The sequence below is a fragment of the Gossypium raimondii genome, chromosome 11 (genome assembly GCF_025698545.1).
Source record: "Gossypium raimondii isolate GPD5lz chromosome 11, ASM2569854v1, whole genome shotgun sequence".
In the NCBI taxonomy this organism is placed as follows: domain Eukaryota; kingdom Viridiplantae; phylum Streptophyta; class Magnoliopsida; order Malvales; family Malvaceae; genus Gossypium; species Gossypium raimondii.
This window is the reverse complement of record NC_068575.1, coordinates 53,222,242-53,292,063: the sequence shown is the minus strand read 5'-3', so window position 1 is coordinate 53,292,063 and position 69,822 is coordinate 53,222,242. Positions and strand designations below refer to the sequence as shown.

The window sequence follows — 69,822 nt, the reverse complement described above, 5'->3', positions numbered from 1 at the left end:
AAAGTACAAGAAAAGGCAATAATTAACTCACTTGGTGCAAAATTATGAAAACCAGCTTGAAGAAACCCTTAGGACGTTTTTGGCTGATGAGAGTGCAGAAAATAAAGAGAAATCTAGATAATTCCACTTTAGTCCTAACTTTTAAAGCAAATTTTGTAATATTCCAATTTTACCCTTATTTCTTCAATTCTCCTGATTTTTCTCAGCGTATGCCGCCCAAAATATCTCCTTTTGGGGTTATTTTCAATTTATGTCCCTCCTCATTTCACAATTGAGCTATTTAATCCCTCTAGTAACTTTTACACCTTTTTCAATTTAGTCCTTTTTACTTAATTGACTACCCAAACATTAAAATTTTCTAACGAAATTTTAATACCATATTACTAACACTTCATAAATATTTATAAAAATATTTTTGACTCGGTTTTACGAGATCGAAGTCTCGATATCTTATTTTTACCTAATTTCTTCAATAATTTCTTTTTCTAACTAACCGCTTAATCAGTAAAATTTTTCTATCGATATTTTCATACGATTTTTCCTATCATATCAATATTCATGCAAAAATATTAAAATAAATTTCTCTTTAAATTGGATTTGTGGTTACGAAACCACTATTCCGATAATTTTGAATTTGGGCCATTACACGTTGTATGACACACGGCTAGGTGACACGATCATGTGTCCCCTGTATTTATTAAATTGAGCAAAACAAAATGTTCACACGGCCTAGCACATGGGCGTGTGGCTTGGCCGCGTGACACAAGTCAGAGAACACCCTAATATGGACACGAGCTAGGACACGGCTGTGTGTCCCTATTTTGAATGTCCACACGGGCGTATCTTTTGACCGTGTGAGACACACGGCCTGACCACACGAGTGTGTGTCCCTTGCACCTTGAAAAAGTTTTGATGTTTTCCAAAAAATTTTCTGAGTACCCGGTTTAGTCCTAACCTATTTCTAATGTGTATTTTGGGCCTCGAATGCTCATAAAAGGGACAATATGATGGATTTGGATTAGTTTGTGATATGAGTGCAAGATGATAAGAAATGTTTGTTATTTGATCTGTAAATTTTAGTAATGCTCTGTAACCCTGTTTTAGAGACAAATTCAGTTTAGGGGTGTTATAAACCGAGATCTGGATCCAGTGAATCGGATCAGGTTGAAGGCGTTACATAATCTTTGTTCGAAGATTTCTTAACGTTATGGTCCGGTTGAATGCCAGAGCTTCGAATTGTGATAATACAAAAACGGTGAAATTTTCGGTCTCGCAAATTTGACCGTTGTAATGGTTAAGAGTTTTGACTCGTTTATTTATCTTCAACAAACAAATCTGTTCCGCATGTTTAAAATCAAGAAAATATTTATAAATATAGTACTCGTCACCCAAAACCTTAAACTTACACATAAATTAACGATTTATCTTTGCTTCGACAACAACATAGGGACAAAACTTAAGTTTTAACGACAACGCCGATTACCCCTTGTGCCAAGTATCCTTTAGATCAAAATTTTGCTTCAAATGTTAATATGAAAAATTAAAGGCCTGGTTCTTTTTATAGAACTCTTTTGTGAGGGAGAAAATGCTCCCTCGTAGAGGCATGGGGTGGGGTAAAAAGGGATTTTTTAATCCCGGGAATACCAAGTTGCAAGGGCTCAGAGGCAAAATCAATAGAGTTGGTTGGGGGTTGAAATGGCCAGAGAGAAAACTCTCCCTACAGGGAGCGTTTTCAACTAGCATGTGGCAGTAAAACACTTCTTATATAGAGTGCTTTCATTAGCATATCAGACAAAAACGCCTTCTGAAGGGTGCATTTTCTTTCTGAACATTTCAACCACAACGAACTCTACTACTTTTGCCTCTGAGCCCCAGCAACTCAGGATTCCCAGGATAAAAAGATATTTTTTTACCCCACCCCATCCTCTTAATTCAGTAAACGAAATTGTTTTTTTTCTTTTTTCTTGCGTGTTGAAATTTACAGGGTTTAAAGATTTATTTTTCTCACTTTGAGGGAGACATAGTCATAGCTTTAAGTTGTATTTAGGCTCACGGTGATTTCATGGAGCTCGATGACCTAAAAATTTCATATGTCGTGTGAGTATAACGCCATCACTTGAGAAACCAAGATCACTTTGCACCTCGAGGTCCAAGTTGGCGGTGGTTATACCATCTCAGGTTGAAGTGTAACTAGAGCTTCAAGATTACAAACATTATGTTGTCAAATGATGGAGCATAACCAGGGCCCTAGTTGATTGTGGCTATGCGAGCACGACAACAAGTTTCTCCTCGTCAGAGGAGCATACTTTATAAAACCCACACGAAAATGCAATAAGAAAAATTGTAACACCCCTTACCCGAGACCATGGCCGGAGTCGAGCATGAGGCGTTACTTGACTTAACTTAAAAGTTCGGGGCATAAAAATTTACTTTCAAATTTAATTTCATCATTCATAATAAAGCTGTCCTCCTGTACAGCAGTCACTAAAATAATTATAATTCAAGCTACGAAACTCGAAATTTAGATCCGTAAATTTTCCATAAAACTAGACTCATATATCTATTCACCATAAATTTTTCAGAATTTTTCTTTAGCCAATTAGTACAGTTTATTAGTTGAAGTCTCCCTGTTTCACTAATCGACTATCCTAACCACTCATCACTAAAATTTAATTATCTCTTATTAAAGGCTTCATATGGTGATTAAACTTATTTCTACTGAAAATAGACTCATTAAGGAGTCTATACATATAAATTATAACTCAAAATTCCTTCTGTACAATTTTTAATGAATTTCTAAAGTCAGAACAGGGACTTCAAAACATTCTTGCCCTGTTTCACTAAAATTCAAATATCTAAAAGTATATAATTCTTTTGCTTACTCCACTTCTTTCCTATGAAAGTAGACTCTTTCAGCTTTAATTTCATATCTCACTCAACTTCTAATTCTATTTCCACTATTTTTGGTGATTTTTAAAAGTTACATCAATGCTGCTGTCCAAGAACTGCTCCATTGCAATTTTTAAAAAAAATTCAATATAACCCCTTTATAATTGTCTAACCTTCCCTGCAAATTTCAAATCACAACCAATTCCAGTATTTCATCTACTTCATTTAAATACTAATGAAGTTCAACCAATCAACCATTTCAAACTAAAAACATGTATATATTTCGATATCTAACGCAACCATAACATTCAAATTTACTTTTTACTTCAATTCCCTATACATGCCATATAAATCCAAAAAGTTGCTTAACATAAACTACCGGAGTATATCTGGGTAGTGTGATTCTTGATGTAGATCCGATCCTCCGAATGTATAAATACGTTAATCTACAAAAACAATAAACACACACATGTAAGCTTATAGAAAAGCTTAGTAAGTTCATAGGCATAAAACATAAATCTTACCAAACACTTGTACACTTATACAATATACACCATTACTAAATTTACCTGTCAACCACAATCTTTGGTGAGTTCCTTGGTATAAACTCACTACTACTTATTCTTTTACCATAATTCCTTTGGGCCCATTTGTCACTTACCATCCTTGATCAAAATTAAGGAACGGTTACGGAAAATTTGAGTACTTCACTTTCACTTTGCCATATGACCTCTTATCACTTGTCCTTGATCAGATAAGTGTAGCTAGGCTACCACTTATCACTTTACCACTTGATCAGATAAGTGTAGCTGAAGCTACCACTTATCACTTTATCACTTGATCAGATAAGTGTAGCCACTTATCACTTTGTTTCTTGATCAGATAAGTGTAACCACTTATCACTTTGTTTCTTGATCAGATAAGTGTAGCTAAAACTACCACTTATCACTTTGTCACTTGATCAGAAGTACTCAAATCCAAGCGTTCCACTTAATTTGATCATTTATTCGATTTTCACATTTTATTTTATTCTCATTTCAACAATAAATACATTTCACCATACATTGTATAATTCATGAAATTAACATTTAATCATTAAATTTCAGCCATATGAACTTACCTGGATCGATTTGCAGAATTTGTAAAAGTTCAGGGACTAATCGGCTACTTTTTCTTTTCTCGACTTGTTTGGGTTCTCGATCTAAAATGCAAATTTATTCATTCATCAGCATTTAATTCAATTCTAATTCATTTCACAATTTATGCCCTTTAATTTTCGAAGTTACACTTTTACCCCAAACTTTACAGTTTTTACAATTTGATCCCTACTCAATTAACCCCTCAATTGATCTAATTTTTCTCAATTAACACCTTTTCCAACTATTTTAGACTACTACATAGCCTTTCATACTCAAAACCGCAACACCAAACCTTAATTCCCAACTTTTTCATAATTAGGTCCCTAAAATCAATTTCTATCAAAATTACTTAATAAAATCATCATATAACAAAATTAAAGCTTCAATTTCATGTTTATTCATCATAGAAATCCAACACTAATCAATGGTAACTTTCAAAATCAGCCATGGAATCAAAAACTAATGAAATAATTAGTTGGACCTAATTGTAAAAGTATCAAAATCACAAAAATTAGAAGAAATAATCAAGAATTAAACTTACATGATTCAAAAATATGAAAAACCAGCTTATTCCAGACCTCCTATGGCGTTTTTGCTGATAAATTGTGAAGAGATCTCTAGATTTTTCACTTTTGTCTTTGTTTTAAATGTTTAATTTGTTAAGTTTCCAATTTTGCCCCTGTTTCTCCTTACATTCTGCTGATTTTTCTTACCCAACCGTCCAGCCCATATAATTTGGGCCTAATAGCCTTTAAATCCCTCCACTTTAGTCACTTAAGCTATTTAATCACAATTTAACAAATTTTACACTATTCCCAATTTAGTCCTTTTAGTTAATTAACTATCCAAGCGTTAAAATTTTCTAACTGAAACTTTAATACCAACTCAATGACACTCTATAAATATTTCTAAAAATATTTATGGCTCGGTTTAAAATCTTTGAGGTCTCGATACCTCGTTTTTTTTATTTTAATTATTTTAATATTTATTCCTAGTACACTATTCACTATTTCAAAAATTTTCCTAACTTCACATTTAACTTATACTTACTAAATTTATAATATTTTCTACTCGTTTGTCAGATTTAGTGATCTCGAATCACCATTCCGACACCACTAAAAATTCAGGCTATTACAACTCTCCCCCCCTTTTAGGAAATTTCGTCCCCGAAATTTCGTACCTGGAAATAAATTCGGATACTGAAATCTCATCAATTCCTCCGTTTCCCAGGTTGCCTCCTCAGATCCATGTCGATTCCATAACACCTTAACTAGTGGTACACGTTTATTCCTCAACTCTTTAACCTCCCGAGCTAAAATTTTCACCGGTTCCTCTGAATAAGTCATGTCAGGTTGGAGCTCTATTTCCGTATGAGGAATTACATGTGATGGATCTGATCTATACCGTCTCAACATAGACACATGAAACACATTATGAATATTTTCAAGTTCCCGGGGCAAAGCCAATCTATAAGCTACCGGACCGATTCTTTCAATGATTTCATACGGCCCGATAAATCGTGGGCTGAGTTTTCCCTTTCTGCCGAACCGCAAAACTTTCTTCCACGGTGACACTTTCAAAAATACACGATCACCCACACTAAACTCTATATCCCTTCTCTTCAAATCTGCATATGATTTTTGCCGATCGGAGGCAGCTTTTAAACAATCTCGAATAATATGAACTTTTCTTGGTTTCCGAATCAAGTCCACTCCCACCAGTTTGATTCACTTAATTCAGTCCAATATAATGGAGTTCTACACTTTCTTCCATCTGAGCTTCAAACGGTGCCATTTTAATACTAGTTTGATAACTATTATTATAAGCAAATTCGGCTAAAGGTAAATACCTTTCCCAGCTGCCGCCGAACTCAAGTATACAACACCTTAACATATCTTCTAAAATCAATCACTCGCTCGATTGCCCATCCATGCAGGGATGAAAAGTCATGTCTTGAAATTTAATTTGGTGCCCAGAGCCTCCTGTAATTTACTCCAAAATCTCGAGGTAAATCTCGGATCTCGATCCGAAATAATAGATATCGGTACCCATGTAACCTCACTATCTCGCACACATATAACTCCGCTAACTTTTCAAGTCGATAACTGTTACGATTGGAATAAAATGTGCCGACTTAGTTAACCGATCAACAATCACCCATATCGAATCTTTCTTCTTGAGTTCTTGGTAATCCAGATACAAAATCCATCGTGACATGTTCCCATTTCCACTGGAATCATAATGGGTCAGAACAACCACATCGGCACTTGATGCTCACTTTCACTGTTGACAAATCAAACATCTTGCTACATATTCACAGATTTCTCGTTTCATTCCGTGCCACCAATACATTTTCTTCAAATCACAATACATTTTGTACTCCCGGTGAATAGAACACATACTCTTGTGAGCCTCGATAAAATATCATTTTCAAGTCTAAATTATTTGGAACACATATTCTATTACGATAATATAACATACCATTTTCATCAATGGAGTATTCTGAGCTTAACTCATTTTGAACCATCTGTCGTTTTAGCATCAATTTTGGGTCTTCATCTTGTAATTCCCGAATCCGTTGAAAGAACACAGGTTTAGCTTTTAATTCCGCTAGTATAGAACCATCCTCATTAATAGATAAATGAGCACTCAATGCCCGTAATGCAAATAATGATGATTTCCGACTAAGTGCATCTGCTACGACATTTGCTTTCCCTGGGTGATAGTCAATGACAAGATCATAATCTTTCAGCAACTCTAACCATCGTCTCTGTCTCAAATTTAACTCTTTCTGAGTCATTAAATACTTCAAGCTTTTATGATCAGTATACACGTAACATTTCTCACCATATAAGTAGTGTCTCCATATTTTCAAAGCAAACACGATCGCTGCCAATTCCAAATCATGTGTAGGATAATTCTTCTCGTGCGGTTTCAGTTGTCGGGAAGCATATGCCACCACTTTTCCTGACTGCATAAGTACACAACCCAAACCACTCAGAGACGCATCACTATATACTACAAGCAGACGCCTGGATTCTGGTTGAGTCAACACTGGAGCCTCTGTCAACATCTTTTTCAACTGATCGAAACTCACGACATTAAATGCGACCATATAAATTCAACATTCTTTTGTAGTAATCGAGTCAACGGTAAGGTAATCATTGAGAAATCTTTGACAAATCGGCGATAATAACTCGCCAATCCTAGAAAGCTCCGTACTTGATAACATTCTTTGGAACTTTCCAATTTACCACGCCGCTATCTTACTTGGATCCACTCTTATTCCATCGGTGATACTATATGACCCAAAAACGCAACTTCACGAAGCCAAAATTCACATTTTTGAATTTAGCATATAACTATTTCTCCCATAAAGTCGTAATACAATCCTTAGATGTTGTGCATGTTCGGACTGTCTTTGAATAAATCAATACATCGTCAATGAACACAACCACAAATCTATCCAAATATGGTGAAAAATTCTATTCATCAAATCCATAAAAGCGGCAGGAGCATTGGTTAAACCAAATGGCACCACCAAAATTCATAATGACCATATCGAGTTCGGAAGGCGCTTTTGACACATCACACTCTTTAACTTTCAAGCGATAATACCGGATCGAAGGTCTATCTTGGAAAATCTTTGAAGCACCTTTCAACCGATCAAGCAGATCATCAATACGAGGCAAAGGATATTTATTCTTTACTGTTACCTTATTCAACGCGCCTGTAATCTATACACAGTCTTAAAGAACCGTCCTTCTTTTTCACAAACAAGACAGTGCACCCTGTAGGCGACATACTCGATGCGATGAACCCTTTATCTAATAACTCCTGCAACTGCGCCTTCAACTCTTTTAATTCCGCTGGAGCCATTCTGTACGGTGTCATTGATATAGGAGTTGTTCCGGGAATTATATCAATTACAAATTCAACTTCTCTATCAGGTGGTAGACCGGGTAACTCTTCAGGGAACACATCAGGAAATTCATTCACCACTGGCACTTGTTCGAGCTTTAAATCAGAACCCCAAGTATCAAGGATATAGGCCAAGAATGCTTCATTGCCTTTGCGTAATAATCTCTGAGCAGAGAGAGCTGAAATAATTCTGATTGTATCGCCCATATTTTCTGACCCAACTGAGATTACATCTCCTGTTTGACATTTCAAACTGATTTGCTTATCACGACAATTCACCACCGCATCGTGCCTCATTAACCAGTCCATCCCCAGAATAATGTCAAATTCCCGAAAGGGTAACAACATCAAATCGTGCGGGAATTCATAGCCTTTCACTTTCAAAGTGGACAATTACGACATATTAAATTAACCATCACACTATGACCTAATGGATTTGTAACTTGTATATCAAATTCATGGACTCAACAGATAAATTCTTTTCAGATGCTAACATAGTGCAAATATATGAATGAGTAGATCCGTGGTCTATCAATGCATAAACAATAACATCATAAAGATAGAAAGTACCGCAATTACATCAGAGCCGTAGCTTCTTCCCTTGCTCGAATGGCGAGGAATGCGTCTTTGGTGCTCTATTCTCGATCGACTAACCGATTCCTCGCACCCGAACGGGTAGTCCCTCAGTAACTTCCCGGCCCGAACGTCTACTTCTTTGAGGAATGGTTCTCTGTATCTCTTTCTGTTCCACTTCATCTTTTGCGGTAGGGGACAATCTCGAATAAGATGATCGGTAGCCCACATTTATAACAAGCCCCATCTTAGTCCTGCATTCTCGAAATGATATCTTCCACAATATTGACACTTAGGTCGTGAAGCATTCGAACACTTGCTCACACTTGCTCTGGTCTATCGAATACCACGAAATCAGTTGTCTTGGTCTATCTCTACCGATCTCCCAAAATCGATGTAGTTTGATTAATTTCTTCTCTAGATTTCTTCACCGGAAAATCTGAAAATGACTTAGAAGCACCTCTTTTGAATGGCTCTTTACTTTTCGATCCATTGCATTTTTCGTTGTATACTTCTTCAAGCTTTTGAGCACGGTCGTGAACAACGAACTCTCGTATTTCATTACCCCAATCATCATTCTAATTTCATCATTTAACCCTTCTTCAAACCGGATACACATTTCTTCTTGAGAGGTACAATGTCTCGGGCATATTTCTTTGAGGTAGACAAATTCTCTTTCATATTCAACTCTTGATTTATTTCGTCGAGGTCGAGAAATTCCATTTTCTTTTTATCCAAATACAAATCGCCCACATATTTCTTCTTAAATTCATTTTGGAAAAATTCCCAAGAAATTTTCTCTGCGGAACCACAGCCTCGATCGTCTCCCACCAACTATAAGCTTCTTCTTTCAACAGAGACACAGCACATCTCAAATAGTCATATGGTGAGCAAGCCATTTCTTTAAAAATTCTTATCAAACTCTGTAACCAATATTCAGCTTTGACGGGATCATCATCAGTCCTTCCCCAAAATTCTTGGCTCCAAGTTTTCTAAGCCTTTCCAATGGAGAACGCTTACTAGATTCATCGTTGTAGGAGGTGGAGGAGCAACAGGGGTACCATCGATGGAGCAATAGGGAGGAGGTGGTTCATTTGATTTCTTTCTTGCCTCATTTCAATATACCACCGATTCATAATCCCATAAATCATATTCTTTAATTCATGCTCTCGCATTTGGGAAATCGAACATCACTTTGCTTGCTCTTTGTTCGAATTCGTGCTCTCATCGTTAACTTCTTCTTGATCGAGACGTTCGTAAATTTGACATCTTTATAATCGAGAGTATCTATAAAAATAACAAAGATTAGATCGGATCATACACATCACACTATCACAGATTTATATGGCATGTATTTCTAAACACTTTACACTTCACACATATTCCGAGGACCGGCTAAACCGGGCTCTGATACCACTAAAATGTAACACCCTTACCCGAGACCATGGCCGGAGTCGAGCATGAGGCGTTACTTGACTTAACTTAAAAGTTCGGGGCATAAAAATTTACTTTCAAATTTAATTTCATCATTCATAATAAAGCTGTCCTCCTGTACAGCAGTCACTAAAATAATTATAATTCAAGCTACGAAACTCGAAATTTAGATCCGTAAATTTTACATAAAACTAGACTCATATATCTATTCACCATAAATTTTTCAGAATTTTTTTCTTTAGCCAATTAGTACAGTTTATTAGTTGAAGTCTCCCCTATTTCACTAATCGACTATCCTAACCACTCATTACTAAAATTTAATTATCTCTTATTAAAGGCTTCATATGGTGATTAAACTTATTTCTACTGAAAATATACTCATTAAGGAGTCTATACATATAAATTATAACTCAAAATTCCTTCTGTACAATTTTAATGAATTTCTAAAGTCAGAACAGGGACTTCAAAACATTCTTGCCCTGTTTCACTAAAATTCAAATATCTAAAAGTATATAATTCTTTTGCTTACTCCACTTCTTTCCTATGAAAGTAGACTCTTTCAGCTTTAATTTCATATCTCACTCAACTTCTAATTCTATTTCCACTATTTTTGGTGATTTTTAAAAGTTACATCAATGCTGCTGTCCAAGAACTGCTCCATTGCAATTTTTAAAAAATTCAATATAACCCTTTATAATTGTCTAACCTTCCTGCAAATTTCAAATCACAACCAATTCCAGATTTCATCTACTTCATTTAAATACTAATGAAGTTCAACCAATCAACCATTTCAAACTAAAAACATGTATATATTTCGATATCTAACGCATAACCATAACATTCAAATTTACTTTTTACTTCAATTCCCTATACATGCCATATAAATCCAAAAGTTGCTTAACATAAACTACGGAGTATATCCGGGTAGTGTGATTCTTGATGTAGATCCGATCCTCCGAATGTATAAATCGTTAATCTACAAAACAATAAACACACACATGTAAGCTTATAGAAAAGCTTAGTAAGTTCATAGGCATAAAACATAAATCTTACCAAACACTTGTACACTTATACAATATACACCATTACTAAATTTACATCAACCACAATCTTTGGTGAGTTCCTTGGTATAAACTCACTACTACTTATTCTTTTACCATAATTCCTTTGGGCCCATTTGTCACTTACCATCCTTGATCAAAATTAAGGAACGGTTACGGAAAATTTGAGTACTTCACTTTCACTTTGCCATATGACCTCTTATCACTTGTCCTTGATCAGATAAGTGTAGCTAGGCTACCACTTATCACTTTACCACTTGATCAGATAAGTGTAGCTGAAGCTACCACTTATCACTTTATCACTTGATCAGATAACTGTAGCCACTTATCACTTTATTTCTTGATCAGATAAGTGTAACCACTTATCACTTTGTTTCTTGATCAGATAAGTGTAGCTAAAACTACCACTTATCACTTTGTCACTTGATCAGAAGTACTCAAATCCGACGTTCCACTTAATTTGATCATTTATTCGATTTTCACATTTTTATTTTATTCTCATTTCAACAATAAATACATTTCACCATACATTGTATAATTCATGAAATTAACATTTAATCATTAAATTTCAGCCATATGAACTTACGGATCGATTTGCGAATTTGTAAAAGTTCGGGACTAATCGGCTACTTTTTCTTTTCCTCGACTTGTTTCGGGTTCTCGATCTAAAATGCAAATTTATTCATTCATCAGCATTTAATTCAATTCTAATTCATTTCACAATTTATGCCCTTTAATTTTCGAAGTTACACTTTTACCCCAAACTTTACAGTTTTTACAATTTGATCCCTACTCAATTAACCCTCAATTGATCTAATTTTTCTCAATTAACACCTTTTCCAACTATTTTAGACTACTACATAGCCTTTCATACTCAAAACCGCAACACCAAACCTTAATTCCCAACTTTTTCATAATTAGGTCCCTAAAATCAATTTCTATCAAAATTACTTAATAAAATCATCATATAACAAAATTAAAGCTTCAATTTCATGTTTATTCATCATAGAAATCCAACACTAATCAATGGTAACTTTCAAAATCAGCCATGGAATCAAAACTAATGAAATAATTAGTTGGACCTAATTGTAAAAGTATCAAAATCACAAAAATTAGAAGAAATAATCAAGAATTAAACTTACATGATTCAAAAATATGAAAAACCAGCTTATTCCAGACCTCCTATGGCGTTTTTGCTGATAAATTGTGAAGAGATCTCTAGATTTTTCACTTTTGTCTTTGTTTTAAATGTTTAATTTGTTAAGTTTCCAATTTTGCCCCTGTTTCTCCTTACATTCTGCTGATTTTTCTTACCCAACCGTCCAGCCCATATAATTTGGGCCTAATAGCCTTTTAAATCCCTCCACTTTAGTCACTTAAGCTATTTAATCACAATTTAACAAATTTTACACTATTCCCAATTTAGTCCTTTTTAGTTAATTAACTATCCAAACGTTAAAATTTTCTAACGAAACTTTAATACCAACTCAATGACACTCTATAAATATTTCTAAAAATATTTATGGCTCGGTTTAAAATCTTTGAGGTCTCGATACCTCGTTTTTTATTTTAATTATTTTAATATTTATTCCTAGTACACTATTCACTATTTCAAAAATTTTCCTAACTTCACATTTAACTTATACTTACTAAATTTATAATATTTTCTACTCGTTTGTCAGATTTAGTGATCTCGAATCACCATTCCGACACCACTAAAAATTCAGGCTATTACAAAAATGGAGGGGCCTTCCAGTATAATCAAGTAATTCGTGTTGTCCATGTTCACCAATGGCAGTAACCCTGTTAGTGAAACTTGTTACACCCTAAATACGTCATAGGTTATAATACTGGGGTCACCGCCTTTGGTAAAAATGGATAAAATGAAATACTTGATTATATTAAAAGGTCATTGTGTTTTTCTTCCTCGTACTTATGTTTGGGTTTTATAAACCATTTTCCTCTGACGAAGAAAAACTGGTTATCGTGCCTGCATGTCCACTGTTAATTAAGGCCCCATTGATGCTCCATCCATTGACAGCATAAACTTTGTAAACTTGAAGCCCTAGTTACACTTCAACCCCAGGCCGTATAATCATTGTCAACTGGGACCTTGAGTTGCAACGCGATCCGACTTCCTGGGTGATGGCTCTATACTCACATGGCAGATGAAATTTGTAGGTCACCCAGCTCCACAGCACCACCGTAAATTCAAACATTCCTTAAAACTATGATTATGTTTATCTCAAACACGGATAAAAATAAATCTACAAACTTCCAATTTCCAACTGCAAGTGAAAATGCGCTTTTAGGTAAGTGAAAATGTGTCCTACAGGGTGTGTTTTCACTGCCGCATCAGTGAAAACGCGCCACGTAGGATACATTTTCAAGAGGGAGACTAAAAATGCATCCTACATGGCTCATTTTCACTGATGTGGCAGTGAAAACGTGCATTGTAGGACGCACTTTCTTTCCTCTCTCTAAAAAAAATATAGATCAATAAATTTATAGAATTTCAACATAATTTTTCAAATAATTTTGTTTCAACATATTCTTTTAAATTAACCAAAACAAGATATAGGTGTTTTCTCATTGGTGTTTTTTCTACTGGATGTCTAAAACCGCAACCATATATTATATATTTTTATTTGAATATATTATATTTCTTTTGGCCTGAGTTTCTTCAATTGGAAATTTGAAATCATTGATGAATGGACAAGTAAGCAATGTAATTTTAATATAATACTTATTGTTACGAAGGCTAATTCAGTCATTTGCTATGTAAGGAATGGGAAAAAGAATAAAACAAAGGAATGAAATGAAACATGGAAGAAATATTTATAACATATTTAAAATTTTTACCTACTTTTTCAGATATTAGATTCTTTTTACATCCTAGGTGAACCAAAACATTTTATATTAAAAACATTTATAAAATTATTTCAATAAATGATTATTGATGAAATGTAAATGTAAGAGATTTTATTTGAATTTATTAATCTTGTATTCGATTTTTAAATAATATTTTCAATTATTTTATTTGAAGTATATAAATTAAAGTAATAAATAATAAAAATATTTTTATAATAATATTAATTACCCTTTAAAGTAAATGTATTTTAGAAATTTCACAATTAAATTGATGTCAAGTTGATGACACCAACTCAATCAGCTAATTTATATATAGTATAGATATATATATATTCGGTTATTTGTGTTATATTCGTGTTATCTTTAGTATTGTATTTTAAATATTATTTTATGTTTTCTTTTGTGTCTAAATTCATTAGTATTTTCATTAATTTGTCCATCTAATTCAATTAAAGAAAAATTGTGTTTTCATATAATTTTTATCGTGACTCAATTCATGAGATATTTTTCGTATTTATTGGAATAAATTAACTTGGATAAAAATTTGTATAACACGACGTATTTATTATGTCCATATTTTATATCAAGGGCGGTACCAAAAGGGTTTACATTTCAATCTCAGCTCCTTTAATAACAAGTTTTGGCTTCACCAATGTTTTATACGTGTTTAAATTATTGTAAGCTTGTAAAAATGTTGCATATTAATAATTTATTTTATATTAATTTTGATATATTCATGCTGCGATTATACACTTTTATGACATTTTTATAGCATGTCTCAATTTACAGTGGCACCCGTGTCCTTAAAAGACAAACACTTAAGTTATTTTTTCTCTCAATTTAGTCTTGTATAGACTAGTATTAAATTTAGAGTTGATCAAACAATTAATCTCTCATAAAGTAATTAAAAGGTGATGATAATGGCATATGACTTATATATCATTTCATTTTTATAATTAGATTGGGTTCTTTTTAAAATATAATAAGTAAAAGATGAAATATTATAAAAGAGCTAGTGGTTGGTAAAATATTTTAATTAGAAGCAAGGTTTGAAATATTAATTCATGTCCTTTTAATTTTTCATGTTTAAAGGTAATCGTGTTTATAAAATTAATAATTTATTGCTTGAAAGTTTATAAAAAGGGATAATGGCATATTTGGTATCAACAAATATTTTAATATGGTATTTGAATTTAACTTGTCATTTTCAATATGGTACTTTTGATTGGCTAAAATTCTTAAAATACCATTTTCTTTTATAAAACAAATTACTAAATTAGGCCAACAAAACACTTTCAGCATGTAAACCCAGGCAAGACATATACTTCATATATTTTATTTTTATAATAAAATTAAAATATTAAAGATTTAAAAATAAATAATTCATTATTAAAATCTAGATAAAAAAAGGAAAATAAAGAGAAAAAGTGAGGAATAGGAAAATAGTTGTCGTCCCGACGTTCCTTTTTGTTCAGCTGCCTCGCTTGTCGCAGGCGAAGAGCGCTGCAAGAAAACTCGGGGGCGATGCTTGAGTCGAGATTCCGAGTTTCACTCCATCATCTAGTCACCGGTAATTTCTATAACCCGGTAGTCCTTTCCCCCTCTTCCATTCGATTTTCATTTCTCTTTTGGCGCTTCCTCTGTATACCCAAAACCACGAAACTGACACACTCTGAAATTTTCCCCAGGTTACGCTGGCCTTGTTTCAGCAAGGAAAATAGTGCTTTCTCTTACTTGGCAAGTTTCTCAGTTTATTTGTTGCTAGTTCGTTTGTTTAATGTATTTTTTATAGTGCCTTAGCAATTTAGCCGTTTCAATGCCATAAATTTCTTTGTGTTATGGTATAAATTGACTGAACACTGTGAAAAGGAGTTAAAACATTTCTCACTTAAGTTTCGAAATTGTTTGTTTCTGAGGCACCTCTACGAATCTGATTCTTGATTATTTAGTAGTTTTTTTTTCTTGTTTTGACCAAAAAAAAAAATCATTTGCGGGTAATTTATTTCTGGCTGGGAGTTTGGATATCCTAGAGTTAGATTAACATTGGGTAGAGGGAACTATTACATTTTCTATATTATCGCAGGAAGGCATACTGTTAGGCATCTAGCTTGGTTTCTTGCTGGAGGATGAGAAAGGTTATTGTTAGTATGAGAAGCGTCGTAGTTTCATGTTGCTCTTGTTTGCTGAAGCAAAGACAATGAGCAATTACAATTGGATGGAAATTTATTTAGGGCGTATGTTGCGATTGCTGAGGGCGTCATTTAAATTGATACTTGGTCTACTCTCTTCAACCATCAAGTTCCTCATTTTTTATTTTTTCAACAAGCTTTCATTTCAATATTAGGAGCAGAAATAAGCAGTAGTGCTTTCTGATTGAAATCTTACAATTAGCACATTATGAGCATGATATACCTAAAACTGGAAGTTGTAGATTCTGTTTGTACATATTATATATGAGATTATCTTACTTAAGAGTGGTTGCAGCATCCAACCAAAAGGGTTTGAGAGCTTAAAGCGGTCAGTGCATACTTCGAACAATGATGATGATTTTGCGGAATTAGGCTTACCAGTGGAAAGGGTTGGAGGTGTAATCGCGAAACTGATGACAGTAAGGCCTCAACATTTTGTGGTAAGCATTCTTGATATTTCTTATCCTCTCTTTCCTCTCTCTATTGCCAAGCTTGTCTGAGCTCGGCTGCATGTTTGCAATCATTTCTGGATGTTGTATATTTTCCTTTTGATATCTCTCTGCTAGTGCATGTATAACAAATAAATTTTTACCGCTATTACTGGTTTCTATGTTTTCAAATGTGCTCTGACTTGATTACCATCTAAATTCTCCATTTCATGTAGAAAATCAATGGTACTAAAAAGAAGTTAAATGGGTCACCTTTTAAGGAAGACAGCTGCCTTAACATCAAGGATGTATCCCTTAAAGTTGGGAACTCTTTTGTTCCTTCTCTAGATCTTGAGAACAATAATAGTGGAAGATCTACTTTCAGAACTTCAAGTTCTGTTACGATTAAGAATGCACCTTCTATAATTGACTTTCTTGAGTTAAAGGAGGCAATTTCAGTTTTTGGTAAGGTCATAAAGGTTTCCAGGAGGCCTGGTACATATGGACTTGATAATTGGGACATTGAATTTAAGGTATTTTTCCATCTCGGCTATAGACTTTCCTTCCTCCTTTGTCATCTCCTTTTTTGTGTATGGTCACCTATTCTTTTGGCCAGAACATGATAAGTGTTAATGTATGCTTTTCCAGAGATTGAAGTCAAGCAAGAAAGCATTATCAGTTGGCTATATAACAGTAAAGAAAATGCATCTCCGAATTTGGCCACTGCAGTCATTAGAAACTGTTATAGTTAGAATTAGCAACATCAGCTTAGAGACTGCAGATTCAACAATACACTCTGCATGCAAATTATGTGGTTCTTTGAAGGGTCTTGTGAGGATGAAAGAGGGTGTTGTGGATGCCTTATTTAGTTTGAAGGGTGAGACAGACACAAAGAGCATACTAAAGAAGTAAGAAATGTTCACCATTCTGTCATATGTTGCTTACAATCATGCATATCTTCATACATTCATTATATTTGGGTATGATTGTGGTCATGCATGTTATGTCACCCTTGTGGTAAACTGGAAGTGGGACATGTATGAAGACTACAGGCAGCTATCTGAGTGAAATTGAAGTTGTTAATAAGCTTATGAGTGCTTTTCTTGCCGCAGTTCTACTCACTTACTGAGCTTTCCTCTTGTTGCTTTTAGATTGTTTTGGTAGGGATAGGTAATTAAGTGTCATATTAGAATTGTGATTAGAATAGACTTTTCTTCTTGCAACTATGAGGAAGTTCTTCCTCCGTTTTTAAAGGAACTTCTCTTTGTTGTGGGAGAACCTGGGTGCCTTCAGGTCTGAATCAGAAATTACTGTAGGAGGTTTGTTAATGTTGAAGTCACTGATTAGCTACTAGGGCTTCCTCTCCTACCCTCATTGTTTAGTGGTAACAAGTGCAGTGCATAAGCTCCTTTAGAGAGCTAGGGGTGCTGTAAGTTGGCCGAGGTTACTTGAATATAAATGGAAAATTTCTAAGCAGATTTGGATCTCACACTTGAAAGGAAACTTTTAAATTAGTTGAAACCATAACATAGGATGCCTTCAGTTTGCCTTAGTTAAGATTTGAATCTCACACTTGAAAGGAAACTTTTAAATTTGTTGAAACCATAACATAGGATACCTTCAGTTTGCCTTAGTTAATACTGTGTTTTTTATTTACTCAACATTATTGTCATTTTTCTTATCAAATATGTAAGTTCTTCTGAATTCAATCATTCACTGCTAGCAAGAAATGGTTTGCTTTTAATAGGTGTTACCAGTATTATGGTTTGAGTAACTATTATCCCTATTCACAGATATAGTAGAACCTTTTTCTACCTTTTTGGTACTCATTATATGTGAAATATTTAGGTTTAATTATGGTCCCCGTCTTTGTACTTTTTACACATTTGGAATTTAGTCTCTCTACTTTTAAATTCAAGAATTTAGGCCCTCTATTCTTTTGATTTAATAATTTAAGTACAATTGATAACAATGTCAAAGGATTTCTGTTAAATTGGATTTTGTGGTTTTTTCTAAAAGGTTGCTTACATGGCCAATATAAAGCCGTGTGGAAGCCATGCAAGCAAAATAAAAGTATCATCTTAACCCACTTCTTTGAAATAGTGTTTTAACTTTACAATTCCATATTTAGAATGGAAAACCTTCCAACCTCATATATAATATTACTTGTTTATTTAGCCTTCCATGCGTGTAGAACTGGTTACATGGACAAATTTTTTATATAATCTAATTTAGTAGAAGTTTTTTTGATGGTGTTATCAATTAAACTTCACTTATTAAATAAAAAGTAGAGGGATTAAATTTTAAATGCGTGAAGAGTGCATGGATTGAGAGCATAATTAGACCTAAGTATTATTATAGCTTTGTCAGATGTAGAGGTTCTGGTAGAACCTTTTCTTTTCCCATGTGTTTAGTTTATAGAGCACTAATACTTGCTGTATATATTAATTAATATTATTATTTGTAGTAGTTGTAAGCAGCAGGATTAGTATTCAGGCTTTTTGTTACACAAACATTGATAGTGGCATTTTGTAAGTTGGTTCATACTAACATAGTAGATTTTGTTATTGTTAGATTGAACTCTACAGTGGTTGATGAGTCGAAATGGTCAGCTCATTTACAACAAAGCGAGTCTCCGTCGATGACAATGACTGAAAACGGCAATGCTGAAGGTGATTTGGGGTTTAAAATTGGTTGACATTTGGCTGACTTGGAAAGGGAAGTACTTATGAAGAAGATTTGTGTGGAAGACCTGCACCGTTTGCATCATTGCGTGCTGCACCTTGAAAATCACCCTCTGAAAGCTCCATCAACAGAATCTGAGTTGTAAATTCTCAGCAGCAATTACTAGAATGAGTTTATCAGAATTTGAGTATCAAATATACGGCTTTTGCCTCTGACAGCTTCCTTCGGGAAATCTGTTGGAGCCTCAATCAGGGTTCAGCCCATGTAAACTTGAGAAGAAAAATTTTCCAATTTTGTTCTATATCATCACCATCGTCTTCCTCAAAACCTTTTTTAAAAAAATATATATATATATCTGCTATTATAACTTAAAAGTACTGAACTGTTCATGGACAATCCACGTTTGGCTTATTGGGATACGGCGGTCCTTAATTAAAAATAATAAGAAAAAGCCAGAACTATGGGCCGAGCTATCACGGTATGCCATTTCGCCGGAAACTAATTACCGTGCGTTTGCTTGACCAAAGAGGTAGAGGCCAGAGGCATGCTATCCGCTACGCAGCATGATACAAAAATGTACCAGCATACTACTGATAATGATTTTCACCAAAAGAAATTATGTCGCGTAGTTTAACGTTCCATCTGATATGCGCGCCACCATCCATTTCAAAAGTCCAAAGCTAAGAGCAAGGAAAAATCAGCAAGCTAAAATTAATTTATCCAAAAAAATCGGATTTTTTTATAATAAAAAGTAAAAATCAAATGAAATTTTTTAAGCCTGGGAAAATTATAAATATCGAAAATCGGAGAGAGTGAAAAGGGAGGAAGCTATAAACAGTAGGGTAAAAAATGAAGTTTCAGGTCTGGTTAGCCTTGGGAATCTTGGCATTGTTGTTGGCCTCAGCCTGGGCAGACGATGTCCTCGTGCTAACCGAAGAAAACTTTGAGAAGGAAGTCGGTCAAGACAGAGGGGCTGTCGTCGAGTTCTATGCTCCTTGGTAACAATTTTTGAATCCCGCATTTCTGATCTCCTTTATTTTAATTAGATTACACTATATCCTCATTAATCGATCGTCGGATCTACGCTGAGCAATTTGAAATGAGATTATCGATGACTTTCTCTTATCGTTTTCTCTTTGTTTCTCTGACTTGTTTATTAGGATCACACTCTTTACATTATTGTACTGCTAGATATGTTCCTTTCTAGGCACTTTCTTACCCTTAATCTCAGAAGTTAAAACTTCGTTTATGTTTCTTTAAAGAAACATTTTTTCGGTGTTCTCACTTCAGGCTGCAGATTTAGAATTATCTTTTTTTCTTTAAACCATGGCAAAAAAAATATAAATAAATAAAACTAAGGTCCAGGTAGTTATATTTCAACATTGTGGGTTTTTTGGTCCACAGGTGCGGACACTGTCAGAAGCTAGCTCCTGAGTATGAGAAGCTTGGGGCGAGTTTTAAGAAGGCTAAATCAGTCTTGATTGGAAAGGTTAGTGGTTCATAATTGCACAACTTTGGTTGTGAGTGCATGAACTATTATTATAGCTCAGGGCCTGTATTTGTACTTCTTGTTTCAAATTCCATTGTATTCTTTCTGAATTCTGATATTTCCTCATGATGCTTTTTTTGTCCTTGGCTATTGCTATTGTTTGTTTTTAAAAGAATTTATTTTCTTTTGTTAATTTGGATGTAGGTAGACTGTGATGAGCATAAGAGTGTATGCGGCAAATATGGTGTTGAAGGCTACCCAACTATAAAGTGGTTTCCTAAGGGCTCTTTGGATCCTAAACAGTGAGTTTAATTTTAACTTGTGGAAACAGAGAGCGGAAAGTTTTGGTCTTGTTTTCTGTTAACTTTGTTTATTGGTATCTAAATTTTATTTAAAACATGACTTTGGTGCATCAAATTGGTTTTATCTAGGTATGAAGGACCTCGTACAGCAGAGTCTCTTGCTGAATTTGTGAACACTGAAGGAGGTACATATGTCTTTTCCTTCATAGAAATTTCTAATTGCTTGGTGTAGGAAATTCTATTTTGAGGTGAACTTGCTGAATGTAAACCCAGAAGGAGTTTCCTAAGTTCATGTATTGTTTTACAGGAACGAATGTGAAGATAGCCACTTTGCCATCCAATGTTGTTGTTCTAAATGCTGATAATTTTGACGAGGTTGTTCTTGATGAGACCAAAAATATGTTTGTTGAGTTTTATGCACCCTGGTAAGCATGTACTCTTCTTTCATTTTGTGGCCAATATTTCCATTTCCAACTATAGTAAAGGCTAGGAGCTTTTCATCTGTTCTTGATCCCACATATTTTACTGTTCAACACATCATGACATCGACATTTGTAGCAAGTTTTGCTGTTGGTATTCTTTTGCTTTCATTTTCTTACAGAATGTGTTTACCATGTTATTGGTTGGTTTTCTGCCAGGTGTGGCTATTGCAAAAACCTTGCTCCTGTAAGCATCTATATTGTTGTTTTAATGAAGTAGGCATAATAATTTTGGTAGAAATACTGATCGCCATTCTAACTCTTTGTGTTTCGACAGACCTATGAAAAGGTAGCAACGGCATTTAAAATGGAAGAAGATGTAGTGATAGCTAATATAGATACTGACAAGTACAAGGATCTAGCTGAGAAGTAAGCTTAAATTTAATCAATAAGCAGAGTTTTGTTTACAGTTGGGGAATGTGTCAATGGATTTTAAGGGCTTTGCTTTTAAGCGTAGGTATGGAGTAAGTGGGTATCCAACATTGAAATTCTTTCCAAAAGGCAACAAAGCTGGTGAAGACTATGATGGTGGTCAGAGTTTAGATGAATTTGTTGCTTTCATCAATGTGCAGTGTGGCACCAATCGTGATGCGAAAGGACAACTAACTTCAAAGGTTAGTGGCTCATAGTATAAAAGATATACCGAGTTTGTCATATACCAATACTCCTATAACAGATTAATTGTTCTCCCTTGAAGTTTTTTTGCAAAGGCTGGTATCTTGTCAAGTTTGGATGCATTGGGGAAGCAGTTTGTGGCTGCTAGCATTGATGAGAGGAAAACAGTCTTCTCTAAGATTGAAGAAGTTGAGAAGCTTAAGGGCTCCTCTGCGAGGTATTCAATTAATTTCTCAATGTTCAGCTCCGGAAAAGAACTTGTTGTCAATCCCTTGTTCGATGTTTTTGTTTGAGTCAAAGTATTAGACTTCTATGTGTAACTCTGGTCATGCTGTGTGTTGCCAGTTATGGAAAGATATACTTGAAAGCTGCTAAAAGCTATTTGGAGAAAGGTGCTGATTATCCCAAGAAGGAAATTGAGCGGCTGCAGCGCATTCTTGACAAGGTAAGAATTACTGTTGAAATACTAAGTAAATTTTAGGTTTAAAGATTACAATTAAAGTACTGCATCACTACAATGAAATTATGTTCCTTACGGTTGAAATTCTACAATGTTGTGAACTAATGTTGATGATGCTCACTTCATCAATAAACCATACTTTCCACTATGAGCATCTGTTATTTAAGGGAGTATATCCTTGGTTTTTTTTTTTTTTTTTGGTGCAGTCAATAAGCCCAGCAAAAGCCGATGAATTGACGCTCAAGAAGAATATCCTTTCAACATTTGCTTGAACTTCATAGGTCATTGCGCTTATTACGCTTGTGTAATGCAGTGCACCGTTGGGGTTAATTTTCCACGTTTTTGAGGATTGATCCTGGTATTTCACCTCTAATTTTGAATCTTGGGGGATCTTCCAGCCACAAATCACTTGGCTTTTCATTTGGATTAAGAACATACGGCTGTGGTAGGAAAGAACTACTTCTACCTATGATAGAATTCTTTTACTTTTTACATTATAACAGTTTCTGAGGGTTTTTTTTTTGGCTCAATACTTGTACCTCATTTTTATTCAAAAAAAAAAGCAATGAATGCAGGCCTCAGTTCAAATCTGAAGAAGCTGCTTGGCTGGGAATCAAATGATATTTATGAAATAAATTTTGGAGATGTTGAAACTGAGGTTTTTACAACAAGAATTCTAATTTACAACGGGGACGTTGCTCCGATATCAGGAACAGTGCAAAAAAAGACGAAGAAGTCAAGAATATTCAATTTCTTCAAGGATCCAGAAAAGTATTGCTCCGCGCTTCACTTTTGCAAAATCAATTACCTGCTCCAACAATGGGTCAATTCTACGGAGAAGGTAAGTTCAAAATGATGTTGAAGGCAGGTTTTATCAGTCATTTCCCAAAACCATCTAAGCCCTGGATTCATCCCCTTTCAAATCCATATTTGACACACCACAAGATTTCTCTCGACTAAATTCAGGCTCTGAGATACTCGTTGAGGAACACTCTTCAGTCTGATATTCACTGTCACCGATTAAGGACTTCACAAATGAGCATGGCCGTTCCTCAGCTTCAATACTGAGCGAATTCTCTTGGCCTAAACCAAATTGCAATTCTAAAGATGATGAACCAGCTGGCTGTGTTTTCATATGTACAGACCGCATGAGTGCTGCTCTGCGTAAGTCAGCAGAGTGGCAAATGTCACTTGGTGAGGATGGAAATTGACCCTCTGTATCTGAGCCTCTTTTGCGAGGCTGTGAACAAGTAACAGCACTGACATTTCCAGGTAAAGAATATGAACTGGTTGAAGGAGTGGAGTAGAAAGCATTCAGTGGTCTTTGATATCTATATGGTGAAACAGGACTGGTAGGCAGCCTATCAGAATGCGGGAAGCAAGTGTTCATTGCTGTTTCAGAGAATCTCGAGTCATCTGAATCTTCCGACATTGGTGAATATTGGCATGGCATTTCATCCCTAGAAACAATAATCAGGACGAGTTTTCAAAAATGCAAAAGCTTAATCATGTTGACAAGAGAATCCTAGGAATCATTATCATACAGATGAAGCAAGTCAAACGCAGACAAGACATAATGTTATGTTCCAAAATTAACATCTGCACGTGCTAATGCAGTACTGCTTCTACAACTTCCTCTCTTATTAATTCCTTTAATTCAATATGATACAAGTGTGAATAAAACCCAAGAGCATTTGAAAAATAATCACACTCCAGCAAACCTACATCAAAGTGCTTAAACCTCTATGCAAATACAATCCATCTTGATCACATAAAAACTGAAAGACAAGACCTCAGGATGCAATCCAGTCGAAGGCTACAATTCAATATTTCGTCCTAATGGGAGGAAAATATTTGATAGATTACCACAAAGCCGAGCATTGCTATCTTCAAGTCATCGACTATGCCAAACATTGAAAAGTATGTATACCAAGTCAATAGTTATAACATTGATCAATTAATAGCTCAATTCCAAGAGCGAATCATAACATGGAAAACCCAAGTAGTCCCTTCAATCTTTCCTATTTCAGGATTGGTTTGTAATAGAAAATGTTCGAAAATCAAAACCATAGAAACTAGATATACTTGGGTTGAATAAGCTTGAGAGAACAAGTAACCTGGGATAGAACATGCCTTCAGACCTAGCAGGAGATTCTAGGAGATATTCAGGCAGTGGGTCCCCAACAGTTAATCCATTCAAACTAGACGCCATTATCTGCAAACAAAGACTTTTAATTTATCAATAATTGAAACCCTTCAATGCAAATATTTTAAACAAACAAATGCCTTGCGTAGATAACCTAGAAAAACAAATTTAGAAAATTCAACTTTTTACCCTTGGATTGACTAATAGGATACAAATTAAACAAAGATTAAAAGTTAGAAAATTTGATAATTTTGTGTATTCAAAAACAAGTGAAATAAGTAATTAAAGAAAGAAGAAAAAACCTCACTGAGGTAACGCTTGTGAGAACGGAGATTGTCGAGGTAAACCTCATCTTCGGGGTCTCTGCCTCGTTTCCCATTTGGGGATGGCGTCGACGATGATGTTGATTCAGGACCCATCATGGGCTCTAATTTTTTGTTTCTTCTGGATTATAATTCAATTAAAGATTTGGGATAGGGACATTGAAGGAGAAGAAAGTAAAATAATTTGGCTGGGAGATACTGAGACACAGGAGGCCAGGGAAATCGGAGATATAGTATACTGTTTCGCTGGTGTAGGATAGACGGGTTATATCATTTTACACGTGTGGAGAAAAATGTAATGAAAAGGTTAATGCAAAGCGTCGTGCCTCGTGTCTATTTAAACATTAATTTGGTTTTAAGATAATAAGCCAAAATTTGATTGTTGATTTCATAAATTAATTTTATTCATTTGTGTACTGTCACTTATCTTTCATTAAAAGAAAAGTTGAATAAAACAAGAAAAAGACTTTAGGTTTTACATAATATAATTGAAAGAAAGATGTATTAGAGGTTGGAGAGGTAAGAGTCGCTATATTAGCTAAAAATAAAATGACAATAGTGTGAAAACAAAGGGGGAAAATGATCCTTCACATCAACAAAGCACTGAAAAGAAAAATCCAAAGCCAAAAATCATCGTCCCACTCCAATGTAGCATTTAAGACAAGCGACATGTCAACCTCAACAAGATGCCGACGACAATGGATGACTATATATATAAAGCAAGGCAGATTAAATAATGCAAACTCTCAACATCACAAACAATAGAAAAGAAAATAAGTAAATGAATGAATGAATGATCTGACAGAAGAAAAGCTCATCTTGGGTATTAAGTGTTACCGCATCTGTCTTCATTTATTTGAAGAAATCCACCAAATTGTTTACCATCGCATACGTAACATGGTGATGACAACGTTTTGTATGCTACTTCAATGTAATTTTGGTGTGAACTTCATCAACGAAAAAGAAAAAAGGATCTGGGCCTGGATGGGGGCTGTGAAACCCAAATTTAGAGTTAGTGGTAGTGACAAGTAAATGAGAAGAAATCAAACCGGCGTACAAAGTAAATGAAGAAGTAGGTATATAATATTCCATGGACATAGGGAATATAAAAAGGTAAAGGGTAAACCAAAATTGATGTTTGGATGCATTTAGCTGTAGGAATCTGTGTAGTGTGGGTCCACAGTCGGCGCAATTGGCGAAAAATATCTGACGCAAAACTGCACAGCCATGAGGTAGGGCAGAACCCCCAAACTTAACCTCAAGAGATGCTTAATTAGTTAAATGCAGCATTTGCCAACACTAATTTGAAGTATAGCATAAACCCAGATTTCAAGAGCCTAGGACCATGATTCATCCTTTGTTTAGTGTCAGATTAACTTGAGCTGGGACCCCTATTTAGATTCCTTCAGATTATGAGGTCTTTTCAATCTTCATACACCATCATCTTGTGGTGCATTGGACGCGTCTTCAGTGGTTCATAAATTTTAATTATTTTCACCACTCGGATGAAATCTTACCCTAAATTAAAAAGAAACAAGCATTATCTTGATGTCAGTGCCCATGTGCGTATCATAAAAAATGAGGCACTTTCAATAACCCCAAAATGCGTATATAAATCCATCCACACAAATCCAACTTTGATATACCACAGAAGGAAAATCTGGTCCCAATTAAGTTTAAAGATTAAAGCCCCAGCAGGCAACCCCCGTCCCAATCAAATGCAATCCAAGGGCACGGAATATGGATGAGAAATGAGAAACGCCCAAAGGGGATCACATACAAAGTCTTTCAAAGGCAGGTGTGGGTCATTTCTTTAATACCTAACTTTGTTAAAACACAAGGTCTCCCCCATGTGGGTCTAATCAAAGTTTATGCCCAAGATAACAACAAATGCTTACAGCTCAACTAACAAGAAGAACATAATCCATGTGGGTCAGCTAATTTCGAGACTCCCAATCTCATAAACGTGGCAGACATTAGCTACCCTCCCACACAATCCCCTTCTCTATCGTACACTACTTAACAATGGACAATGGCCTTTCACATTTTCCATAAAAAGTTAAAAGCAACCTGAAAGATCACAGCTTTGGAAAGGAGTGAACGGTGGTGATCAATAAAACAAAAACTGGTCCATAGTGAATACCCCCACACCAGATCATTAACTTACGTAAGAATCCACGCAAAAAAGACAACAGATCTTTACATGTCGACATGGTTCTACGGTGATTCCAGATCATGAAAACAGAGTCTCATGCAGTAGTCTCAGATAAATGTCTAAAACAGCAAAACAAATATGCACCACAATGCAACCTCCTCCCATATAAAACTCTGTTTTACTACTACAACAATGGATTAATACCTTTAAAAAAAACCGTAAATCACAACAAAAAGCAGGCAGCTGAAGAAGCTTTAACTTAGGATTAAAACATAATATAAGCTTCTTTTGTACTGGTAGTCAAGAGAGGCAAAATAAGCTAAGCTACCTTAAACTTAGGATTAAAATACATAAAACAGTATTTTATACGATGTTAATATCCTTAAAATCCAGAAGAAACTATACATAAAAAAAGGACCCTGCTTTCAAGTGCACCGTCCTCCGTTAACTACCTGGATGAGACTGGATTCAAACTTCTGGCGAGTCCGTTAAGTGCACCGTAACTTTTCGAGCTGAAGCTTAAGCAACCAAATAATCCTTGTCTGTAAGGCAAGTAAGTCCTCTTCTTCATTTCCTCAGCTTGAGCCCTGTTTGTGGTGTAGTGCAACTCGTGCGGCGACGGAGGAATTCGTCGTTTTGCCACCCCATTGGCTGGCTTCCCGGAACTCACTTTCTTACCAGCTCCTTGTTTGTTTTCCTTTTGCTTACGTTTCAAAGGGGGTGGCTTTTCATGTTCCATTTGAATCTTTTTCTCTTTTGATGATGAAAATGAAATGGAAGTCCAAAACTTTTCCTTTCCATTTCCTCTCCCTTCACTTTTACTCCTATACAAAAGATCTTTCAGGAATATCCATTTCTTGGAGTTTCTGCCCGAAGATGAAGATCGTGAAGAAGAGGCAGAAGAGGACGGCGTCGTTTCCTTTGAAACGTCGGTTTCTTTCAACCCTTCCAATATCAGCTTACTAACTTCTTTTCGCTCTTCTCTTATGCACTCTTCTTCCTCTTCTTCCCATTGGAACTCCGGGTTTCGAAGGGGTGATAAAGATCTCGCCTTTCTGTGAAGAGATCTGCTTCGCAGTTTAAGATCCCTTCCTCGTGAAGCTTCCGGCTTGTTTAAACCGTCGTCGTCTTCCTCGACGTCTAGATCTAATAAAGGAGCTAGATTCTGAGGTCTTTGCAAGTGAGAAGAGAGCTTCATGGGCCTGATCTGGCCGTTCAAGAACAACTCGTCCGCCGAACTCATTGATCCAACGGTTACAGACCCATTGCTAGAGAAGCGAGACGAGAACTCGAACTCGAAAGACGAAGCATCTGATTGTCCCGATATCGCCAAGGACTCTGACTTAAGATGATACGTCGGGGAAGGAGATGAAGACAGAATGAAGTGCATGGGACTAGCCGGCGCGCTAAAGAAGTATCCCGAGGTGGGACCACGGCCAGGGCTCGATGGTGCACTAACGTAGGGAGTGGAGCAGGTTGAATCGAAGTCTTCACTGAAACGCGGCGTTTCAGTGCAGTCGCCATCATTGTAAGAAGCAGAAGACGAGTGGTGCGTTGCAGTTCCGGTTTCAGGACTAGCAATATTATTGTCGGGGTTTTTAACTAAAACCATTTTGAGTAAAGAAAAAGCGTTAGATAAGATTTAGAAGTGAGGGCAGCCGGTGGAGTAGCTTGCGGGGCACGTAATAATGGAGCAGGCAGTGCGCAGGGAGCGAGGAGAAATGCATATGCGAGGAGAAGGTTGCTCTTTTAGAGAGATCAGTGTGTAGCAACAATAATCGAAGTATTTGGGTTTTTTTTTGTGTGTTTTTATAGTGTAAGTTAGCTTGTCTTGTTTTTGACATATATCATGTTTGGATTGAATTACCGGTTTACCCCACTACTCAACGTTCTTCATTTTGGATACATACCTCATAGATTAAAAATGATTACACAACATAGAATTGAATATGTTGTTGGGGTGAAGAACTCAAATTTTGTTTAGCCCAATTCTGTTCTTACACCTGTAATTTGTATTTTAATTTGATTAATTTTAATTTTTGTATTAGTTAAATTCGTTTGATTAAATTATATCATTAACCTTATATTATGTATAAAGTTATAAATTTAGTCTACGTTTACAAATTGAATATTTCTGAATTTTAAAATTTTAGTTTTGATGCAAACAACAAGCATTAAATCTATTAATAACAAACAGACATAATATTACACATATGACAATGTGTTTGACACAACTTAATGAATTTAATAATTACCATCTGGTTATGATTAAAATTTTTAAATTCTAAAAATATAAGGATTGAAAATGATAAAATTAAAGTAGGAAGTTTTGTTCATGAATATAAGTAAAATGGTTGATGAGTAAATAAATTAAACATGCTTTGTTAAATAAAGAAGGTTATTGAGAACGTAATTCTGGGACGTGGATATATAAAGAAGGGTGAAAAGGGAAATGGAGGGAAAAGAAAGGGATAAATAGTGAAAAAGAGGACTTGGTTGTCGGGTGATAACATGCGATGTCATGAGTGAGCAGATGAAAGAGAAATAGAGAACTCATACAAAACGTGGCGGCACGTGCATCGGCTTCGACTTCCCATACATTGTTCACTCGCTTCTTCTTTTCCTTTTGGTAATAATAATATATAAATGATTTTACCTTCCCCATGCTATGATTCCGTGCTTAGTGCATACCTTTGATGTTAAGCAGGGCAGTTTTCACAGTCATTGTCTTGTCTTCAACCTGACTTCCCATCTGTTTTTCTGCTACTAGTTTTTGTTCTTTATGGCCCAACTAACGACTCCCTTCTGCTATTTCACAACGGAAAGTGGACGGCCCAACAATTAAGTTAAGCCATTTTGGACTCTCTTACTAATCGAATATTGGGCCTAAAAAACAGATCTTTTTTATTCCGGAAAATAATAGCCCAAGGATAGCCTCTACCCAGCAAATACGAATTAAAAGCCTTAGCCCTAAAACCCTCGTTCCCTGTCAGTCTATTGCAGCATTTGTGTGAAATACTACTCCTACGCCACTTTCAGCTTTTGATTCTCTTCCATCCTTTGCCATGACCAACACTGTGGCAGCTGCAAACGCCGAAATATCTCGCTACGTTGCGGCCTCTTCCAGACCCATCTTCGATAAACCCACAATTGCTACTCAACCTCCTTTGGTAATACGACCCTACCGCTTATTCTCCCAAAGGTTTCCGCTTCTTTCTTTATCCCTGCTAGAAAGGAATAGCATCTCTAGTAGCCGCTTGCGTTCCTTGCCAAACGGCTCTGATGCGTCTGGTGGCCTAACTTATAAGGATGCTGGTGTCGACATTGATGCGGGGTCTGAGCTCGTTAGAAGAATCGCTAAGATGGCACCTGGTATTGGTGGTTTTGGCGGCCTCTACCCTCTCGGTAATATTTTCATGAACGAGGAAATTTAAAATTTTTAAAGCACCGTATGAATACCTTTCTTATTCGGTGAAAACAGGAAATTGTTAAGCCTATCCGTTCGGTGGTTTTCCCTCTTGCCGTCCCAATATCAAGTATTATGAATTTTTGTAACTTCTTATGGTTTTGTCAGGTTATGGATGAAGGAGCTTAAACTAATTCTTAAGAAACTCATAATGTCAAACAAATTGTCAAGCACCTAAATTGAATTCTATTCACCCTGTATTTTTTGGTCGTTATTTAAAAAATACAAATTGCTGGTACTACTATTAAATGCTTATAAAAAGTTGTCTTCATTTCTTGTTCATTTGGAAAAATGTGGGCTTGGTTTGTTGAAATAATGGATAAACTTTTGGTTGGATGAACAGGCGATTCTTTCCTTGTTGCTGGTACTGATGGTGTGGGAACAAAGCTCAAGCTAGCATTTGAGACTGGAATCCACGAAACTATTGGGATTGATCTTGTAAACTTGGAGCAACCCTTGTTAATATGCATTTTCTCTATAAATTAATATTTTCGTCCTAATAAACTTATACTTCAGGTTGCTATGAGTGTCAATGACATTGTTACTTCTGGAGCAAAGCCATTGTTCTTCCTTGATTATTTTGCAACGAGTCACCTTGATGTTGACCTTGCTGAAAAGGTTCAATTTGTTTTTGTGTACTTCTGTTGGTCGGAATGTGAATAAATCTCTGTGGTTAACTGTTATAGTGATGTTCATTTTCTATTTTTTCGTTCTTCAGGTTATAAAGGGCATCGTAGATGGTTGTCAACAATCTGACTGTGCCCTGTTGGGTGGAGAGGTACATGATTTAATTTTTAATTCATTTAATATGTGGGTTGGTATGATTTCCTCTTGAAATTTGATAATTTATAGGTTCATGGAATGAATAATGAGAATTTTGATATGAAGAACTGTTATTGGCCTTGTAATTACAAATGTTGGTAACATTAAACAGACATTTAAAGCTGTTACTTTATATCAAGTTGACAATGGTGTGAATAGTGCTCATGGTAGTTGATTTTCTTAACCCTACTCGTGTTATTATTACTATTAAATAATTTGCTTTGAGTTGATCATATCTGCTAAATGCATTTTTGCTCTGTGGTGTTGAATCCCTTTCAAGTCTTTTATATGGTTAGAATTGCTATAAAAAATTTAAATATCCTAGATCAACTCAATAGATTTTACATGCCTTTCAGACTGCAGAGATGCCTGATTTTTATGCCAAGGGTGAGTACGATCTTAGTGGCTTTGCAGTAGGCATTGTTAAAAAGGATTCAGTTATTGATGGGAAAAACATTGTGGCTGGAGATGTACTGATTGGCCTACCTTCAAGTGGAGTCCATTCAAATGGTTTCTCTCTTGTTAGAAGGTTAGCAGCCATTGTAAAGGAATGTCCTATCTGTACTTGTTTCTTTTCATGAAATCCTATTGATGTACATAAAATCTTTTGCAGGGTTTTGGCTCATAGTGGCCTTTCTTTAAAGGATCAACTCCCTGGTGCTGCAGTTACATTAGGAGAAGCATTGATGGCGCCAACTGTTATATATGTTAAGCAGGTTATAGTCAAACCTCTGTTTGACATTATGAGTTTCTTCTCATATTTTCGTGCAGAATTTGCAAGTTAAAATCTCCTTTCCATTTCCAGGTGTTAGATATAATTGGAAAGGGAGGAGTGAAGGGGATAGCACACATCACAGGGGGTGGTTTTACTGACAATATACCTCGAGTGTTTCCAGAAGGCCTTGGTGCTGTCATCTATAAGGATTCTTGGAATGTGCCGGCTGTGTTCAAATGGATACAGCAGGTAGAAAGTCCTTCCATACATAAATATTGAATTGCTTTCCTTGTTTTTATATTTCTAGTTGGAAACACAATGTTTTAGGTTTGCATGTCGTGGTCTGTTTTAGTTTTTCTCAATCACCTTAAACTGGTTAAATGGTATTTTTTTAATTTTGATTTGATGCGGATTTAGGCTGGAAAAATTGAGGATGCTGAGATGAGTCGGACATTCAACATGGGCATTGGCATGGTTCTCGTCGTGAGTAAGGAAGCATCTCAAAGAATACTTGAAGATGCAAATGGTGCATACACAGCCTACCGCATCGGTGAAGTTGTGAATGGAGAAGGAGTGAGCTATCACTAGCAGAAATGTAGCTTTGACATTTATTCCCGTCTTTAATTGGTATAAGATTTGCATTTGTAGCTTTTCTGTTGCCCCATACAACAACTTGGTCAATGTTAGTCCCTATACATTAGTGGTAAAATGAGAGTTTGGGTAGCCAGGAGTTTTGAACTCATAATAAGACTCAATTTAGGTTTGCTCAGCAGGCTTTCCGAAAGTTCTCACAATGTTGTAAATGAGTGTGCAATAGCAGGTCGGCCTTCTAAAGGTTCACCTTACTAATTTGGCCATTTGATTTCATGATTCACTTGAATCTTCATCGGTTAAATTTTCAACTAAAAATATATAGTTTTAATTGAATACATTATTTTTCATTAAACTTGGGAATCCTTTTGGGGTGAGGGTTTATACGGCTTAGGTTTCTTGTCGTGTTGTTTTAATCGCTGCTCTTGCGCATCATCGTTCACGTTCACATCATAATATTAGTGGAAACAAGAAATAGCACATTTTGGGGTCCCAAATACGAACTCTGGCTGCCGATTAACACTAATTTCGGCATTAAGCAGAATAAGAAAAGCAAAGAAGTAACGGTGAGAAAGAAAAGGGAAATTAACAATTTAAGCATCAGCTTCTCGAGTTATATGTGCCGCTACCATTTGTCGCAAAAGGCATCTATCATTATGAAGCATCCCCTAAGAGGGTTCTTCCATTAATTAATTAAAGTGTCTATTTAGTTGGAATCCTTTGTAGATAAGATCCACTTAATTTTTATTTACCATGATGTACTCCACTGGGATTTCATCTTTATTTAAATTTTATTTAAATGGTCATAACTTTCGTTTTCAATGGAATTTTTTTTTTTGGATGATGTTACAGCATAATTACGTGATTGTATGACAATTTAGATTAATCAACATTTTAATAATGAAAATAATAGTTACAAATACAAATACAATTAATTAACTATTAGATTAGATTACTAATAAAAATATATTTTAGAATAAATTTAAATATAATTCGTAAATTAAAAGAAAACTGAACTTAGAAATCTCGAAATCATAAAAATTTAACCTAATTTACAAAATTAAGCAGACTTAAATCAAATACCTCAAAGAGTTTATAATAACATTACTGCAAAATAAATTACTTTTCAACAACCTCAAATATTATAATTACTTGGGATTTGGACCGGTGATTGTAGATTTGTTTTTTTAGAAAAAAGTTATTCTAGACCAATTTATCACTTACAAAAAAAAAAAAAAAAAGAGCTGAAACACGACTATAAATTAAATAGACGCAAAAAAAGCCAAAGATTTGTCATTTACGCTGTTGCTTCTTCTTCTTCTTCAAGTCTTTCCCGCTCGCTCAGAGACATTTAAACAAACACTTCGCCTACAATAAAGTTCACAATCAATTCAATAGTAATTTTCAGAGATAAGAAAATGAAGTACGTCTTGGTTACTGGAGGAGTCGTGAGTGGACTGGGCAAGGGCGTCACCGCCAGCAGCATAGGCGTCGTCCTTAAAGCCTGTGGCCTCCGTGTTACTTCTATCAAAATTGGTTTTTCTTTTTTTATCTCTTTTACCTATCCTCATTTGATTATTTCTCTTGTTTTAGCTTATCATTTTTTGCTTCTTTACATGGGTTCAGGCTTCTGGGTTGGTTTCTAACCTTAGTCTTTCTCGACGTAGGATTGATATTTTCTTGAAGATTAAAATAATATGCTTTTTTCAGTTCTCATTATTGTTATTACTTGCTTTTGCTTTTTGGTCCCAAACTTCTTGGTTTTTTTTTTCGATTTATATCTCTTTTAATTTGAGAACAATCCGGATTGTGTTTTTTTGTTTGTTTGTTGATCTTCTTCATTTTCCTTGTATCTTACAGATCCTTATCTGAATACTGATGCTGGAACCATGTCTCCTTTTGAACATGGGGAGGTTTTTGTTCTTGATGACGGTGGAGAGGTTTTGCTATATTCCTTTCTTTTTTTTCCCCTCCTCCAGCATTTAGAGCCCCCCCCCCCCCCCCAAAACAAACGAAAACCCCTCAATGCAATATATTAATTGAACTCGGTTTGCGTTTGTGGTTGCTCCTTTTAAAGGTCGATTTGGATTTAGGTAACTATGAGCGCTTCCTAGATGTTACTCTTACCAAAGAGAATAACATTACTACTGGAAAGATATATCAGGTGTTTCATTTTAATCAGAATAGATGCTAATTTACTTTTTCAGTGTTCACCTGAGTTCAATAAGTAACCCAGCTGTTTTTTCTTATCAGTCTGTCCTTGATAAGGAACGAAAAGGTGATTTTCTTGGGAAGACTGTTCAGGTGACTCTACTTATTAGTAAATCATGTTGCTGCTTTTGTCTGCATAAAGAGTGTAATGAAAATTCCTCTCAATTTTTATTTAAAAAAATTTGGAGTGGCTCCTAGGTTGTTCCACACATCACAGATGCTATTAAGGAGAGGATTGAGTCAGTTGCTCACGTTCCTGTGGATGGAAAAGAGGGTCCTGCGGATGTCTGTGTGATAGAATTGGGAGGCACTGTGGGTAAGAACTCTGCTTAGAACAGACATGTAATGTGGCAGGATTTCTCTCTCTATTCCTTTTATCTAGCTTTTGGCAGATAGATGATTGATTTTTATTTACTTTTTTGGCGGGGTGGGGGAGGGTTCTTCAGGCGACATCGAATCAATGCCATTCATCGAGGCTTTGCGACAGCTGTTTTTTTCAGTTGGTAAGCCTGCAGTTTTTTTCAGTTTTATACACTCTATGTTGCGGTGTGCACACACATGCACATTGATTACTGAAAAGAGTAAAAGGCACAGTTGATCAGGTTTCTGAATATTTGGTAGTCTTCAGCATCCTGTTAACCAGCAAGTGGTAATAAAAAAATTTATTCTGCATCTATAGTATGGCACCACAGAGGTTCTATATCAGCATATTTAGAATCTTTGGATATGAATCTTCATGTATAACAAATTTCTTTTTTCTCAGGACATGATAACTTCTGCCTTATTCATGTCAGCCTAATACCTGTCCTGGGCGTTGTTGGAGAGCAAGTAATACACATAATTTATTGTACATAAATTGCAAATTCATCTAGGACGTTGATCTTCAATCATATTTTTAAGCTGAAATAATCCAGCTCCTTGAAATTTTACTTTGTCTCCTTTAATGGTGGAGATAATTCTCTCGTCTCACGGGTGCAGAAAACTAAGCCTACACAGCATAGTGTCCGGGAACTTAGAGCCTTGGGCTTGACTCCTCACCTGCTTGCTTGTCGCTCAGCTCAGGTACACTTCCTTGCAGGCGCCATCATACTCAGGGTATAGATGATTATTGCATCAGGATCATGTGGTAAACTGCATCATTACATTTTATCTTTCTGGAGCATTGTTAGCTGGCTCATCATTGCACTCGTGTGCATTGGGATTAAGTTTATCATCTTTTTGGGGTGAGGCATCTTGGCATGATGGTGCTTATGCGATGGTTAATGCTGAACTATCGTTGGAATTGTAATTTTTAACTCAGTACTGCACCTGACATTCATGTTGTATTGTTTACTTGTGTTCTCTCATTTGCTGAATATCCTTTTGACAGTTGTTTTCTTGATCTAAGCTTTGTCCCAAACTTGATGGTATATAATATCCTTTCGGTTGGTGACCTGCAGCCTTTATTGGATAACACAAAGCAGAAACTTTCACAATTCTGTCATGTTCCGGTAAATTTGTTGGCTAAATTTTTGTTTTTGTTCTTTAAATTGAGGTTTATCATTTTGACAGACAATCTTATTTGTCTACTTGTGGCTCCTCACAGGCTGCTAACATCCTTAATATTCACGATGTTCCCAACATTTGGCATATTCCCCTCTTGCTGAGAGTATGTTCTGTAGCAGTTCTTCTATTTCTCTGGAATTCAGGATTTCTAGTATGTCATACTTATACATTTCTTAATGCTGTTATTGGTTGACTATTGCTTCAGAACCAAAATGCTCATCATTCAATTCTGAAACAGCTAGATTTACTGAGGTCAGTTTTTTCTTTCAGTATTTCCATCAACTACATTTTCTTTTTCAAAATCATTGGAGAGCTAAGTTTGTTATTATGTAGCCATCGCTTAAATCTTTGGTGCAAAATGAGGCCTAGGAAATTAATATCTCTGTATGCAGCCTAACTAAATGGTTGTGGATCTTTACCCCTTAATTCTTTCTCTGGATTTTAGCACTGATCGAAGGTTGTATTTATTATTGGTTAAGCTGGAATGGTGACACTGAAACTGATTGGCTGTAAATTTGGATCAAGGTACCAAATAAAGGAAGGTTTGATTCACTGACTAAATGGTTTTGAACTTCTGTTTCAGCATTGCCACGCCTCCAGATTTAGAAGCCTGGACCAGGATGGCAGAAACTTTTGATAATCTCACTGATTCTGTCGGTACTTTTTGTTTATTTCTAATTTTCTAGTTTGAAATTGAGTTTTCTTTCAGTTGTGAAACAAAAACATATTATGTGCAGGTGAGGATTGCTATGGTTGGGAAATATGTTGGTTTGACAGACTCATATTTATCCGTTGTGAAGGTTTGGTACTAGTTTAACATCATGACTTCTAAATCTTTTCTGGAGCATACATTCTTCAATAGACATAATGTTATACAAAGAAGAGCTTCTGCTGCTTTATATTATTAATATTGTTGTTAAATTATCTGTCTTTTCATCTTTTTAACCTAAGGTGTATGGTAAGAGCTCATAAACAGTTATCCAACTGTTCTATATGGTGGAGGGGTTAGCACATTGATCAGTTTATATTACTCCAAATTCTGCATTGTGGTATTACTAATCTAAACCATTTTGGTAGATGACATTTCATATTGTGATTGATTGAGAACTAGGTAATTCCTTGTTAGTGGTGCAAAATTATGTGCCTGCTAATTGTTTTTGTTCTTTAAATACTGAAGTTTAGTGGCTTGTTCATTTATATCTCTGATGGTAACCATTATAGTGTCTAATTCTCTGTGCTATATGCTTTCTTTTCCTTGTAGGCACTTTTACATGCCTGCATTGCATGCTCTTTGAAGCCATCTATTGACTGGATTGCAGCTTCAGACCTCGAAGATGATTCTGTTAAATCGGTATCTAAACAGCAGTGCTTTTGCTGTTACAATATATATTTTCTTAAAAATAATTTTGATTGTACCATCTAAAAACATTCTTCTATTCCATCCAGGCCCCAGAAGCGCATGCTGCTGCATGGAAGACCTTGAGAGTAAGCCTTTTATTGTTTTTACCTATTGTTTTCAATGCTGTGCAGTATCAGATCCTTTACCCAACATCTGGTTTGGTTTATTATTTTCATGGATTAGCTACATTCGGGAATAGGCTAACACTAGATTATTATTGGTAGTTCTGGAGAGTTGATACATTGAGTTTACCAATTAGATGCATAGTAGAGATGGAGGTGTTGATTCTTGTACAAATATGTATATATCCTCTCTAATTAGGTCACTGCTCCGTTTAAGAGTTATTATTTGTGCAGTATACTCCGGTTGGAGTTGTAGAGAGAAAGGACGTAGATATTAAATTGTTTTTCCAAACTGTTATATGCAGAATGCTGAATGTGTCCTAGTTCCTGGTGGATTTGGAGATCGCGGTGTAAGTGGAATGATATTGGCTGCCAAATATGCTAGAGAAAATAATGTTCCTTATCTTGGCATTTGCTTGGGCATGCAGATCTCTGTAATAGAGTATGCCAGATCTGTATGTGACTATTCTTAGAAATGTTCACCACCCCCCCCCCCCTCTCCCCCCAAAAGAAATACTTGTTAAACCTTGTGTAGTTTTTTGTTCCAGGTTCTTGGTTTTGAAAGGGCAAACAGTGCAGAGTTTGATAAGGAGACGCATAATCCTGTCGTCATTTTTATGCCTGAAGTACATTCTTCATATTGCTTATTTTGTTTTGGTTAAAATATGCTATAAGTCCCTATACTCTTCACAAATTTGGAATTTAGTCCTTGTACTTTCATTTCTAGGAATTTAGTCCCTTTACTTTTCAGATTTCTAAATTCAGGTCCAACTGTTAACATTGTTAAAATTATTTTGTTAAATTTAGGTTCATTACAGTGCCATTTTTCTAGTTACATTGCTACCAAGTGAGTTGTTTTTTTTTCCGAAATGTCTCACTAACAAATTTAACAAAAACAAAAAAAAATTAACACTATTAACAACTGGGTCTTAATTTTGAAATCTGAAAAGTAGAGAGATTAAATTTCAAATTTGTGAATAGTACAGAGACCCTGTAACATATTTTAACCATTTATTTTTCATACATGTGCAACATGCATGCAGGACGATATTATTTTCTGTTTGATGTGTCAGGGATCAAGAACTCATATGGGAAGCACAATGAGATTAGGATCTCGAAGAACACTATTTCAGACTACTGATTGTGTTACTTCTAAATTGTATGTTATTCAGTTTACTGAATTCAAAAAATTCTTCATACTTTGGTTCTACCTAAGAAAAGATGAAGACTTTAATAATTTGTTTCCTATTTGTGCCACGTGATCTTGGTGAGAAGTGTTAAGCAACTCAAAGTAGTTTACGTGGGTACAAGGATAGGTCTTATTATCTTTTCAGATGGCATTGCTTCTGGTTATATCTGAATTATTTAACTAGTTGATTGGTAAAATCAGTCGGTGGTGCTGCTTCCAATAAAAGTCTGTAATCATTGCTTGACAAAATTAACACTGGTGTTTACATGCAATGAGATTATTTTCCAAATTAATGATTTCTATTCCAGGTACTGCAATGCACAATATGTAGATGAGCGACATCGGCATAGATATGAGGTTGGTCAAGTTAGTTCAAGTGGGAAAGAAGAAAAAGTGGATGTTTCAATTAAATTATTTATGATATTCTCTTATCTGATTTGTTGCTCCCTTACATGACCCTGCTGCAGGTAAACCCAGATATGATTGAGGTTCTTGAAGAAGCTGGGCTGAAATTTGTTGGGAAGGATGAAACTGGGAAAAGGATGGAGGTGAGTTTACACTACATTTCCTTCTTGCTGAAGCATGTTTTGGATTAGAATGGGATTTAGATTCTCAACTTCCTGGTTTGAGTTAAGAAGGGACTAAGATCATTCATTTTCTCATGTTTTGCAGGTTCTGGAGCTTCCAGGTCATCCATTTTATGTAGGAGTGCAGTTTCATCCAGAATTTAAATCACGGCCAGGGAAGCCCTCTGCACCGTTTTTAGGTACTTTTACAATTCATAGATAGAGGTCTGCCTTATGTGCGTGCATGATGCATAATTTATCATTAATAGCTTTCAAACAAGAAAATGATATGAGAAAGATTGCAGTCTTGTATCTCTGTGGAAGGCCATGATGTTATATGGGCGGAGTTGACATAAAATAGTCTAATAATATAGTTTACTGTCATTTGCCTGAAATATCAATTAAACCATTTAAATTATTCATTCTAAAATGGATTTTCCTCGTGTTACATCCTTATAAATATAAAGGAAAGTAAACTAAGTTCATGTGCATGGTCATAGACTTTTTCACTTTTTCTATAAGGGAATATTTCTGGAATTTGGATTATTAGACTTTTATCTTCTAACATGCAAAATAATATATATGCCTTTTGCAATTATAGGTCTCATATTATCTGCAAAAGGACAATTGGAAGCATATCTTAACAGGCATCAGAATGGAAGTTGATTAACAAGTTGTAATGATATGTCCGAATTAGATTACAAGGTAATCATTTAAAAATAATAATAAAAAATGAGGGTAACTTTTGCCAGGCTTAGTTGCGTGCTTGGTTGAGGATTTGATATGACCATGATAATATCTGTTCTAGAGCCTAGAGTCAAAACCTGGTACCTGTTACAGGTTGGGGTAAACTGGATCTAATTTCTACTATTGTTTGTATTGATCTTGTGGCCAACTGTAGTTTGATTAATGTTGGAAATGAGATGAATGAAATAAATGGTTGAATAATTAAAGCTTTGTGTTGTGAACTGGCCTAGCTCCTAATCTGAAGGTAGGAAGAAGTTGATATACGGTAGGAGGTAATCTTGAAGCGGATAATACAAATTAAGGCACACATTCGGCCCTTCAGCTGGTTTACCACAGTAGCAGAGCAAAATTTGGGAGTTGCTACCTGAAAGTCGTGGCAGTAGGTGAAAGTTTATAACATCAATTCATTGACTGATTACGTTTCTGTTCTATTGTGCAAGCCCTTTTTTTATTTTTATTTTATATTATTGTATACGGTTTGAGGCAAGACAGCTGTTGGCCAATAATTTTCTTTGGAGAAGTTGCTCAAGTTTCAAAACTACCATGTAACTAATTGTGTATCAATTGTTTTTTCTCGTGACCAACATGATTGGATTTAGTCGCTGTGATATATATATATATATGTGTGTATTTCTTTGAGTCCATTCGTATACCATTTTGCTGGCCCTGAAACTAGATGTTTGACATTGGAGATAAATAAAATCTGGTCTGAAATTGCTTTTGTAATAGGATTGATTACCTAGGAATGTTCGATGAAATTTAGGATTTTTTATTATGCAAATTATGCAAGGTGATAGTGATTGTAAAAATGTTGAAAACTCCAAAGATGCAGAGTAAATAGGTGTTTTTCAATTTATCTAATTAAATTGTCATAAATAATTTTTTATTTAAAAAAAAGATCAGATCAGCTCGAAAGCAAACTTCTTTTGAGTTTTAGTTGTAATGACTTGTTTGTTTTTCAAGAACAGAAAAATAGAGAGGAATGGGGATAAATGGGCAAACACTTACAAAAAGAATAACAAAATCCCGCGGTGTCTGATCATCTCTTTATATTTTATTTAAAAAAAGAACACCGTAGAAGCCGCAAACTCAAAAGGAAAAATAAATAAAGGAAGTTGTGACACTAACATGCGCCTCTGTTCAGCATTTCAGTGTATTCCAGATAAGAAATTTGTCTCTGCAACTTCATTTGCTCATAGAAGTTAGCAATGAACTTATCCGCCTTGGAATCAATCCCTTCTTCCTCCAGCGTTAATGTACAAGCACTCCTCTTCCTCTCTTTATCATTTCCTTGTTCCTCCCCTTGCTTTTCACAAGAGTCACTCTTGATTCCACTATCGTACCCGTAAACTTCGTCCTCTCCATCGATGCCGAAATCGTAATCAAAATCCACATCCTGAGGGCTAATGCAAGGAAGAAGGAAGCGCATGGAAGCGGGACGGTGCATCTTCACATGGAAAATGGGTGTCTCATCGAATGAAAGCTGGCGTTCCTTAAAATAGATTTGGCCAGGAGGAGAAGGGGATGTGTGTCCTAGACCCTTGAGGAACTTAGGCACCAACCTTAGCTCCATCATAAGCCGTCTCCTGAGCACCCCACTTTTTCTGGTCCATAACAAGAATAGACGCAGTAGCCTCCATGCTCTTTGAGCAGCAGCATCACTCTTTTTCTTCGTCACCTTCATTTTTGCAGCAAATTAAGAAAGTAGTAGTTGTGGAAGTATAGCTTTTAAGTGAAACGTGATTGGGAAGTTTTTGTAACAACAATAGGTTTTGCTGAATCTGGTGAGTACTCTGACAGCAGTTGAGGGCTTTTGAGATATGCAGGTTGCCTATATATATATGTAGCAAAATCCATATTTGACGCGGAAAGAGAGCCACTTAATAAATAAATAAAATGGATTGGGGAGGGATTTTTCAGTTTTTGTTTGGTTTGGTGTGAAATGGGCGGTGCTAGCTCGTGGGAACACGGTTGTACCCAGCTGCTCTCCTTTGCTTTTTCTCTCTGTTAAACACATTATATATTTTTTACCAACTAATTAATAAATTTCAAAAAACTCACTTGAAAGTCGAGCTCCAACATAAAATCTCAATATCAATAGTTTTCTTTTCTTTTCACTGAGTGAAACAAGTTGAGCAGGCGAGGTTAATGAATCACTAACTTCAATGATCCTTTATTTCAAAGTTTGATATTTGGGTTTTGAAAACAGTTACTGACACAAACGAAAATAATAAATATTTTAGGAATATGGGGGAAAAAAAATTATGGTCCCACTTTACAACTTGTCACTATCAAGACAGTTGAATTCCAGCGTTGGTCTTTGTATCGAGAGGAAATTAAGGAGTGTAAACATAGGGGAAAAAAACAAGCAGGGACAGCTGAGAACTTGTAACCAGCTGGCAGCTCCTCCATTTTCTTCATTTCATCAATCAAATGCACTGAATTAATTAACTAGACGTTGGTGATGAATCAGTTGACTTTGAGATTTAATTTAATCACCTAAAATGTGAAATCTGATGGAAGGGTCAATGGGTCATTCAACCATTCTTTCTGTTTTGGTTTTTATTGCAAGCTGTATTGAGACAAAAGAGTAAGAGCTCGGATTCAAAGCTAATTATTGCACTCAATTCCTTTTCCTATTTCCCACTTTGTATCAATTTGTAAAATAAAAATTTGAGGACTTTATATTTTGTATTTTTAAATTTTAATCTCTCTATTTTTTAAATTTAAAAATTCAGCTATAGTTGTTATCCTTGTTAAAGTTTTCATGATAAATTCACGATATGACATTTAAAAATAATATCCGCTTAATAGTGATGTAAACAAATTAATGTTGAGAATATTGATATGTATATATATTTTTAAATCACCCATTTGAATTCATTATGATAAATTTTTTGTTGGAATAGATAGCAATATTATCTATTTAGACTAACTAATTACATTATAAAAGTAGGAACCAAATTATGTCAAAAATTAAAATATATGGATTAAATTCAAGTTTCAACATAGTTAGGGCGAAACTAAAATTTGACCATTGCCTTATATTGATTAAAAAAAAAGTAAGGCAAACCCAAAATATGTGTAAATTTCTAAGACCCTTAGCAAATTTAAATTATATATAACCACATAATATTTTAATTAAAAATTGACCATATTAACTATTTGGACTAGCTAATAATATTAAAAAAATATAAAGACAAAATTATGTTAAAAATTAAATCTTAAATTTATATATAATAAAAGGACTAAAATTAAAATTAAAATTAAAATTAAAGGTCATACAACTTCAAAATTAAAGGAGTACGCATGTCGCATGGCAAATGCCATGGACACTTGCAATATATAGGCATATAGATTTGTATATATTTTTTAACAGATACCTCCGTAGATGAAACAACCGGACTACAACATAGGAAGGTGCCCTAGAGAAATCAATAACCATGGCAAAGAGAACACAAACAACAAAAGCAAAAATCAGTCTGTTGATATGAAGGAGTGAGTTGGAGATTGAGGATGGTTCACCTTGTCTCCCTGAGAGCCGAGAGCCTTACAAGGAAGCTTGGTTGGTGGTAGAAAGCCTTCAAGAGAATGATAACAGTGAGTTTGGTTCGAATGGTGCTTGCATGATCCTTTTGTTAGACAACCGAAGGGTATTTAAGGAACCTTCCTATTACTTTATGAGGCCACATGTCCCTTCAAGATGTGTGCTTGAGAGTTATAAGGCTTTTGTTTTCGTGGGCTCCGGTAGATAAGTTAGTAGTAATGTGACCAAGTGATAAACTACATGCAAGCCATACAAAACTATATCCATACACAACAGCAAAAATAGAATTTCTGGGCAGATTGAGTTATGAAAGTTAAAATACAAGTTTATTATCGTATCTATTTATATCTTTATAGTTTTTATAAAGATTAATCAAAATTTTTATCATATTAGAAGTAAATTGTAATTTTATAATTTTTTTAGAATTTAAAGTGCAATTTTTCTATTTTAACGGGCCAATGCCCGACATCGCTTTAGCTCCTAACAAGGTATTGATCAACAGAGAAGTGTACTTAGTAGGTGAGATTCTCCCGACGAAGTAGACCTGTATAGCACAGTCCATACACTACAAATAAAAACCAAAGAGATGATAGTGCTGGAGCCCCCAAACCCCATAGCAGAAAGAAAATTTTGAACTATAAGTCTATAAGGCTAATACAACCCTTCCCACCAATGATGCTAACGGCCACTAGTATATAAGCCTGGCAAAGGAAGTGTCAATACCAGCCAAGGGCCTTGGTTGATGTGTTGGAACTAACCAAAGAGCAATAAACAAACATGTATAGGGATAGTAAGGTTAGTGCGAAGAGTAAAATTTTAAACTGAAACGAATAATTACTTAATCAGAAAAACTAATTAATAGGACAAGATTCTAAGGCATGTATTAGATAGAATCATTTTTTTGTGTTTTTAAAATATATATTAGAATTTTTTTCATAATTATTAATGGTTTTATAATTTTTAAAGTTTTTATTTTTATTTTGTATTCATTCAAAATATATCTGAACAAATGGTTGTCCAAATTAATTCTATATGCATATTTTAAAATTTTTTAAAAATAAAATTATTTTGTGGTAATGCCAATATGCCATATCAACATACTATCACGTGGCAAATTCCGGTGGCTTTCATCAACCATGTTAGTATAGTTAACAATTAAACTGGTCAACTAACTGTTTTTATGTTGGAATATTTTCAAATATTTATAGTGTTCCAATAACTATAAATGAATGTGTATAATTAATCAAAAGATTATATTATTTGATTTTTGAAAAGAATTATAACTATTTAAAGAATATTATTTGAATAGTTATAATATTAAATGAATAATTATGTGTTTATTTTAAAGACATTATTGTTAAGAAAGACACCTATTGATGAAAGATGCCTCTATGAAGAGACATGAAAATTCCTATAAATAGGAATGAGACTTCATTTGGAAAACACACCAACAAATTCTAATATTCTTTTTTCTCTTCCTTCATTTTCTAATATTATTAGATTATTCTATAAAGTATTACTGCAGAAATCCTTTGTAGAAATTGAGTTGTTGTTATACATTGCTCAGTGTGTAGTGGACTATTCTCGTCAGTGAAAAATGCAAATAGTCATTGGCTTCATTGTATCCTCGAGGCTAATTTGCTTGGAACTCATTTGTACACCGAAGATAGGTGGGGGCGAATATAACCTTAAAGATAGTGGTTTGATACACGCCTTGGAGTCTTGTCCTATTTTTTCTTTTTCTGTTCGAGTTTCGTTCATGTGTTTGAGATTTTTCTCACCGGAGATTTAAACTAACAATTTTAAGGTTATATCTCATGATGACTACCACAATACATGAAAGTGGAACACTAAGGGAGTTGGCTTCCAACTTTGTCAAACTTGATCGGTTTGATGGTGGCAATTTCTGACGATGGCAGAAAAAGATGCACTTCTTATTATCAACTTTGAAGAATGCTAATGTTTTGGATACTCCAAGACCTGAAGAGAATGAAAATGAATCTGTTGCGGCAACCCGAGAAAGAAAAAAGTGGGACAATGCTGATTACATGTGCATGGGCCACATATTGAATGGTTTATCTGATGGTTTGTTCGACACCTACCAAAACGAGGTCACCGCTAAAGAATTATGGGACAAATTGGAGACAAGATACATGACTGAAGATGTTACAGATAAGAAATTTATTGTCAGTCATTTCAATAATTATCAAATGGTTGATGGTCGTTTAGTTATGGAACAATTCTGTGATATTGAAAAGATGCTGAATCAATTCAAGCAATATGATATGAAAATGGATGAAATGATTGTTGTATCCTCCATAATAGACAAACTTCCTCTATCTTGGAAAGACTTTAAAAGAAGTCTAAAACATAAGAAAGAGGAAATATCTCTTGAGGCTTTGGCAAATCATCTTCGTATTGAAGAAGAATATCAAAAGCAAGATTAGAACCTAAGTTCTGAAAATGCCAAAGTGCATGTTACGGTATAGACTACTAAACCATTCAAGAGAAAGTTCAAACAGACTAATAGAACACCTAAGTTCAAAAAGAAACAAAAGGGCTCATGCAATCATTGTGGTAAACCGATACATTTCAAGAATGAATGTTGATTTTTAAAGAAGAAATCATCTTCTAAGGCTGATAATAATGAAAAGTTCGTTGCAATGATATCTAAAATTAATATGGCATAAGATGATAATACATGGTAGATTGATACCGGAGCAACCAAACATGTGTGCAAAGACAAAAGCATGTTCTTAAAGTTCACACAATGTGAAAATGACAATGTCTTGTACATGAGAAATTCTTCCACTGTAGCAATCAAAGGTAAAGGGACTGTTGAACTACAATTTACTTCTGGAAAGGTTTTAACCTTAAATGATGTATATTATGTACCAGAAGTTAGGAAGAATTTAGTGTCTGAAAGTCTGTTGAATAAGTTTGGTTTCAAACTTGTTTTTTAGGCAGATAAGTTTATTTTGTCTAAGGGAGGAATTTTTTTAGGGAAATGGTATACGTATGAGAGTATGTTCAAACTCAATATTATTAATAAGTATAAAAATACTATTTATGCTTATATGGTTGAATCTTTTTGTTTATGGCATTCTAGATTAGGTCATTTGAATTATAGAAAATTGAATGACATGTATAAGTTAGATTTAATTCTGTTTTTAATAATAATATTGAAAAATGCAATACATGTATGTTGACTAAAATTACAAGAAACCCTTTCCCTAAGGTTAAAAGGAAAACAAAATTGTTTGATTTGATACATAGTGATTTATGTGATATGCATAATACTCCTACATTAAGTGGAAAGAAATATTTTGTTACTTTTATTGATGATTGTTCTAGATATTGTTATGTATATTTATTGCATTCAAAAGATGAAGCACTTGATAAATTTAAAGTTTATAAGTCTAAAGTTGAACTTCAGTGTGAATCATTTATCAAGTGCTTAAGATCGGATAGAGATGGAGAATACTATAATCCAAGTTATTTGAATCCACTGGAATTGCCCACCAAGTTTCAGCCCCTTACAAACTACAACAAAATGGTGTAACTGAAAGGAAAATAGAGTCTTGACTGAAATGGTAAATTCAATGTTATCATATTTAGGTCTTGGACAAGGTTTTTGGGGAGAAGCTGTTCTAACAGCTTGTCATATATTAAATAGAGTTTCTAATAAGGAAACTAAAATAACCCCCTATGAACAATGGAAGAAAAGGAAACCAAACCTTAATTATTTGAAGGTTTGGGGTTGTAGAGCTATTGTCAAAGTTCCAACACCTAAACGTAAAAGGTTAGGTGAAAGAGGAATTGAATGCATATTTATAGGATATGCACATTGTAACGACCTAAAAAGTGCAGGCATTGGAAAGTGAATTATCGGGTCTCCGTTTTGGTAAAACGGACTTGTAAAATAACTATTAAAAATATTTATAGAATTAGTTATATGACCAATTGGATTTTAGTTAAGTGAATTTAGTTGAATTAAAGTTAATTGAGTATTAGGACTAAATTGAATTAAGTGTGAAAGTTAATTATAGAAAAAAGAAAGGAGAAATGACTAAACTAATAATTAAACCATAAAAAGTGACAAGTGTGTGGTAATTATAAATACATGTGTAATAAATATATGTACATACTTATTAATTAAGTAAAAGATATTTATATATTATATTATTATTAATTAAACAAAAGAAAGAAATGAAAACAAATAGAAACAGAGAAGTTAGAAACGAAATTGGGAAAGAAGCAGAAGGCCATTCGAAAGTGGGAAAAAGAAAGGAGAAAAGGAAAATAAAAGGAAAAATTAGGGTTTAAGGTTTTAAAGCTTTAAAAGATAAGTCAATTAAGCCCTTTTTACTTAATTTTGATGTTTTAGAAGTTTTAGAACAAAATTTTGATGAAATTAAGTTGAGGTTTTGGAAGTTTTAGGTTTTAAGTATAGTTCATGTTGAAAAATGTTTGAATTAGGGGTTTAATTGATAGAATTATTGATTAGAATTGATTAAAGGATTAAATTGTAAACTAGGCTATAAGTTTTGTGTTGTAGGGATTAAATTGAAAGAAGTTTTAAATTGAGGTTTTATTATGAAAATTAGATAGTTAAGTAGAATATGGAAGGAAATTGAATAGAAATAAAGTATGAATTGAATTAGAAAAGTAAATGAGCTAATTAGGATTAAATTGAATTAAGATATAAATTGAATAGAAATTCAATTATTATTATTTAGTGTTGTAATTAATAGTGTAAATTATTATTATTATTATTATTATTATTATTATTATTATTATTATTATTATTATTATTATTTTCGTAGCTAGCAAAGAACTCGAGACATTGGTACAAAAAGGAAATGAGAAAGTTATCGAGGAGTAATTACGAAATCCAGGTTAGTATTACCATAATTTGAATTTAATTATTAATTGTTAAAATTTAAATTAATATACATGATAAGCAAATTGAGGTAAGTATCATGATTGAATTGAATGATAAATACGTATTGGTATTGAATTTATTAATAGCAATTGTTGAATTTTGAATAATATGTTTAGTAAATAAAAATAAGGTGAATATCGATATTAAATTAAATAATATTAAATTGTATGTGAATTGAATGAAAATTACTAGTGATATGATTTAAATTAAAAGAATTAATGTGGTATTGAAATGCATATTGGATTGAAAACTGATTTGAATTGTGAACATGAGAAATTGTGAATTAAATGAAATTGAAATGAAGCATGAATATGTATGAGCATTTGATGGTATATTGACTGGAAAGTGGACAATGTATTGAATTGAATTGTGATTAAATTGGAATGATTTGAATTGAAAGTATGAGAAAGTGATTGAATTGAAATGTGATTCGGAAACCCTATTAACTAGTCGGGCTAAGTCGAATATAGTTGGCATGCCATAGGATTTGGAAGAGTACGGGATTTATTGGCTTTACCAATCAGGCACTTTATGTGTCGTATTTTAGGCACCTCGTATGTCGTATCAGGCACATTGTGTGTCATTTTAGGCACTTATGTGTCATATACTGATCAGGTACTATGTACCGTTTTAGGCAGAATGTGCCGTACTGGTGTGTTTGGTTGGATCTGTGTATCCGCCAAGGTCAGAGTCTTGTTAATAGGGGTAAATAATTGAAATGAGAAAATTTGAATAAGTGTGATTGATTGAGCTATGGAAAAAAATGAGAAAGTGAAATTGGGAATTGATATGTGAATTGGAAATCGAGATATGAGATTTGAAGACATGAACCTAAAGTTCATGATTTGATTAAGAGCAAATTTTTGTTATATGATATTAATGAGTACAAATTGCAATAGAATTGATATTGAATATAGTGATAAATTGAATGAATTGTATATGAATTGAAATGAACTATTGGAATGAGATGTGGAAAATTCAATGAAATTGAGATAGTGAAATATTGCTTATTGATAGATAGTGAAATATTGCCTATTGATATTAATGATCAAGTTGATTTAAAACATGAGATAATTAATGAATAATTTTAGGCATAAATTGAATGTATATAATTTATCGATTAATGTTATAAATTTGAATTATGGCAATACCACTGAGTATACCCATACTCAGCGTATGGTTGTTTCCGTACGCAGGTTAGTAGAAAGCCAGTGTCCACTCCAGCATCCAAAGCAATCCCGACCTCAGATAAATTTTAGTGATGTATCTTTGTTTTGATAATGTGGCATGTACCTAGGTGATGTATAGGTTAAGTATATGAGTTTTGTGATTATGCTTGTAGAATGATGTTTAAATTGGTTATAAGTTATCTGACATATCCGGTAATGCTCTGTAACCATGTTCTGGCGACGGTTTAGGGTTAGGGGGACAAGGTATTTAGGTTCATGGTAATTGAACGAAATGATTCAATTTTAATTAATATTGTTATTGAATCAAGAGATGCTATTTTTGATGAAAATAGATTTAATTTTATATCAAGACAATTACAGCCACAACAATTGATTCATTCTTCAAATGAGAATGAGACTCCATTGGAACAAATTGATAATAATGATGAATCTTATCAAGAATTAAGGAGAAGTAAGATGATTAAAAAGGTCAAAGATTTTGGACCAAATTTCATTATGTTTCTTGTAGAAGGAAAGGATGAAAGTATATGCAATAATATACCTTATTGTTATAATATGAAATCTGATATTACATTTGAAGAGGCAATGAAATCTCAAGACTCTGCTATTTGAAAAGAAGCAATAAATGATAAGATGGATTCAATAATGAGAAATCAAACTTAGATCTTAGTTGATCTTCCACCAGGTTCCAAACCAATAGGTTGTAAATGGATCTTCAAAAAGAAAATAAAGGTCGATGGAACCATTGATAAATTTAAAGCAAGGTTGGTAGCCAAAGGTTTTACACAAAAACAAGGTATTGATTACTTTGATACCTATGCTCCAGTAGCAAGAATTACTACAATTAGACTCATAATATCACTTACCTCTATATATAATTTGGTTGTTCAAAAAATGAATGTTAAAACTGTATTTTTAAATGGTGAATTGGAAGAGGAAGTGTACATGGAACAACCGGAAGGATTTGTTGTTTCGGAACAAGAGCATAAGGTATGTAAACTTGTTAAATCTTTATATGGACTTAAACAAACACCAAAACAATGGCATCAAAAGTTTGACAATGTTATTTTAGCTAATGGCTATAAAATAAATAAATCCGATAAGTGCATATATAGCAAATTTGAAAATAGAAAAGGTGTCATAATTTGCTTATATGTAGATGGCATGCTCATTTTTGGCACAGATTTGGAACAAATAGAAAACACAAAGAAATTCTTGTCAAACAACTTTGCTACGAAAGATATGGGTGTAAAAGATGTTATTCTTGAGATTAAAATAACTCGAGATGAAAGTACTATAGCTTTATCACAATCACATTACATTGAAACGGTGTTTAAAAAGTTTGATCTTTTCAACTGTATACCGGCATCTACACCCTTGGATCCTCAAATAAAATTAGTATCTAATGCTGGTAGGTAAATCGATCAATTGAAATATGCAAGTCTAATTGGTTGTCTTATGTACATAATGACTTGTACAAGACCAGATATTGCATATGTTGTTGGAAAATTGAGTAGGTACACAAGTAATCCAAGTAGTTTGCATTGGCAAGCTTTGAATAGAGTACTTAGGTACTTAAAGAAAACTATTAACTATGGATTGTGTTATAATGGATATCCTCCAATTTTAGAAGGGTATTCGGATGCTAGTTGGATTACAAGTTTGGAAGATCATACATCTACTAGTGAATGGATCTCCATTCTTGGTGGAGGAGCCATTTCTTGGGGTTCCAAGAAACAAACATGTATTATTGATTCCACCATGACAACAGAATTTATTGTATTAGCCACTACATCTAAAGAAGCAGAATGATAAGAAATTTGCTTTATGATGTACCTTTATGGCCTAAGCCAATTTCACCTATTTCTTCCGTTGTGATAGTGAGGCTACTCTAGCAAAGGCATATAGCCAAGTGTATAATGGAAAGTCTAGACACATTGGATTAAGACATAGTTATGTCCGACAATTAATCTCTGATGAAGTGATCACTATTAATTATGTGAGGTCAAGTGAAAATTTAGCGGATCATTTGACAAAAAAATCTTGCTAGAGATGCAGTAAAAAAAGGACCTCAAAAGGGATGAGACTAAAGCCCATTAATTAGAGTCACCCATGATGGAAACTTGACTCAACACTTGGTATAACGTCAAGTCTTGAGTTCAATGAGACAAAGCACATCATTAGTATGTGACTGTTAGCACTATAAATAAATCCATCCTAAGATTAAAGTGTTAGGTACCCGTAATGATAAGGAAAATATGAGTAATGTACTCTTAATGGACCCATAACATAAATATGTTAGAGTGTTATAATTACGGGAACACTCTTGATGGGATCTACCTATGTGAGTGGAAGTGTGGCCGCTTTTAGGAGCTCAAGGGCTTGGCTTTGACAGCACTTATGAAAAGAGGACACAGACACATGGTCATAATAGTGTCCCTAGATACTATGCATTGACCGATGTTGAAATCATTGTGTGAGACGTGTTCGGTTATTCAAATGGACTAGTTGGTTCAAAGCTTAGTCTACCATTCGATTAACTTTAACATATATTCACTGAGTGAAGGTTCAATCGTAAGATACCTTCATTTATACAAATTGATTTCCAAGAATATCAAAATCTAAAATATTTTGAAAATAGGGGAGATTGTTGGAACATTTTCAAATATTTATAGTGTTCCAATAACTATAAATGAATGGGTGTAATTAATCAAAAGATTATATTATTTGATTTTTGAAAAGAATTATAACTATTTAAAGAATATTATTTGAATAGTTATAATATTAAATGAATAATTATGTGTTTATTTTAAAGACATTATTATTAAGAAAGACACCTATTGATGAAAGATGCCTCTATGAAGAGACATGAAAATTCCTATAAATAGGAATGAGACTTCATTTGGAAAACACACCAACAAATTCTAATATTCTTTTTTCTCTTCCTTCATTTTCTAATATTATTAGATTATTCTATAAAGTATTACTGCAGAAATCCTTTGTAGAAATTGAGTTGTTGTTATACATTGCTCAATGTGTAGTGGACTATTCTCGTCAGTGCAAAACGCAAATAGTCATTGGCTTCATTGTATCCTTGAGGCTAATTTGCTTGAAACTCATTTGTACACCGAAGATAGGTGGGGGCGAATAGAACCTTAAAGATAGTGGTTTGATACACGCCTTGGAGTCTTGTCCTATTTCTTCTTTTTCTGTTCGAGTTTCGTTCGTGTGTTCGAGATTTTTCTCACCGGAGATTTAAACTAACATTTTATTAATGAAAAAAACAAATTGATCTTTTATCACTAAAGCTTCTACACTTTTTTTTTATTATAAATAACCAATTGTTTGATATCTTTTTTAACCCTTAAACCATTATAAAAGAACTAAACAATTTTTCTTCATTTTTTAAAGAGAGAGCAAGGCCCTCGCGCTAGCGTAGCCTCTGGTGCAGGGAGAGGGTAGCATTCACTTGACACATGGAAAACAGGCAAGAGATTGAGCTAGAAATTACTAAAAGAAAACGTCCTACTCGAGAGAGGGAGGAGAGAATCTTTATCATCTACGTGTGTGATTTTCTTTAAAAAGGGTTTTAATTGTAATGTGCTCGTTAGCCAAATCCATGATCTTAGAAAATACATCTTTTCTACCGAGGCAAAACAAATGATATTTTAACTTTTTTTTAATATGCCATAAATATTTTTCTTTTCATAAATTTAGAATTTAATCTCTATATTTTTAAGAATTTGATCTTTTAACTTTCAGATTTTTGGGTGTGATCTAAAAAACTCACTTGATAGCTATATAACTAAAAAATAACGTCGTGATGAACCTGAATTTATTAAAATAATTTTAATAGTACTAACAGTTAGACTTGAATTTTGAAATTTAAAAAGTAGAGGGACTAAATTCTAAATTTGTGAAGAAAATAGGACTTATGACATATTTTAGCCTTCTTTTCATTTATTTTAGAGAAATGTAAACTACACCTAAGGTCGCTAAACTATTAGTAAATTTACACGTTGGTCACTTAACTTCAAAAAGTTACAAATTGCTCACTAGCCCATTACATTTCTAATGGACATTAGATGTGAGGATAAGTAAATTTACAATTTAATCACTCAACTATTAATAAATTTATAATTTGATCACTCTAAGCTTAATTTAATAAAATTTTAATTGAAACAGTCAAATAAAAGATACTATAAGTTATTTTATATTCTCTCAACCAAATAAAAGAAACCAAAAATTTATCATAATATTTAAAAGAAATTAACAAACTTTACTAACAATATAAGTTTTATCTTGTTGAGTGAATTGATGCAAACCATTAATATGGAAAAAAAGTTTTTCAGTGATTGATTTCCTTCTTTGTAGCTGATTAATTGGCTACTTAAGCGGGAAAATTTAAATAAAAACCTAGGATATTAATTTGGTTGAGATCTAGAATATAAAATAACACCCTCGTTGATTTTATTTAAAGGTAAACTATTAAAATAGTTACTTTTGTTTACCACATGTTACATTTTAGTCATTTATGTTTGAAATGTTACGTTTTAGTTACTTACGTTATTGCGTTATAACATTTCAGTCACTGAGCCGTTAACGATATAACAGTAAGCTGACGTGGAATATTAAATCTTTTATGTTATTTTAACTCTCCTTTTTTTTTTTCCATTCTCTTTTGCTTCTCCTTTCTTCATTTCTTTTAACGTAGCTTTTCTATATTTTCCGTTTGTTAAAACTAGTCCACAAACTTGCCTCACTCGAAAAAATTAAATTGTTCAAAAAAATAAAAGTATAGGAATTTGTTTTAACAATTGGAAAACATAAAAAAAACACTATATCAAAAAAGAAATGGAGAAGCAAAAGAGAATGGAAAATAAAGAAAAAAAAGTTAAAAAAAAAACATAAAAGAAAAAAATTTAAATTGCTCAAGACGAAAAAATATGGGGACCGATTGTATAAATTAACCTAAAATTTTTGTTTGAAATGATGATTTAATGTGCTACGGCAGCTTACCGTTACACCGTTAACGGCTCAGTGACTAAACTATTAGAACGCGATAACGTAAGTGACTAAAACGTAACATTTCAAACATAAATGACTAAAATGTAACTCGAGGTAAACAAAAGTGATTATTTTGGTAGTTTACTCTTTATTTAATTGTTTTTATTAAAAAATATTAAATTATATTGAGAGCGATCAAATTGAAAATAATTTAATGATTAATTTGTAATTTTTTAAAATAGAGCGATGAAAGTGAATATTAATAATTTAGTGATGTTGGTGTAACTTATCACTGAAAAACAATCAAACTTACTCAATCATGTTTTTATAGGAAATCTGTACTTTATTAAAAACTTGAATACTTTTTCACTGCTATTTACTTAGGCTTAAATTGCATTTCTTCTGAGAGGGAAGAAGAAAGTGTACGCTCAATGTGAGTGTAGGACCAGAAGTTAGGAGTTATTCTCTTGAAAATAAAGGGATGAAAATAATGATTGCAAATCAACAATCTGCCCATTTAGATTCATCCTCTAGAGGGCTGAGTTAACTTCATGCTTGGGAACACCATTAAATGAAATATCTTGTTCCATTTTCTGTTGAATTTGTAATGAATGCAGCAAAAGCTACTCTGCGGGATTTATTATTCTAAATTCTCAGCTGGTATTTTCGCTAGCTATAAAGTGCCTACCTACATGAATGTTGAACACAGATATACAATTCAACTAGTCAATGCAATGGCGTAAGACAATTGATTTTGAATCCTAAATATATCCTACTCCTCACGAGTTCACATCTTAGTCACAAGTTCATTTTCAATCCTGAAATGATGCCTCCTTTGTCATGTTGTCCCACTTAACATTCTTAATCTCTGCTAACTACACAAAATTCTGTCATTTAATTAATAACCCTCAATTGTTTTACATCATATCATCTGCGGCATAAGAGAGCTTGAAGACTAGAACTGCCCGGAAAATTACTCTTAAATACATTGGAAGATGTTTCAATGAAAGATATAACACGTTCCAAGACAAATTTAACCAAAGAGAGGAAAATGCAAAAGCAGATATACATATATATATAGAGAGAGAGAGAGAGAGAGAGGTTATAGGATCTAACAACCTGAAGGGGAAAGTTTAAGATGAAGATCGAGGCCTATGTCAGCCTCGGGTAATTGACCAGAAAAATCAGTTAATGCGGGTGCTGCTGTGGCAAAATGCAGTGGCTGTGCTACGTAAATTCGAGGAGGGTACTGAGAAGGAGTGGAGGGGAGCAACAGTGGGCGTGATGGACAATAAAATGGTTGCGATACAATTTTAGCAGCAGCGTTGCCAGTGAAGCCTCTGGGAAACGTGGGCCTTAAGGAGTGGGAGCTTAAAACAGGTGCGGATGCTATGAGGCGTTGTTGGCTGTGAAACTGGGCACGCCTAGCTTTCTGACGCTCTCTCTTGTGAGCATTTTGGTGACCCCCTAGTGCTTGAGAGTTGGCAAATACTCGGTGGCAAAATGGACACTCGAACTTCCTGCTTTCTCCAAAACCTTCAGCTTTCTCTAAAACTTCGTCTGGCTGATCAGTTAGTGAAAAACCAAATAACTTCAACGATGAAGAGGGTTTAACTGGTGAAGATGACCTGGCTGGGATCGAGCTATCTGCCATTATAATGAAGAAAGATCGAGCTATATAATTTATATAAGATCTGTCTGCCCTGTATTTATAGCTCACACTGCCTTGATCTTTCCGCCTTTACTTCATTCATTTTTCATGGGTACTGGCCAGTTGAGTGGAGTCGATGAGTAGTGGGTTATACCTGAAAAGTGAAAGTCTATGATTGTTGTGCAGAATTTTGGTGCTATGCTATGGTAACAATTTCTTACATGTCAGTTAAAAACAAAAACTATTGCTTTGGCCGCCGTACAAATTTTTTTCATGGGTAATTACTATTTGTGTACACAGTGGTGGAAAGAAATGCTGTTAACCTGTGAAAGACTCAGCTTGTCAGGCACAGTTTTGTCCAGAGGAGGATCCATGTGATGGTGAATCATTGAAGAAAAGAGCCCGAGAAAGACGGGGGGTTTAGGGTCATTGTCTCAACTGTGGGCAAAGATGTTATATTATATTTTAAGATTGTCCCCCTTGCCTTGCCTGCCTCCCTTTATTTGTCAAATTTCTCGCACGCGCCTGCATAATTATTTCAACCAACACAACATCAGTGATCAGACCCTAAAACCCATATAAATCATGCAGCACTATGGAATTTATTTTCGTCATCACCCATCTTATATAAATCCTTTTTCTCTTTATTAAATGTGCAGAAAACAGTTATGTATATCTGTGATTTCTGAGAGTTAAATTAATGGTTGATATAACCTCCTAGCAACCGCATGCAAATCAAACCTGATGGAAGACTCAATTCACTAATGTTAGGGAAAGTTATATGTAGCCCATCTAAGAGATGAGGGGGGTAGCTGTTATACGCCTTTGTATGAACCAAATAGCTCAGATTAGCTTTTATGCCTAGCCGTGAATAGAAATGCTACATTTTCATGCAGTGTCCTGATTGCTAAGAGCTATCACCTAGTTTTCAGATTCATATACATGAAATAGCTTCTTATAGCTGTCAAAGTATTAGTTAGGTTGGTTTCTTTCATAATCTTGGCTAAAGTTGTTTGTATAAGCTAGAGCTCGCTGAATATATAGGTTAGGCCTATGTGATGCACGAATCTTCCCCCTCGCACCACTCATTTCATGCTACTAATCATCCTCTAGATAACCCCGATTCAAAGAACCCAGATACGAATTGTCATCACCTATGACAAATTAAGCAACCAATGCTTCAGGAAAAAAAACCTAAATATTTCAGGGTATTAATCATCCTCTAGATCTCCTTTTTCTAGTAAATTACAAAAGAAAGAGAGAGAGAGCTTGTTTCATCTAAACCACTATTTTTTTTTACAGGAAATACCGTAATTACTTGTAGGGGAAAACTCTGGGGATTATTCGCCTGATGTACTAAATCTTCGACATTTTATCGTTTGGAATCCTAACCTCACTTGTTTTATTTTAGCATAGGCATAGGACAGGTTTCAAATCAAGCAGCTTAAAGAATCCGTCCAAAACTTATACCAAAAAAAGCTAGCCAGCAGTTGGTTAAGGAAGGCTTATTACTCATAGGCTACATATATTCTATGCATTTGAGCTCCAGTAGGATGATCAATACTCAGAACGAGGATTAAGTGATAAGATCACAGTACATAGTGAAAATTTGACGTTGGTGTTACTCTATACATATACCCCTCTTTGCCATTTTTAGGGTTAATTGCGGTGTCATTTGGGACGGGTTTCGTAGAGAAAACTAATAATCAGGTTGAGCATTTTCCTTCTCCAATTGAATATGTGCACTGGGGTGTAGGCCAATCCAAAGAAGATTAAAGTAGGGCCTTTTCTTTTTCTTTAAAAGAAAAAGGTCATATGGGATTGGTGAGGGAGTAGCATAGCACGACGTATGACACATGAACTTTTATCTTCCCAATTGGACTATGAAAAGAACTAAATCATTTGTTGTACTTGGCATAGGCATACTATATGACTGTCGCTGTTTCGCAACACGTTTCAAAACACCGTTGGCTCATCCATTGGAATGCTTGTCTGCCACTACCGTGAGCAGTAACATACTCTCATCCATCACCTATCATCCAAGGTTTTTAATGATCACAGTGTCTCCCATAATCCAGCTTTGATTGGCATGCATTTCCTGTTTATTTCACTAAAAATATCCAACTGTTTTTCTAAATACATCTTCAGCAATAGCTTTGAAATCCGTAGATCTGTATCAGTAATTAATCTCTATGTGAAGGATTAGGATAAGAAATCTCAAGTGGGCAATTAGGGTTAAGTCTTTAGAGGGGTATGAGAACATTTCCATGATGAGGTTTATCCCCTGGAACGGCCAACTAGGGAAACCTCAGACAACGCATGCCGGCCACCTAAATTGTACGAAGAATCCTATACGATATACATGTGTGTAGCCACATCTCGATTGAAACATTGATTAGAATTGTTTGCTCTGTACGGCATATTCTTGACGCTGTTAGGGTATTTGCCCCCACATTTTTTTAGTGAGACATCATTGTTTTCCCCCCATGTGTGCTGCTTATAGTTTGCTTCCTTCCTTTCCCACCATGCTTTGCACAAAAACGATTTCACATCATTCCCAAAATACACCTCAGCAGGCTAGCTCTGCCCCCACCACGGTTAATGGTGTCATATCGCCCTTCCTTCCGTTGTTTGGTTCAAGTAATTGTACAAAAACTCATTGAGTGGTTTAATCGGCCCACCCAGGATATAATTAGGATAATTCCCTTGCTCTTTTTTCACTTTTGTTTCATGTAAAGCTAGCTGAGATCCACATACAGGACGACCTTGGGGAGCTTATATAATTCATAAGGAGCAAAATTATAATATTGCTAGCTATCATGTACCCAAAGTAACAAATATATATATGCTTTAAAGTCTTAACCCCTGATTTTAAGCGCCAAAAGAAGAGGGAGATGAAGGGATCATTTCACTGTGAAATGTGAATGTTTTGTTGGATTCAGGACATCAAAGTACAGGTGATGGCCCAGTTCGAGTTTTTCTTTAGTTTCTTGTCTGTCTTCTAGTTTTTATGCTTTTTAAAGGGCTTTCAAAAGGCTTCAGCACTAGGAATTCATATGTGGGGAACTTTTATGGTGTTTTTTTCCCCCTTTTTCAAGTTCTAGCTTGATTAAAGGCAAATTGTATTTCTCATTAGTGCGCCTTTGAAAGAATGACCCACAAGAAAAAGGTTCCTGGAGTTTGAAGCCACCATTTTTATATTTCTGAGGTTCTTATTTGTCAAACTTAAACCTTTAAATTGCCTAGTTCCATAATATATTGTAACAATTGTGACATCATGGAGTATCCATTCAGGTATTTCCTAATAAAAAGAGAGCACCCTAACTTAAATCTTTTGAAATAATACTCAAGTGTTCATCATGATAGGTATTTCCTAATAAAAAGAGAGCACCCTAACGTCTAAATTCTGATAGAAGAAAATAAAAATCAAATAGAAGAATCTCTATGGTTTTTGACTTTTAAAAACATCCTTCACCCCAATTATCATTTCTCTTACAACGAAATAATGCAGAATGTCATTTAATAAGTACATGATCCAACAAAGTAATCTTGTAGGGGCCATCTGCCTGTTTTATTACCCCTTGTCAATGAAAAACATCAAAGCAAGTTGAATCTTTTCGGCTAACCTAAAAAAATGTACCTCACAAGTTAAAACCTTAGAGTTGCATTAACAACTGCATGTTGCTTCCCAAACATGAATAGACTGCTCAGCCACTCAGTTCGGATATGTTAAAGTGAACTTCTAGGTAAATCAGAGGTCACTGAAAAGTGAAATTAAGTATGGTCTTGTCAGGAAGTAGTCGGCCAGTAGATATACTGCCTTGTCCAAAACTAGATTTTATTTGCTCTAATACGACATAACCCTCAAGATATATAGGATAGACTGGTGGTTGTGGTTAAGCTACCAAAATCATGTAACCTAGCTCTTAAATGGCTACGAATTGGCTAGGGTTTAAACGGGTAACCTGCTTTGATCTTGCTGGACCAACATATAGCTTAAGATAGGCACGATATAGGATCTCCTTTTATCTCGTCTCGTCATTTTTTGCCTTAATAGAATCTCTTTTTATTTTCTGTCAAAAGTAGACTTCAATGAACAACCTGTATTGGGAAGACATAACATCTGTGACTGTAATCAATTGAGGATCAAAATTTAGTAGTTGTTTTTTACCATGCACATATAGGTTTCTTAACTATTAGTAGTCATGTTAGCTTTACCTAAGGGTAGTTTAGTTTAGCCTCATTATCCTCCTCATATTAACTGGTTATCTGTATGTATAAACTAGACACTGCAACCTTATAATAATGTGATCACTTCCCATTTTCATTATGGTATCACCTTATTAGACTAATTAATACCGTCAGGATTGAAGCTTAATTATAATCAAGGAAGAAAAGCTCAAATGATAGATAGTACAATAGTTTAAAATTAATTCCAATTATAGCATTTGAGGGGATCGAAATGATTAAGTTGGTGGAGTGAAAAGAAAAAAGATGGCTGTAAATAATCCTGCTTGGGTGAACAATATTGTTAGAAGACAACATCTAAAGATTTCAGAATCCATAGAGATGGCCCACCAAGGTCCCCTTAGCTCTTATCAGAAGGGACTAAAGCCTGTGTTGTGCAGTTGCGTGATGCAGCTTCAGCACCAAGTGTTTTCGTGAATATGGATTGAGCTAGCTAGCTCTTACGGAAAAGGTCAACTTTCCCTCACCCTTTGCTTTGCTTCCTTTCATGGTGGATTTCGACTTCGTTGCCCTGCCCTCAAATTAACACCTTTTCAGCTTGACAGGATATCCCAAGATTTTATTCCAGATATTACGAATCATGTATCCATGCCAACCAAGCTGATTTATTTTATATTATATAAAATGAAATTTATAATTCAAGATGAAAGAAATGACCTTAAATGTAGAGAATAGAGCGAATCTTAATAAAAATATTTGTCTGACCCAAATGAATTAAAACAGCGAAAACCAAAATTATATATGCAGGCCTATATATTAAGGCTTACGATCGAGAATGGTTGGGATATATATCACCTTCGTTGGCATTCGGCAAGGGTTGTTGATCCAGAGTTGTAAGTGGGTCCTTGACATTTATCCAAAGACTCGGAGCCCACAAATCATGTGATGTAAAATTTATGTTACTACAGCAGTACATTAAATTATAGAAGCAAGAATGATAATGCAGGGGCCGTCTCTCTTCGGGTGCCATTAATTCCGTTCAAGTATATGAATGGTGATGGATAAAACGTTGAGTGCCATTGTAGTTTTAACTGCCCACGTCAGTTGGCTTTGGTAAAGTAAGAGCATGGATCCGGACATGGTGTTACTGTTATTCATTCCCCCTCGTAAATGGAATCCAAAATATGCTTCTTTTGTTATAGGCCATGCACTGTCCCTTCACCCATCTCCAACATCAGTTAGAGATGCTGTCGTCATGAGAAACTATATAATAATGAAAACTATGACACCATGTTTACACTATATCTTGGCTAAATAAGACATATAAGCCGTTTTTTTTATTGGTCTTTTAGATAAATTTTTTAATTAGGGAAATATATTGTTTTTTTTGGGAGAATTTGTAAAAGTGTTTAGTCGTCGTTTTCAACCAACGATCATTTTTTTGAACGTTGGCAATGGTAAAATTTTTTAATTACCCCAACAATAATTTTTCCCCCTATAAATGCTAGGCCATTTTTTATTCTTTTCACTTAAATTCAACTTTCTCAATTCTTTCTAAACTCTCAACTCTCTCAATTCTCTCAAGTTTTGTTCTAAATTTTCCAATACGTTTGTTTAACAATATTATAGTTTTATTTAATTATTTTGTATATTATTCGTTTCGATTAAATTCATAAATGACAACCTCTCTAATTCGTTTCAACGACAAGCACATTTTTGCCGCTCAAGCGATCCCAAACAACTAATACGCTAAAAAACTCTACATATAAATTGATTACTCACACTTCAACTCACTAATCCCCTATAAGAGGATTAGTTCCTTATGGATTTCATAAAACAATGTAAACTTGATAAATAAAGTAAACATGAAGAACAAATCAAGAATAAAAGTTTAAGAAGAAATCCTAATTGTATTGATTGATTGAAGCGCAAAAATTCACAACTTGTTTAGCTGAATCCACAAATTAGATTCTCGAATGTCATGAATGAAAACAAACTGAAATAAATCCTAAGTCTAAAAAGAAGTAAAAACTGAAAACTAATTTGAAAGGAAAATTATAAGTTACAAAAGAGGTCCTTTCTCAAGTGTTTAATAAGCCTTTTTATAATGTTAGGGTTGGCATCATCTTTAACGCTAGGCCGATTGACGTGTTTACTTTAATTTTCATTGTGCGGACCAAAACACCTTCAGGCCGTTAATACTTTCACGTATAGGGCCGATGCCGCAACATCCACTACCTATGTCGTGACATTGAAGGCAGTTTGCTTAGCTCAAGCTCAACTTCAAGGGTGAGTCACGACACCAAAGGTAGGCTTGGTATTTTGGCACTCTGTTCACTATGTTGCAACATTAAACTCCTTATGTTGTAACATTGCGACAAATCTTGAGTCCTCGTGCCTTTGAATGGTGTCTTGCACACTCACTAAGTACGTTAGTCTTCCTTTAGGCCTCCTTTGACCCCTAAGGTCATAAAATCCGCTCAAATCACACTTTTTTATTGAATTGAAACTAAAGTAGCAAAACTAAATAAAACATAATAAGATTGCTCGTATTCAAGCTCCTTAAATATGAAACTAGTTTAATCTGCTACAACAAATTGCAGCAGATTAGTCAGATGTCAAGCATGTGCCTAATTTTGAGAAGAATCTCATCCCTTGGTCTTTAAGACTCGAATGGTTCGCAGAGTGTTTGAGACAAAGTTGGTAGTAGAGGGTTGCAGTCAGGTGGAGAGAGTTGATATTTTCTCTCCTGTTCGGGTATTACTGGCCCTTGTTGCATTATACAAAATATATTTAAAGACTATGAATCTTTCAGTTTGCAAGTTTGAGCATGATTTAGACTTGGTTAACATTCAGCAAAATTCAAGTTAGACCCATGACGGGGCATGGAAAAAGAGGCGTGATAAATACAAGTCAATGTGAGATTTGTGAGGGTGTGCCTCGCATTTATTGGACACATTGCAGACACCTTAAACAAGAATCGACGAGCAACCGAAGAAGGGCCAAAATAGGCTCGATGTCAGGATGAGGAGAGTCGACTCGTCGGGACGAAACGAATGGAACGTTGAGACATCACAACGTGTTCTCCTATCTGTCAGTGGCGTTTTAGACTTCAAGCAAGACTTTTTCTCCCAGTTAGAATCTGATTATTCCAAGGATATTTTAGTATGATCAGAACTCTAATCTAAGCCTATTTAAAGGGGTCATTTTATCTAGGGGTGAGCAAAACTCGATTCGACTAGAAAAAATCGAAAAAAAATTTGAATTTCGAGTTCAACGAATCGAGTTATTCGAGTTAATCGAGTTATTCGAATCAACTCAAATTTTTTTTTCGAATTTCGAGTTCGAATCAAGTTGACTTTTCGAATTCGAATAACTCGAATAATTTGAATATCAAACTATAATATTTTACATTTTTACCCTAAACTCCCAAACTTTTTTACTTTTCCCTAAAAACTTTTACTCCTTCCCACTTTCCCCCCAAAACTTTTATTTCCCTCCCCTCCCAACCCCCCAATCTATCCAAAATTCATTTCCTACCAAAATTTTACTCTTTCATTTACTTTTTCTCAAAATTTTACTCCCAAAAACCTTCAAAACCTTTTATTTTTCCCCCAAATTTTTACTCCCTCCCACTTTTCCCCTAAAACTTTTATTCTCTTCCCATCCCACCTCCCATCTACCCCAAACCCTCCCCCTCCAATTTTTTAATATTTTCCTCCAAAATTTTACTCCCCTGTTAACTTTCCTCCAACTTTTATTCCCCAAAACTTTTATTTTCCCCTAAACTTTTACTTCTCACCCTTTACTCTCAAATAAAAATCAAAATTATCCAAAAAATCACTAAACATAAATAGTAATAATTTTATTTATATATACTATTTATATTATTAAATTAAATTTCACATTTATATTATTTATATTATTGAATTGTTTTGTCATATTGAATATTTATATTAAAATTGAATTCTTAATTATGCCATATAATATTTGTGTTAAAATTTTATATTGGTATCAATTTCACATTTATTTTAAAATAACTTTTATTAAAAATCATATTTTTATATTTAACATATTTTTAATTCCAAAATACATAGTGACAAGAATCAAGATAATTGAAACAACTAAGCAAACAAATAAGCTAACCAGTATATAAAAAATTAATAAATAAATTATGAGGTGATGAAAGTTAATAAAAAATTTAATTAAGGTGGACAAATTTTATTGCGATGGGTGACAATGGTTATAAAGACCCAAAATTATTTTTTAAAATTTAACTTGAACAAATATATTCGATTCGATTCGATTCGAATTCCATCTCACTCGACTCGATTCGAGAAAACTTCAAATAAAGTTAGGATGATAAAATGAGATTCGAAAACTCGATTAACTCGAAAATTTTCGATTCGATTCGATTTGATTCAATCGAATGCTCACCCCTAATTTTATCCCTGTTTTGGTTAAGTCAATCAAGATATAGTCGTAGGCTTTTTCTTTGATGGCGACAAGATGTAGTCGCATATGAGTTTTGGTGAGAGTTTCGTGGTAATTATGAAGAGTATTTTTATACCCCTTTTGTGAGTGCCTTATGATATTTAGAGTTTTGTTTACCGATTTGTTTTTTGGGATTTTGAGCTTTGTATTCGAGGTTTTGAGTAATGTAACACCCTTAACCCATATTCGTTGCGGAAATAGGGTTACAGAGTATTCCGATGCCCTAGGCTGTGTGGGCATTCGAAATAGGGGCACACAGCCGTGTCCCAGCTCGTGTCTAATTTAGGTTGCTTACTATATTGGGTCACTCGACCAAGCCACACGCTCGTGTGCTAGGCCATGTGAACAATTTAATTTGCATTAATTAGGTGCAGGGGTCACACGGCCAAGACACATGCCCGTGTGCTAGGCCGTGTGTTACACGCGGCTAAGACGCACGTCCGTGTCTCTGCCCTTGTGAACAATTCTAAACGTTCCGATTCTCATTTTTAAAATGCAGGGGACAAATGGCCAAGACACACACCCATGTGACACACGGCTGAGACACATGCCCATGTCTCTACCTGTGTGGACGAATATAGGCCCTTTCCAAGGCCACATTTCTCACCAAATTTTTCTTCCACCTACATTAACAATTGAATACATTCACCAACCAATTCAAGACATTAAAACCAAGCCAAAACTAAATCTTTTTGCATGACATATTATCACATATATTCAAGTGTATATTCAAGTTCAAACTTACCAAATACACATATATGCATGTAGGCCTATTTTATCAATTATGTTAACTCAAAAACCACTCATCAATAGATTTATATACTTTCCACCATATAACCATTTCAAACACACATATCAAACATGCTTAGGCCATATATTTACATCTCAAAATATACCAAACACAAGTCATACCAATGGTTAGTTTCAACCAAATATTATTATGCCATCATTTGGCCAATTTAATCTATATATGTCATTATACTCAAAAATAAGTTTGCTATTTATACCGAAATGAGATGAAGGATAGTGTGATGTTGCTCTGACCTACGTCCAAACTTTATGAGCTTTCGAGTATTATAAATCAAAGGAAATAAGACTGAGTAAACATTAAATGCTTAGTAAGTTCGTATAACAGGAAATTAACTTACCATTCATTAACATTTAAGGTAAACATACAAAAATGCATCCAAGCAAATTTGGCTAATAGCCTAAACACACAACTTCATCAAACATGTTAGTCAAGTATTTCGAGTGAATATCAAGAATTAGGGATGAGCTCACCAAATATCAAATTTCCATATATTTTCAAGTGTATACAAGTAATATTTCATTCAGAATTCATCTTAACTTATATCAGAATTTTGTCCGTTGAACCATTTGAAATATCAATGGATACATGGGTAGTACACTCGAAGTGTAAGAATTTATAATCCGTTAATTCATATTCGGGAGTACTCGTTAAAGCACATAATCGGGAAGCCCTCTCTTGATCCATATGACAAGAAGCTCGTGTAAGCCATGTAATGGAAAGCTTATCCGGGTTGTATAATGGGAAGCTCATAAGAGCCATAATTGGGAAGTTCATGCGAGCCAATAATGGGTAGTTCCGAAGAGCTATTAACGGGAAGCTCCGGATAGCTATATATTGGGAAGTTTAAGCAAGCCATATCGGGAAGCTTCGGAGAGCCATTAATGGGAAGCTCACAAAGAGCCTTTAATCAGGAAGCTCACAAAGAGCCATATAACGGGACGCTCATAGGAGTTATGATGTGTCCACAACACATTCAAGATCACAGCCAATCGAGATGCTCCGAAGAGCTATTAACAAGAAGCTCGCAAGAACCATATAACGAGAAGCTCGAGAAAGCTAATAACGGGATGCTCTTTCGAGTTATAGTGTGTCCACAACATATGCAGGACCACAACCAATATGGAAACCCTGTATCTAATCAAATTTCATTTATTCAAACGGGACCTAATATTTGTCGGACATTCGTATATATACAACATTCAATTCAAACATATAAATGTACACAATTTAGTTACACAAACTTACCTTGACAAGTGTTCATTGATTTGTTGTTTACTAATGTGACACTCTCTTTTCCTCAATCTAACTTCTTATTTGAGTTATCTAGATCTATACGAGTAAATTTAGCTCAATTTATATTTAATTCAATCCAATTCACATACTAGGAAAAATTACCATTTTTCCCCTATACTTTTAATTAATGACAATTTCGTCCCTAGGCTCGGAAAATGAAATTCGTGAAATTTAATCCTTATTCCAAGCCTAGCCAATTTTTTCATATAACATTTGCAGCCCATGTAATTCATAAAATTCAGAATTTTTCCATGAATTTTACATCCTTACAATTTAGTCCCTAAATCACAATTTCATGAAAATTTCTTTTACAAAAGTTGTTTATCTATCAGCAACTTTTCCATTTCTACCATAAAATTTATAATCCATGCATATTCATCCATGAAAAACTTTAATAATTTGATAAAATTACAAATTAATTCCCAAAATAGCTAGATTAGGTTATTACGATCTGGAAATATAAAAATTACTAAAAATGGGACAAGATTGCTTACCTAATTAAGCCAAATAAGCTTACTAGAATTATTTTCTCTTAGCTAGGGTTTCCATGTATTTTAATTTGGGGAAGATGATGAAATAATATGATATTAGTTTATTATCATCTTTAATTATTTAAATTTCCAATTTAGTCCCTTTCTTTTCTAATTTTCCATGGATGAATCATCAAACTTATCTACTAACTCCTCTTAATGGTCTATTTTTCATATAAGGACCTCAAATTTTGAATTCCATAGATATTTGGTCCTTTTAGCTGATAGAATTCAACTTTTGCATTTTATGCAAGTTGGTCCTTTAATCAATTAAACATGAAATCAATAAAATTTTTCTTAACAAAATTTATATATGATATTCCTATCATAATGCAGATCATGAAATAATATTAAAATAATTTTTCTTACGGACTCGGATTTGTGGTCCCTAAACCACTGTTTCGATTTCACTAAAAACGGGTTGTTATAGGTAATGTACATGTTGTACATTTAGGTTTATTTTCTCCATATTGTACTCTTGTTTGTTTACTCATATAGTGAAAAGTCGAAGCCTCATTTGCCCATGGTTTTTCCCTCTTTGAGGGTATTCCACGTAAAATATTTATGTTCGTTCTTCTCTACTTTTACTACTTCGCTGTTCATTCGGGTCGATTCCCAACAACAATTAATTTTGTTTTCGAACTTCACTTCTTGCTTGCTCGGCTTGATTAGGTTAAAAAAAATTCATCGACCGAAACCAATGTTTTCAAAATTGAACCAAATTGGCTGGGATACTGATCTGAATATAGGGGTTTAAGATATTGACCTACGAATCGATACAAACCTATAGAGCAAAGCTAAAAAAGCTAGTTGAACTAGTTTTCTCTATTTTTAAATGTTTTCTTTTATAAATATTTAATAATTTATTTTATTAAACCAAACAAACAAATAAAAAATCGATAATTGATGGCCTGTTTGGTTCGAGTATTAGTTTGGTTTTGAAAACCTTGATTTAAACCATAAAACTCACGGTGCTGCCTTTTTTTCATAATTGACCCAAATAAATTGATTATTTATAAAAATGACCCATGTGCAAAATCTTGTACGAAAATGACATGTTTTCTACAGTGCATGTTGGTGTCGGCCATTTCACTGCTGACACTACCCTCCATCATTCTCTAATGATTACCCAATGATTGGTTAGTCTATAAAAAAAATTTTTTTTTTTGTGTTGACATTGTCGTTCTCGTTGTGGGGGTTCAAATTTTTAAAAAAATTGTTTTTTTGCTTTTTTGGTGTTGGCGTTCTTTTTGCCGATACCAGTGTGGTTTTTGAAAAAAAATTGTCGATGTGCTTTAGTTATCGGGACCGATGAAAAGAAGAAAGAAAGCTAAGGAAAAATGAAAAGAAGAGAGGAAGATAATAAGGCAAAGCAAATGCATAAGCAAGAATAATATAGACTTGGGAAATATAACAAGTAATGATAACAATAAAAAGATTAATTAATTGTAAAATAAATAAAAAGCCAAATGAACAAATGAAAGGACAAATTAAAACAAAAATAGATAGTAAAATAATTATAATAGCAAAGAAAAAGAAATTGGGTTAATAAATTTGAATTTGAATTTTATGGTTTTAATGTACTTTATTAATATAAAAGATGTTTTATTCTCTAAAAGAAAGTTGTACATGAG

The 69,822-nt window shown here is 34.4% G+C and overlaps 8 protein-coding genes across 15 annotated transcripts; 4 read left to right on the top strand and 4 right to left on the bottom strand.

Moving 5' to 3' along the window:
- The first annotated feature begins 15,290 nt into the window (after positions 1–15,290).
- On the top strand, positions 15,291–19,517 carry LOC105802974 (uncharacterized). The gene is made up of 6 exons (XM_012634894.2): positions 15,291–15,458; positions 15,577–15,625; positions 16,373–16,517; positions 16,742–17,038; positions 17,154–17,413; positions 19,080–19,517. Exons 1-6 carry the CDS (start codon positions 15,413–15,415, stop codon positions 19,201–19,203), a joined length of 921 nt encoding a protein of 306 aa, XP_012490348.1. The 5' UTR covers positions 15,291–15,412; the 3' UTR covers positions 19,204–19,517.
- A 155-nt stretch (positions 19,518–19,672) lies between these two features.
- Positions 19,673–23,245, top strand: LOC105802973 (probable protein disulfide-isomerase A6). 3 transcript variants are annotated; one of them, XR_008190624.1, is made up of 12 exons: positions 19,673–20,188; positions 20,595–20,679; positions 20,884–20,981; positions 21,111–21,166; positions 21,289–21,406; positions 21,620–21,647; positions 21,738–21,829; positions 21,918–22,074; positions 22,158–22,292; positions 22,421–22,520; positions 22,742–22,980; positions 23,111–23,245. XR_008190624.1 is itself a non-coding variant. In XM_012634893.2 (11 exons), exons 1-11 carry the CDS (start codon positions 20,040–20,042, stop codon positions 22,805–22,807), a joined length of 1,071 nt encoding a protein of 356 aa, XP_012490347.1. In that variant the 5' UTR covers positions 19,673–20,039; the 3' UTR covers positions 22,808–23,022. The 3 variants fall into 3 exon arrangements, 1 of the variants encoding a protein (XP_012490347.1); XR_001136345.2 differs by lacking the exon at positions 23,111–23,245 and having other exon boundaries at positions 22,742–23,022; XM_012634893.2 differs by lacking the exon at positions 23,111–23,245 and having other exon boundaries at positions 22,171–22,292; positions 22,742–23,022.
- Positions 23,138–27,295, bottom strand: LOC105802976 (uncharacterized). 3 transcript variants are annotated; one of them, XM_052623078.1, is made up of 3 exons: positions 25,842–27,295; positions 24,653–24,750; positions 23,138–23,995 (listed from the first exon to the last, which is right to left on the bottom strand). In XM_052623078.1, exons 1-3 carry the CDS (start codon positions 25,854–25,856, stop codon positions 23,431–23,433), a joined length of 678 nt encoding a protein of 225 aa, XP_052479038.1. In that variant the 5' UTR covers positions 25,857–27,295; the 3' UTR covers positions 23,138–23,430. The 3 variants fall into 3 exon arrangements, with proteins under 3 accessions (XP_052479038.1, XP_012490350.1, XP_012490349.1); XM_012634896.2 differs by lacking the exon at positions 25,842–27,295 and adding an exon at positions 24,989–25,813; XM_012634895.2 differs by lacking the exon at positions 25,842–27,295 and adding an exon at positions 24,984–25,811.
- A 28-nt stretch (positions 27,296–27,323) lies between these two features.
- LOC105802972 (uncharacterized) lies at positions 27,324–28,950 on the bottom strand. The gene has a single exon (XM_012634892.2). It carries the CDS (start codon positions 28,769–28,771, stop codon positions 27,608–27,610), a length of 1,164 nt encoding a protein of 387 aa, XP_012490346.1. The 5' UTR covers positions 28,772–28,950; the 3' UTR covers positions 27,324–27,607.
- A 1,192-nt stretch (positions 28,951–30,142) lies between these two features.
- Positions 30,143–33,108, top strand: LOC105802978 (phosphoribosylformylglycinamidine cyclo-ligase, chloroplastic/mitochondrial). The gene is made up of 8 exons (XM_012634901.2): positions 30,143–30,564; positions 30,969–31,063; positions 31,142–31,243; positions 31,344–31,403; positions 31,804–31,976; positions 32,061–32,163; positions 32,253–32,411; positions 32,580–33,108. Exons 1-8 carry the CDS (start codon positions 30,225–30,227, stop codon positions 32,748–32,750), a joined length of 1,203 nt encoding a protein of 400 aa, XP_012490355.1. The 5' UTR covers positions 30,143–30,224; the 3' UTR covers positions 32,751–33,108.
- Positions 33,109–34,033: 925 nt separating this feature from the next.
- LOC105802977 (uncharacterized) lies at positions 34,034–41,171 on the top strand. Of its 4 annotated transcripts, none has more exons than XM_052623953.1 (23): positions 34,034–34,289; positions 34,614–34,693; positions 34,831–34,917; positions 35,007–35,057; positions 35,163–35,280; positions 35,411–35,467; positions 35,728–35,792; positions 35,943–36,026; positions 36,404–36,454; positions 36,550–36,612; positions 36,715–36,761; positions 37,093–37,166; positions 37,247–37,314; positions 37,771–37,860; positions 37,956–37,994; positions 38,336–38,380; positions 38,579–38,656; positions 39,104–39,189; positions 39,528–39,576; positions 39,687–39,767; positions 39,892–39,985; positions 40,387–40,490; positions 40,763–41,171. In XM_052623953.1, exons 1-22 carry the CDS (start codon positions 34,172–34,174, stop codon positions 40,449–40,451), a joined length of 1,590 nt encoding a protein of 529 aa, XP_052479913.1. In that variant the 5' UTR covers positions 34,034–34,171; the 3' UTR covers positions 40,452–40,490; positions 40,763–41,171. The 4 variants fall into 4 exon arrangements, with proteins under 4 accessions (XP_052479913.1, XP_052479912.1, XP_052479911.1 ...); XM_052623951.1 differs by having other exon boundaries at positions 34,036–34,289; positions 38,336–38,485; XM_012634897.2 differs by having other exon boundaries at positions 34,037–34,289; positions 37,093–37,162; positions 37,247–37,309; positions 38,336–38,485.
- Positions 41,172–41,548: 377 nt separating this feature from the next.
- On the bottom strand, positions 41,549–42,635 carry LOC105802979 (uncharacterized). The gene has a single exon (XM_012634902.2). It carries the CDS (start codon positions 42,214–42,216, stop codon positions 41,656–41,658), a length of 561 nt encoding a protein of 186 aa, XP_012490356.1. The 5' UTR covers positions 42,217–42,635; the 3' UTR covers positions 41,549–41,655.
- Positions 42,636–56,088: 13,453 nt separating this feature from the next.
- Positions 56,089–57,031, bottom strand: LOC105802980 (zinc finger protein 6). The gene has a single exon (XM_012634903.2). The coding sequence runs from the start codon at positions 56,873–56,875 to the stop codon at positions 56,333–56,335; it is 543 nt and encodes a 180-aa protein (XP_012490357.1). The 5' UTR covers positions 56,876–57,031; the 3' UTR covers positions 56,089–56,332.
- Positions 57,032–69,822: the final 12,791 nt, after the last annotated feature.

What these genes read in the sequence shown, in the direction of transcription:
- LOC105802976 (XM_012634895.2), bottom strand. Translation starts at nt 25,103, where the DNA reads ATGATGGGTCCTGAATCAACATCATCGTCGACGCCATCCCCAAATGGG. An exon ending in ACAAGCGTTACCTCAGTGAG is followed by an intron (nt 24,751 to 24,983) that starts GTTTTTTCTTCT and finishes CTTTGTTTGCAG; the next exon opens with ATAATGGCGTCTAGTTTGAA. An exon ending in GAAGGCATGTTCTATCCCAG is followed by an intron (nt 23,996 to 24,652) that starts GTTACTTGTTCT and finishes TATTGTTTCTAG; the next exon opens with GGATGAAATGCCATGCCAAT.
- LOC105802972 (XM_012634892.2), bottom strand. Translation starts at nt 28,771, where the DNA reads ATGGTTTTAGTTAAAAACCCCGACAATAATATTGCTAGTCCTGAAACC.
- LOC105802979 (XM_012634902.2), bottom strand. Translation starts at nt 42,216, where the DNA reads ATGAAGGTGACGAAGAAAAAGAGTGATGCTGCTGCTCAAAGAGCATGG.
- LOC105802977 (XM_052623951.1), top strand. Translation starts at nt 34,172, where the DNA reads ATGAAGTACGTCTTGGTTACTGGAGGAGTCGTGAGTGGACTGGGCAAG. An exon ending in TAATCTCACTGATTCTGTCG is followed by an intron (nt 37,167 to 37,246) that starts GTACTTTTTGTT and finishes TATTATGTGCAG; the next exon opens with GTGAGGATTGCTATGGTTGG. An exon ending in TCGTCATTTTTATGCCTGAA is followed by an intron (nt 38,657 to 39,103) that starts GTACATTCTTCA and finishes TTGATGTGTCAG; the next exon opens with GGATCAAGAACTCATATGGG.
- LOC105802973 (XM_012634893.2), top strand. Translation starts at nt 20,040, where the DNA reads ATGAAGTTTCAGGTCTGGTTAGCCTTGGGAATCTTGGCATTGTTGTTG. An exon ending in GTTGAGTTTTATGCACCCTG is followed by an intron (nt 21,407 to 21,619) that starts GTAAGCATGTAC and finishes GTTTTCTGCCAG; the next exon opens with GTGTGGCTATTGCAAAAACC. An exon ending in ATTGCAAAAACCTTGCTCCT is followed by an intron (nt 21,648 to 21,737) that starts GTAAGCATCTAT and finishes GTGTTTCGACAG; the next exon opens with ACCTATGAAAAGGTAGCAAC.
- LOC105802978 (XM_012634901.2), top strand. Translation starts at nt 30,225, where the DNA reads ATGACCAACACTGTGGCAGCTGCAAACGCCGAAATATCTCGCTACGTT. An exon ending in GGTTTCTCTCTTGTTAGAAG is followed by an intron (nt 31,977 to 32,060) that starts GTTAGCAGCCAT and finishes AATCTTTTGCAG; the next exon opens with GGTTTTGGCTCATAGTGGCC. An exon ending in CTGTTATATATGTTAAGCAG is followed by an intron (nt 32,164 to 32,252) that starts GTTATAGTCAAA and finishes TTCCATTTCCAG; the next exon opens with GTGTTAGATATAATTGGAAA.
- LOC105802974 (XM_012634894.2), top strand. Translation starts at nt 15,413, where the DNA reads ATGCTTGAGTCGAGATTCCGAGTTTCACTCCATCATCTAGTCACCG. An exon ending in ATTGGGACATTGAATTTAAG is followed by an intron (nt 17,039 to 17,153) that starts GTATTTTTCCAT and finishes ATGCTTTTCCAG; the next exon opens with AGATTGAAGTCAAGCAAGAA. An exon ending in ACAAAGAGCATACTAAAGAA is followed by an intron (nt 17,414 to 19,079) that starts GTAAGAAATGTT and finishes TGTTATTGTTAG; the next exon opens with ATTGAACTCTACAGTGGTTG.
- LOC105802980 (XM_012634903.2), bottom strand. Translation starts at nt 56,875, where the DNA reads ATGGCAGATAGCTCGATCCCAGCCAGGTCATCTTCACCAGTTAAACCC.